The sequence below is a fragment of the Acanthisitta chloris genome, unplaced genomic scaffold (genome assembly GCF_000695815.1).
Source record: "Acanthisitta chloris isolate BGI_N310 unplaced genomic scaffold, ASM69581v1 scaffold14190, whole genome shotgun sequence".
NCBI classification, from domain to species: domain Eukaryota; kingdom Metazoa; phylum Chordata; class Aves; order Passeriformes; family Acanthisittidae; genus Acanthisitta; species Acanthisitta chloris.
The window spans coordinates 380-72468 of NW_008653486.1; the positions used below are offsets into that span (position 1 = coordinate 380).

The window sequence follows — 72089 nt, forward strand, 5'->3', positions numbered from 1 at the left end:
TCACAGGACTGTCTCCTGAAATTCTGCATGTAAAATTGGTTTGCTTATGAATACTAGTTTGTAGGCTTTCACAGATTTGACCGTAACTTCATAATTGAAAAAAAAAAAAAAGTCTTAAAGCTCCTAACACCAAAATTAAGTTATTTTCTGAAATATGTTTTAGGATGTGGGTAAATGTTGTCCCTTAAAGATTAAAAGAATCTTAAAATAGTTGTGCTATCTAGTCGTGATTAGTCTTAAGCAACTATATCTGGTTTGAATGCTTAGTGCATTTTGAGCAATAGGGAAATCTCACTTTGGTGCCTTGAGAGGCATCACTCTATTACTGAAACAGTGTTTTTTCCTGTGGCTGTTGAAACATGGTTGGACTCATTATGGACCTTTATTGATTATCACTTTCTGTGGCTGTAGCTGTGCAAACGAAAAGCTTTTAAATGCTGGACTGCACTCCAATTTTCAGAGAATGCATAAGCAATGTTTCATAATACTAATGGAAAACACTGATGTTAACAGGCTGTGGAGACTGTGTGATAAATGAAATAGCAAGAAGTATTGGAGATCTATTGACTTAGTTGCCAGAGAATCATTGCAGTACTGGTGTCATTTCAATTGGTCTTGTGTTAAATATAAAAATAGGACAAATGTGAGATACTACAGCTACAGTAGCATTCTTTGAAAAGCTGTTTAGCAGGAGCAGTGCTCACAAATGTGTTGATTCCAATTTTTTCCCAGAAGTGCAAATAAATAATTTCACTTTTTAAATGAACATTTCCTTTCTTATTTTGCTTCCAGAGTCTGTTTTCAATAGTCCTACCTCACCTGTGCCCTCTCCAGGTAATGGGAGTGAACCTGCATCTGGACCAGCACAGCCAAAGAAAATCCGAGGTGTTGGGTTTGGGGATATCTTTAAAGAAGGCTCAGTGAAACTTAAGACAAGATTATCCAGTAATGAATCAGAAGATAAAAAGCCAGACAAGGTTTGTGGTGGTACATATTGTTATTTTGAGGTTTCAGTTTAAGAGATGTGGGATCTGACCATAATAACCTCGTAGGGCTCTTGCCTATAAAACAAAACAACTCCCTCAAATTTCTTTCATAGTAAGTTCTATTTAACATGGATTTCAAAAGGTCTATTCAAATGTGTTGGTATTTAAAACATTAGAGGCTGAAAACCAAGCTGATATGAAAACTGTAATTTCAGAGCTGTGTGGTGTAAAATACAATGAATTTTCAAACACATGTGCAGTCTCTGTAATTGTCCTTGTAACAGACTTCATATATAGTCTGGGGCAAGACTGTTAGTCTTCCTATGCCAGCTAAACTTGTCTTTTAAAACAAAGGATGTTTGTTTTTTTCTTTGTTTTTTGGTGTGTTTGAGTTATTTTCCCCCAAGTTTTCATGAATGTTCATTTTGCATGTCTAGTTATCAGCAGTATAGCTTCCAGCATTTCAGTTTTGACTCAGGTGATCAATTCAAGAAAGCTTTTAAAGCACTTGTGCATTTTAATTTTTGTCTGTGGGTTATGGGCATTAATGCTGTTTTGCTGACTGATTTGTTTACCTTTGCTGTCATGGACATAATTGTAATGGTATAGGGCAAAAGATGAGCTGAGTCCCTGGGAAGAGGATAGGAACAGAGGCTTCCCTAAATCTGTTCTCCCCTCGGTAACAGTGCTAAGAGCAATGACATGGTGTGTCTCCTTTTTGTTTCTGGTCCAGTCAGAACATCAGATGATTCAGAAAATTAAAGTTGCAAGTCTGTTGCCTTCTGTTTAAGGCTTGGGGAATGTTATCTCCTAATGAAGATGATCTTCAGCTTGGAGAAGAGAAGGCTCTGGGCAGACCTTATTGCATCCTTTCAGTATATAGATGGAGAGAGACTTTTTACTGAGGTCTGTAGAGACAGGACAAGGGGCAATGGCTTTAAACTGTAAGAGGGAAGGTTTGGATTGCACATTAGGAAGACAGTCTTTATGGTGAGGGAGGTGAGGTGCTGGAACAGGTTGCCCAGACAACTTATGGTTGGCCCGTCACTGAAATTGTACAAGGTCAGATTGGACAGGGCTTTGAGTAACCTGATCTAGTGAAAGCTGTCCCTGCCCATGGCAGAAGGTTGGACTTGAGTTTTCATTGAAGGTCTCTTCCAGCTCACGCCATTCTATCATTCTGTGAAGGCACATTGATTTTCCACGTTTCTCTCCAGACTTTGTCCCTTGAAGTGGGAATCTGTGGGATCAGTACATCTTCATGTGAATGCTGTTAGACTAGGGTTTTAGGACCTAGCCTTCAATTTGTTTTCTTGTAATGAGATTGATTGTTCAAAAGTGTGTTTCCCTACTTTCTACCATGTTGCTTGAGAATATAAAGAACATATCTAAACTGTTGAATTAATATGAAGTCTGCTCAGACCTTTTGAATTGTTCTATTTAATATGTTGGCACTGTGTTTTGCTGGTCTGTCTGGAAAGCTCTTGTAGGCCATTTTTCAGCTAGAGAGGAAATGAAGTGAGAAAATGGCTTTGCATAGCTTAATGACAAAGAAATAAACAGTTTAGTTTAGCACTTAATGTTCCACTTACACTAGTTGCCAAAGTCATCCCAAAGGTGGGTAGGCTTACAGAACAACATGGAGAGCTGCAGGAAGATAATTCTCATGAAGGTCTTGAGAAAATAGATTATTTCCTTGGATTTGTGCTTAACTTGCTTTGGGGTTAGATGAAGGAATGCTGGAAGGGCATTCTCAGTCTTTAAGCCAGTAAGGAAAAAACAAGCTGTCAAGAGTAGAGAGGGCTCTTTTCCCTTGGGAAATTCAGAGGCTGTTCAGCACAGGAAGACTGAGCACTGATGTATCTGAAGTCCTCAAGAGTATATATGTTTATATGCTGCTGCAGGAGATAGTTTCAGCATCCTGTCTGGGCACAGGCTATTTATACCCTGCCTGCCTAAACTTCCTCTCTTCTAATTGCATCTCATTTTGGAACGGGGAAATGTAGAGAACTATTTCCATGTTGGAGGTGTTTCATCTCCTAGGTGGATTATTTTAGTGCTTCCTTCATATAGCATTCTGGAGAGACTTTAAATTGCATATGGACTTCAGGAACATCCCAAGTGGTTGTAGCTTCCTCTATGGTATGACAGATGTACCAGACACAGCCTACAGGCATTGTCTGGTTTTAAGGAGAGTAAATCTAGTTTCTCTGACAGTAGAAAGTCTGTGAAGTTGAATATGTGAAAATGAACAGAGCGACTAAAGGCAGTGGGACTTTTCACATCAGTGATGCTGTGAAGACTGCTCAGGTAAGTACTAGCTGTAAGGTCATTTTCTGTTTGTAGCTCTTTGGGCTGTGAAGGAGTGGGTGTAGCTGAAGCTGTTTGAATCTGCCTGGCAGCTCAGTAACACTCCTGGGGGAAAAATATTGTAAAAAATATTGGAACATTTATTTTGTTTAGATCTTAACTCTGAAACTTGTTGTCAATGAAACTGGTGGCAGTGCCTCTTTTTTTTTTTTTTTCATTCAGGAGAAATCTCTGGTGACACTTGTTCTCTACAAATTGCCATGACTGGAGGGAAACAGGGGTGGTTTTTCATGTGCTCTTGTATTTGGGTAGTTAAAACTGATTTCCTCTTCAGCTGAAGTGGTGTATGGCTGCTGAATATTTCAGCTGTATTCCAGTATAAAGTAAGCATGGTCAGAGAGTTACTTGGAGCAAAACTGTTAAATAACTACTCCTGTTCTGTGCTGGAGGAGGCAGTTTTAAGGCTAATGGGAGAGTGACACCTGGAACTGCTGAGATACAGTTGCAGAAATATATCTGGCCACATCCTGAGATTGACTTCTAGTTTGAAGACTGTTCTCTATCTTTAATCAGCAGACAATGTTTTAATTCCAGTGTCTGTCATGAAGTAACTACAGTTAAGTGCTTACTGGAAAAGCTCATTGAGTCTCTTGGAGAGGATAATTTGCATCATATCAGCTAATGAAAAACTGAGTGTGTTCTGCAGCCTAATCAAAACTAAAACTTGTAAAGAATTTTTGCTAACAAAGTTCTCTTCCCTTCATACAGCCCTTACCTAACCTTCCCACTGGAACAAAGCTAATTCATTTCCCGAGTATAACAAAAACTGAAAACTCACCAGAAGTAGTAAAATCAGAAGCTGAAAGTAAACCAAAAGGTAAGACTGATGACATTTACATCTGTTACTTGATAGCTCTCTCTAGAGAAGTATTTGGTTGTCAATTTTTTTGGCGTTACAATCTCAGACTTCTGCATATGCTGGCTTTTGTGTAATGTTCTGTATCTTTGAGGAGCTATGCAAATGTGAAAAAAAATCTAGAGGCATTTTTGCTTACATTTCTGTAGAAAGAATCAAACATTTGTAGGGTTCTTTCCCAGAACAAAGCAAGGCTGAGGTATGGCATTTTGTTGCAGCAGTCCTTTTACATTAATTTGCTGTGCTGACATGCTCCAAGTGACTTACTCTCTGCCTAGCCTTTAGTGTTCTGGTGGGATTCTATAGATCTACTGCTGTGGAACAGTCCACTTACACAGTTTCTGTCCCTAGGTTATAGAAGTTACCTTCTCAGCTCAGGATTTACTGTGGAGGTGGTGATATGCTGCTGCAACTCTGTATGAAGTTTCTTGAATCAGGAAGTTGGTGCTTATGTTGTGTTGAAGTCTTTTCCCTCGATAATCCAGTTCCATTGTGGTTCTGTTTATAATGTTTTCTCTTTTATTATCTCTCAGAATTTATGACTTCATTTAACTACTGAATTGCATGGTTTTATCTAGAGATATTTTTTAGCTGACCCAGAACATCTTGTGGGAGTGCCAACCCCATATAAAAAATTACCTTCAGTTCTGTGATGTGTAGACAGCTCATTTCCCTGGATCCAGAGGAGACCTTTTTCAACTTCTGTATTGCAGTTTCAAGTATATTTCTGTTTTATGTTGAAATACTTGATTTTGGTGTGTTGTTTTCTATGGAATGCATAATTTTCAGAAATAAGAAAACTGCAACATCTTGATTTTAAGCCATCTCAGTGCTATTGCTGTAAGAACCAGCAAGACAATGTGCAGTCCTGAGTGCTGTGAAACTTGACTTGTCTAAAAATTTGCCTGAAAATGAACCTAACTCTGCCTAAAACAATCTGAACATTCAGTATTTAGCTCCTTTCATACTTTCCGGTGTATCTCATGCTAAAAGCATAGAAATTGGACTAATCCAGTGATCATGCTGAGTATGCTCACCAGATAAATGAATGCATCAGAGAGGAGCTTCAATATGATAGTAACAGATGCTGTAGAACATCAGTAGGTTATGCTTGTAGACACCATTTAAGAACACCTTATAACCTTAGGAAGAAAGCTTGTTTTTCTTCCTTAATGTTTTTATTTTAATATGGACCATTTTATAGTTTATGTACCTGATCTTCAGTTTTGAGAGACCAAGTTTAAAATAAACTGTGTTCATCTATTAGCAGATAAACAAAGATCTCTGAAATGTTTAGATTAGTGTGGCTTACTTTGCAGCAGAGCTCTGCTATTTCTTAAAGCTTGTTTTGGCCTCTGGTGCAAGTGTGTAAAAATATTTTCTTTCAAAAGTTAAATAATCACAGTGTGACCCCTCTTTCCCCTCATTATGTTAGGATACAATATCTGTGATTCCTGCTACTGTATTGTTAGTCTCGAGTCACTGGAAAAGACTCAGTTTTCAGCTACCTTTTCTTAAGAATATTTACCAAAGTTTGAATGCTGCAAAGTTAAACTGGACTCTTTCTTCATCTTAAACTGGACTCTTTCTTGATCCTATTTACTGGCAGCATATCAGGCTCACAAAATCAGATGCTAAAGTGGCAGATTGTACATACACTTCATGTCCATGGCTGGATTCTTGGTGGTGCTGGCTGCTGAGGTTTGCAGCCTGGCACATGGGGACCTTGGCAGGGTGCAGTGCTCCCTGTCTCCAGCCTTCCTGGCAGCTGGAGCAGAGTGAAGGATCCCCTGTCTGGCACAGTTTTGTCTGGTGTGGGACTTGGTGTATGTGAGGAGGGGAGAAGTGCTTGGAGGAGGAGAGAAGATAAAGGATTATACTGGTCAACTCCCCAGGCAGTAAGGAAATGCATCTGATTTTACAGAATAAGGATGTAGACAAATGTATTTGACTTAGTAATTATTACTGAATAAAATCCTCAAATTTGATAGATACTTGTAGTGTACCTGTTGAAGGGGTTTTTGGTGTCAATATGATTTATTTTTGAGAGGACTTCAGTTCTAATATTAGTCTCTTACATGGTGGTTCTTACATTTCGGTAATTCTTCACAAACCACAATATAGTTGAGCATTTTTGATCGTTAGATAAGGCAGCAAAATTATACAACTTCTTGTACCTGGGGTTGCTCTTATAGTTACATGTCTGTGTACATCTATGTAGATATCTCGATATAGCTCTCTCTTAAGCTTGCCATGCTTTGGTATTTTAACATGCTGATTGCCACTGATGAAGATAGATTTTCATTTGAGAATGAAATTTGTGCATTTTTAAACTAAAGATGAGTATCTTGATTAAACAAAACACAACAACGAAAAAAGATTTGACTGTATCTCACTCATTTATGTTCGTACCACCCAGCAAAGGGCTGTCATTAAGGCTTGCAGACCATCCACATGGTGCCTTGATGCTGTGCTGCTCTGAGGGGTGATGCAGCTGCTCACCTATGCATGTTGTCAGTGCCAAACACCTGACAGGTTATAGCAGCACCTTAGAGTCCTTTTTGATTGCTTCCTATTCCTTAATGTTTCCGATAAAAAAATTAAACCTTTTTATCCATGAAATTATTTTAGATGTATTGGAGTGAAAAAAAGAGGAAAAAAAATTTGCAATTAAGGCTTCAGTATTAATGTCCGGAGTGAAAAAAAGAGGAAAAAAATTTTGCAATTAAGGCTTCAGTATTAATGTAGTTTGGCCTTTCTCACATTTTGTTCTGTTATGGGGAAAAAACCCCAAATCCTTCTGCTTTTTCACCTGGAATTGTTATCACCATTTCAATGGATTAGTTTTTGAACTGCACCAAATGGAAAGAAAAGAATTATTCTTTCTGCCTTTGCAGAAGAGGCTGTGACTGTCTGAGTTGATCACTCAGGTGAGCTCTGGTTTCAGGTGCTTAGCCAAGGAATTCCTTTGCTTCAGTTACTTGGTTTCACTGCAGAATTCCAGCCAGTCTACTGCTTGATGTACTTGGAAGTTTCTGCAGTTGTATGTGTTAATACAGGATGGCACCTTAAAGCAATTGCTTGTGTTTACTTAGGATTGCAAATTTGAAATGTACATCAGTATTGATAAAATTTTATATATTCTTCTCAGTAAAAAGCTGGAAACAAATGTTGTGTGAAGTAGCTCAAAATTGAATATATGAAGCTGTGGGGATGGTTAGATGGGCTGTTACAATTTTAAGTCTTACAAATTTAACTGCTCTCTTCTCCCTCTGAAGTCAGAGGACTTGAATTGCTCTTGTGAAAAAAATGTTTTGAGGCTGTAACTCCTGACTTCACAGATATTGATCTCCATTGGTCTATAATTATATAATCTTATTTTTCTTGAGATACTAAGAACATATTGAACATTCGTAAAGCAGTCTGGGTTGACTGGTCTAGAAGGGAAGTATGATTGCAGTGTCTATTTCCCAGCTCTCCTTTCAGACATCATAAGTGACCTGGTGTTATGTATGTTACTGCCCATGGTACCCAAATTAATTGTGCTGCTTTGTTTCAGCTAAGGAATATTGCAGGACAATATTTTCCTATGAAGGCTCAAATGATGAACTCAGCTTTAAAGAGGGTGAAATCATTCAAATAATCAGTAAGGTAAGAAAGCTTGGTCTGTTCTAACCATTTGTATAGCTTTTGTGGATTTTGTACAGATAGGTAATGTGTAACATGTGAAAGCAGGAGAGTATTGGAGTAGATATTCCTGTAGACTGAGTTGTCTCATGCGAGAGTCAACTCTTTTTTTTCTGCACTTGATGGAGATAGAGGTGTCTTCAAAGGTCATTCCAGAGTGGAATGTTATCTTGGAGTCCTCAAGGACCAATGGGATCCGTGTACACCTAGTAGCAAATGACTTTTCAGTGAGGAAATTGGAAAAGTTTTTCAAATAGCCCTTTTACGTTCAGAACCTGTTCATTTTCTCTGGTGGTATATCAGGCTGACCTAGAGGTAGTGGCTGAAAAGCATTATTTTGTCAAAAGGTGAGAAATTCAAATTTGTACTTACTGATTTTGATCTAGGTATCATGAAAAAAACTGAAAATGTTTTCAGTAGGAGAATGAAATCCAGGTGTTAGAGGTACTTGGTATTTTGGACTAACCATGCAGAAGTTAATGATAGTGTCTGGCAGTTAATGTTAAATGTTCTCATTTGTGCTGACTGCTAAAGCACCTTTTTGATAGACGGTGTTGTTGTGGAGAATGGACCTAAATGGGAGCTTAACCTACCCATACCCAGTCTTCCTTCAGTGCTCTGCAGTCTTTTGTTAGTTTATATGCTGCTATATTAAGGAATGATGACTTTTCAAAAACAAAAAAAGGTGGTGAGTTTCATCATCAGCTTTCACACAGAAAGCCAACACATTTTTCTTTAGGAGGATTTTTATTTTATGGAAAAGGTGGCTACTCTTCTTAACAAGGAAAATTATATGAGCATCATTGATTGTAATTACAGTGGAAAAGAGTAGTTATGGAAGGCACTGTTTTAAACACTGCAGCCCTTGCCCTAGCTTCACTGGATGTCTTGCCTCTCTGTCCTTTTAAACCAGTTTGCCCAAAGCGTACACTGGTCCATAGTGGAGTGAAAAAGAATTGTCCAGGGCAGAGCTCTCCCTCCAAAAACCATCTTCTCTAGTCTGAGTGTAGCAGTGTGTAACTTCCAGGTGGTTGCCTCAGTCAAGGGTCTTGGTCTTGCCAAGTGTTAAGGTGTTTTGCCAGAGAGGTTATGGATGTCCCATCCCTGGAAGTGTTCAAGGCCAGGTTAGATGGGGCTTTGAGTAACCTGATCTAATGAGTGGTATCCCTGCTCATGGCAGGGGGTTGAAACGTGTTACTCCTATAATATTTGAAGTATTTACTGAATAACTTGCTGGTCAAGGAAGCTGAGAAGAGTGACTGTTGTGTGTTGGGTCATAACTGGGTTTATGAACTTTCCTTCCCTGTACAGATCTTATCCCCTTATCTTATATATGATGTAATATCATTTCACCCTGCATTTTAGAAAACAAACAAAAACTGACCAAACCTGATCTGATCTGTAGCTGTTTCCCATTGCTAAGGTGGCCAAAAAGTATTGGTCTTAGAAACACGGTATTTCAGAGCAACAGTTATTTTATATTGTGTGTAAAAGCAAAACTGTTCTTCCTGTAACTGTATCTGTTCTGGGGAAGAAGTCAATATTGGTTCAAGTGACCTATTGTTTATTTTAGGACACTGGAGAGCCAGGCTGGTGGAAAGGAGAACTCAATGGTAAAGAAGGAGTCTTCCCAGATAACTTTGCTGTTCAAATACAAGAGTCTGATAAAGACTTCCCTGTAAGTTCTTACATGTAACCTTTAGTATCACAAAAAAAGAACTGATGAAAATGCGAAGAATAAAGGAGTTCACAGTACGTTATGCTGCTTAAAATATTACAGGTGTGGCAGTTTTAACTTCATCTTGACGTAGCTGTATCAAGGATGATGTCCAGGTTAATCATTAAAACTTGTCCTTAAATATTAAATTAAGGCACGCCTGAACTGCAGTTAATGAGGGTCATTAGATCATACAGAAAAAGTATAGTTCTAGTAGCAGAGTGCTATGTGTTACTGATTATTGAATGAAATCCTTACTGGTTTGACAGGGGATAAGGAGTTGGTCTCCTTCATCTGAAGTCCTTAAGTAACAATAATTACAAAATGCTGAATGACCCCTCTGGGACTGATCGGGATTTTTCCACGTCAAGAGTTGCCAGTAGGACAATTTTTGGGTGGCATTTAGATACACCTTTTTCACCATCTCATATGCTAACTTGTAGAAATCCAGATTTTCATGTGATACTCTTTGATCTTGTAATTTTAATTCTCACTCAACAATTATTTTTTTTTTTGTGATTAGTGAGATGTTTTGATTCTATCAAGTTTGCTTAACAAAGATGGTTGTGTTAATTCAAAAATATGTCATCCCCAGGTGGGATGGATTCTGCTCCAAATCAGGAGTTATTATTAACTTAACATTTGGTCTTAATTGCCTCGTGTGCAGGGAAAGTCTGCATAACCTAAGTCAGCATTTTCTTTTCAGACGATTCTCAGCTGTGCAAGAGTGGCGTAAGTGCTGTAATGTACAAGTGACTTGATTTGAGGAGTAGGTGGAGAGTGTCAGTTTCACAATACAGAATTCTTCCCTTGAGAGAGGGGAAAAAAATCTTTCTTTTACTGTGAACAGCATTTCCTCAGGCAGACTTTGCTTTGATCCTTTATTCTGCTTTGTGTAGTGTGTCTCAGTACAGGGATTCACCTTGCACTGAGCAGCTTTGAAGTTCGAGGCATTGCATGGCTGATTGCTCACTTAATAAAAACACAGATCAGAATCGTATAATGGCAAGTTGATGCTGAACTCTCAGTGTAGTTGTTTTTGATATAGGCAGCATTTCTGCGCAGCTGGATAATGTAGTTGCTTTTTTGAGAAAGAAAATACAGTCATGTTACTTAAGTTCACTTGGTTTTGTGTTCTTTGAAACTAGAGAAAGAAATTGAATATGGGTTCTCCTGCTTGCTTAATTGCATTTCACATGTCAGACTAAAATCCTGCTGCATTAAGAAGAGCTTAATAGCAGTTGGGGCACATAAGTGAAATCTATCCATGGCAACTGTATTAAAATACCAACGACAAGGCATTTTTAAGGGGCTGTGTTAGACTGAGTCTGCATCGTTTCAGCATTGTTTGTATAAAGAACAAAAGGCTTTGTAGGCTTTTGTGATGGTTTTGTCAGAGAATCTTGTCCTTAGTGCAGCCATGCAGACACCCTCTCTAGAGCAATTTCATGAATCGGATTCCAGATGAATGGCTGAGATGTGTCACGAGAGGTCCCAATCTTCCTCCAACAGGAGAGATTCAAATTCCATTATATTGGTGTAAGGGAAGTGAAAGTGATGAGTGACTGTGTTTCAGAATAGTAGTTTTCAATTTACAAACTGCTGCACTGTGGTACTTTGTAAATTTTTAATGTCTAGCATAGTTTGTCCCTCTTTTCCACTTCAATATGCAGTGATAAGACAGCTCAAAATACTGTTTTTCATGTAACTGCAGTGTCTGAGGCAAATGCTGCCAACTATTAGTTTTTACTTTTGCGTATAATTCAGAAGTCAATTAATTGAAACCATTCCTGTGGTAGTTATTAGGAATTTTTTTTTGTGAAAGGGATAATTTTTGTTCTAAAAATTAACCTGCTTGCTCTTCTAAACTGGCATGGTACTAAGATTGAGATTTACATTTACAAAAAGCAATTCTTTGGATGAGGAAACATGTAATTCTTGTGTTTTAGTTCTTTGTCCCTCTGCTGCTTATACATGTTGCTAGAGAACTGCTCTGATTTGAAGAAACCTGAATTTTCTTCCTGTTTTTGCAATTGGTTGTCTGGGAGATAGCAGAGGAATTATTCTAGGTCTCTGTGTTTCCTGTCTGTGCATTGATTGCCTCCTTTGTGAAATACTTAGAAATCAGCTTGTAAACAAGCTCCACATTACAGTATGCAAAGCAAAACCAAATGAGGCTGTGTTGGATGCAGAATATCTGTTTGCTTATTTGTTTGACTGGTTTTTTTATTTTTTTCCCCTCTTCATTTTGCAGAAGCCAAAGAAACCTCCACCTCCTGTTAAAAGTCCAGGTACGTAGTATATGACTGGTGGTCTGTGTCTGAGGAAGTATTAAATTGCAGCAGCAGTGGATGACTTCAAAACAAAATTCAGAAGTAGCTTTGTATTTCTTAGTAATGCAGCCACACATAGCCAGACTCTGAGGTTACTTTTCATGCTTTATGTATTTTGCTGCTGCTGTATATTTTTCATAATTATGATGGAGCCTACTTTGGAAACTTTTAATACAGGCTTACCATTTTCTGGACTCAAATGAGTGTTTACAAATGGTATTGCACTCCTTGCAAAGGAGAAAATATAAACACAACTTGGTCTATATCTTATTTTTAGTCAGTGACCAAGATAATTAAAGCTCTTTGAGAAATGTCTCTGGTTTGCTTTTTCATTCAGCTCCAAGGCCTGAATTGCCATCTGGAGAGAAGAAATTCCCTGCTTTGAGGCTTGAAGAAAAAGGTGGGACCAGTTTTCTTCATAGGAGATTTCAGACCATACTCTTTTAAATGAGTTACAGTTTTTGGGTTGGCTACTTTGTGCAATAGGCTCTCTGGGAGAAATCATACAGATTGTCTTGGTACCATCTACTGAAGTTGTTGTGTCTTGATATTACAGAAAAGTCTCTGGAGTGGTTAGAACAACAGCTACACTGTTTTGAAATGTTTATTTCTTGTTATTGCCTTACATTCTGAAAATTGGTTATTGCATTGCATAATAACATAGGTGCTATTGAATAGATTTAGGAATAGATCTGTGGCAGTGACTGCAGTTTTGGATAACAGCAGTAAGTTATTAGAAATGAAAAGGTTAACTGCTACTTCTGAAAGTTTTGGCCAAAATCCGTGTTTCATCAAAAGTATTTTGAAAGACAGAACCGTTACAAGACCCTTATACAAATGTTAGTCATGATGCTCAGAAGTAGAGATTTCTTGTCCTGTTAATTCTTGCTATATTCCATGTTTTCAGGTGCCAGAGAATTTGGAGATGTTTACTGCTTTATTCTCAAAGTTTAAAGAACACCTTTTTTTTCTCCCCAAAGAAAAACTAATACTGTCACCCAAACCCATTTCTAAAAGGCTTCTTTACATATTTGAAAAACTTGCCAAGACAAACAGTTAAACTACTTTCATTGTGGCTAAAAGTCAGAAGTTTTAACAAATGTGCTGGCTAGGCCTTGAGGAAGAAATTCTGATGTTACTGCAGCTTAACCAAATTGCAAACCCACATGCAGTTCTGTGAATGGTGAACGGTGATTGAACAGCATTTGTACACATGAGCCTGCTCAATGGCTTTTCCTTGGGCAGTTTTACAGCCCCTTTTAAACAAAACACCTTTTTGGGTGTTGCATATGAAAAACACTTGTTCAGGTCAGTTCTGTTTGTTCTGTACATGAGCAAACAAGTTATTTTTATGTTGGAGCAGTACCTTCATGTTTGAATTGAGATCAACTGCATGATTCCAGAAATTTTGATCACTTGGCTCTTTTGAAGTCCTTTTAAAGTGAAGTAAGTTTAATTTTAGACTGGTTCTGTTTGTACTGTGGTTCAGTAGTTGAGCTCAACTGTTTGTGGAGGAATATGGGAAAAATATACTGAGTGACTGTGGGAGATCGACGGGAGAAATGCGCACCCAATGGTGTCCAGCAAGACTCGTTTATTGTAAACCATCATCCATCTTTTATACAGTGCATGAACAACTATGCTTATTGTTCTCTTTACCATTACCTAAACCCTAAAAGTTACATTTGTATACTTTCTTAGCTTGCAGGACAACTATACCTATTATTCATTTTAGCATTACCTAAGCTCTACAGGTTACATTTATTTACTATGTCTGCTTGCAGCTGCAGCTGTGAAGAAGTCTTTGTTTTCTGGAGAATCCTTCTTTGTTTTCCCGGAATAGTTCATCCTTGGGTTTGCAACATTGCTGAGCTTTCCCAGATAGCTTGTCCTTTGGCTACAATATCATGCTGCAAAAATAACTTCTAATGCTGAGAAGCTAAACTCCTGAGGCCTACTTCTTAGTTATATGCTCAAAGCTCCCACAGACCTTTGCTCGACTCTTGCTCGCACAGTGCTCTCTGGGAGCTGTGCCCCTGTTCCCTTAGCCATTCCTCAACAATTCCCCCTTTTTCTTTTTGTGCGAGCAAGACTCCACACCCTCCAAAATGCTTAAGAACATGAAAAATTACAGAAGGTAGAGAACTGTCCTTCATTGAGGTACAGGAAATGATGGAGGACAAGTTTGTCCTGTATTCAGCTGCAGGTCAGGTCTTAAAAGTTACTGTTTTAGATAGTTGTGTTTTACTGGAAGATTTCCCCATTTGTCAGTGCAGTTTTACTTGCAGAAATATAATCATGCTCATACTAGTGGTTAAACTCATTAAGTATGAAATTGTTCTGTAATTAGTTTTCAGGGGAAAAAAAGTATTAATTGAGCAGTTCTAATCACAAGCTATCAAACAATGTAGATTTTTTATGCCTGTTGGGAGCCCAATAAATCTGCCTTTAATTGTGATAAAAAATTGATCAAAAATTAAAAGCAGCACTCCTACAAGTATTTCTGTATTTACAGTGAAGCACATTTAGTGGTGTCATGTAAAAACCTTTGCCCAGTGTAAATGTCTTCAGATTAGTATCTTTATTTCCATTACTAAACTGCTTATTTTTAGCCCGCCCTCTGTTTCATTGAGGAGCAATGTCATTTTGTCCAGCAGAAATGTCTGATTTCTGTGCTCATGGTGAACCTTGGCCTTTGGTATTAAGTTTTCCCGCTTAGCTTGTAGACGTTTTTTATGTTCAGATTTTGAGTGGGAGTAATTGAAGGGAAAACTTACAGATGAGAATTCAGGAATAGGATTTGATGACAGCAGAGTTCTGCCTCGTTTATGAACTCACTTATTCTTAAAAGGAAAAGGGCTAGTTCCCAACTTGTGTTCAGCATAGTTTCAATAAACCAAATTGATCCTCAGTTAATACCGACTGCTGTTGGGCGTATAAAATGTCAGTGTTTTCTCTAGGGTGAGTAGGCAGGAGGGGCTGGTGCTGCTCACGGGCTGCTTTACACCGGGCAGGCAGCACCACCGTGTGGCCAATCCTTCCACTACTGCTGGAGCCTGGGTTTTAACTCCATGCTGAGACTGGAAGGAGATGCCAGCCAGTTTAGGCTTTTTGTTCATATCACCTCCTGATATTCAAGTGTCCTAAAGCAGGAGGGCAGTTCTGCCATGGACAATGCTTTTGGCAGAAGTATCTCTAGGATCTGTTTACTTCCAGAGACTCCTGGGAAAGAAAATTAGCAGTTTTCCATTTTAGGGTTGGAGAACTGACACTCATTGTCTGCAGGACTTGTCCAAATGAAGTCAGTCATAGACTTGGCAGTTCAGGCACTTAACTGGCTTGGAGCTGAGGCAAATATCCGGCCCTGCTCCCAAATCCATACCGTATGTAAACATTTTACATTAGATCAATACTTGGGTGACAGCAAAGTCATAGGAGAGGAGGATGGGGAGAATCAAAGCTGAAGGTCACTCCATCCCAGTTTACTGATTTACTGCCCTTGTGGGGCAGTAACTGTAAAGAATTGTAACCCCTTGCTGTGACCTTACAATTAGTTATTTTAAATCCTCGGTATTTTGTGTATACCTGACTGAATTGTAGCACAGTTTTACAGAGAAAAGTAGAAGGTATGTTCTGGGTATCCCACAGGGAGGGATTAGGGAATGTGTGTTGAAAACTATTCAACTAATGCTTGTGAAGCAGCTTGAACTTTTCAGTGTGCCTTATGCTATATGTCAGCTCCCCTGGACAGTATTCAATTAGGTCATTCAGTCACTGAAAAGTAAATTTAACTTCTTTGGTTTGATAATCCATACATGATTTGTATCGAATTTGGAGGAAAGTGGACTATATCTAATACAAATCCCCCTCCCTTGTCCCATAGATAAATTATGCTGCTTGTGTGCATGGAAGCAGTCTAGTTATAGCAAAATAAAAAAACCTCTACCTTTTTAAGAGGAGAGGAAGTGAATTCATAGAAAAACAAAACAATATTAGTACAGAGATTCTTGGTTCTTATCTACCATTTGCAGTGCAATAACCTGCATCCATAATTTCTTACCACTGTTTCATGTCAGTAGAAAGACATTTTGCTAACTTTAAGTTAATATTTTTTAAGCTCAGGTAAGTAGTTTGTCTGTTTTGGTAAGGTATAACTTAAGACACTTGCAGATCTACTTTTTACTTTGATCTTCAAACGTATTTCTGACAGCAGTTGCTTTCTAATTGATTAGCAGTGTAAGAATTCTAGACATTGTGGGTTTTTAAAATAGTGACTTATTTTGTCAGATGAAAAAGGAGCTTTGGATCAGAAGCCTTTGAAGCCACAAGCTCCTCAAGTACCACCCAAGAAGCCTATTCCTCCAAGCAAGACCAACAGCTTACTGAGAGCAGGGCTCTTGCACCCAAAACGTCCGGATAAACCTGGTTTGCCATCATCTGTATCCAAGTCAGTATGGCTTAAACTGTGTATTCCAAGTATATTTTATTTAGTTTGTTCTTTGATCTTTCCTCATGGATGAGGTGGGATGAAATGTATGTTTTAAGGGTGAAAAGGATGCAAGGATAATCTGCTTTACACCTACTGGTGTCTTAGTTCTCCAGGTCTCTGTAAATGTGAACTTAAAGCTTTCAGATTCTTTGAGACATTGAATCCATCTCAGAGTCAGTATTACAGCATAGCTAACCACGGGGCAGATAAAGTCACACATCTGGGACTGCTTTGGTTTAGGTCTGCCCCATGATACAGAAATTGTAGCTCCAGTAACAATGTGGTGTAAAAGAACCTGTGGAGAAGGCAATTAAATTATTATGGTTTTGAAAAACCCTGAAGATTTGAGCTGTTTGAGTGTTCAGTGTTTCAGCACTTTATGTAGGATAAGATAGATGCAAAGGAAAAATTGGGCACAGGTAGTACCTGTGCTTAAAGGTACTCGGTGTGGCTCATGCCGTCTTCTGGGCAAGACAGCACTACAGATCCACATTCAGTCTTTGTACTGAGTCTGTATTGACTGTACTTGAGCCTTCTCAGTTGAGTGACTGGACAATTAGGGACAAATACTTCTTTTAGACCCACTTTTGTTTTTTATCATGGGTTTGAAACAAATACTTATAGTGCTTCACTGAAACTGTTTTTGCATCAACACAACCTCCCACACATAGAATTTTCCTTTCTGTCTCCATCAAAGTATTTGCTAGATCCTTACCCAGAACTGTAAATAAACTGCTGATGGGTAACTGTCCCTGTGGGATATTCAGTTGGCTTGAAAGAACCATGAGAAAATAAGGTCATGATGCACATGGCCTTGTGTGAATAAAGGAGCAGACAGCTGCTACATGAAAGAGTTTGCACCTTAAATACCTTTTCAGTATAGAATTGTGTTATGTTCGCTTGGGATTTTGGAGACTTTTCCAAGTAAAGATTATTTTTAAGGCACATTCAAGTCACATTCTTCTCCATTTTAGGAAATAATAATGACTCTAAAGGGATGTGTATGTGCAGTTAAATAGAGGTCTGTAGTAAGCTGTGGGCCTTTAATAATTGAAAATGTTATCTGTTCTTTTTTGTCTATATATTCTGGTGAGGGCTTTATTTCTTTGTGGCCTTTGGTTGTTGGGTGGGGTTTTTTTTGTCTGTGAATGATGTGAGCACACATGCAAAGAATGCATGGTAGAACAAAAGCCATATACACAAGGTAGTTTACTCTATACCCAGCAAGAAATAACTTGGTTTTGGCAGCTTTTTTTCTGCACTGGAAGATTTCTTTAATGTCAAGGAGTAGGTTTCAAGAGATATTGCTGAAGATGTTATTCAGCTCACTTGTTTTCTGAAGTGTAATATTTTAGACTTTAGTGCCAAAGTGTGCCCTGCAGTAAAAGTTCTAGATTATTTTCACAAGAGATTTGTACATGTTTGACAACTCTGCAAGAGCTGGCACAGAAGAATTGGCTTTTATAGGAATAGACTTGATCTCAAAAAGCCTTGATTTTAAACAAGGCTTTAGGTAGTGATAAAATCTAATGTAATTTGTCAATTTACTTCTTATTCTTGGTATGTTTCACTGTTGAACTATTTAATCTTTTGACTAGGCATGTTTTTCTTTTTTCTGTTACAGAACTAATGGAGAAGTTGTTTCCCTTCGACCAAAATCTGAGGTTGAGCCAGTAACAAAACCAAAGTTAGACTCTGAACCATTACCGCTTAGACCAAAATCAGTAGAGGTAGATTCACTTCTGGTAAAGAGCTCTAAGGAATCAGGTAAGAAAAGAATGAAACCTTTATTCATATCTTTCTGTTTGGATTGCAGTGTTTTACAGGATTAGAACAAGCTTTTTAGTCATTTACTCAAAAGCCAACAAGTGCAGTTATGCCTGTTCAGTGGAAAGTGGAGTTTTAGAACTGCTGTAGGTAGCTGAAGGTAAGAGTGAGGAAGGGGTGACAGATGTCAGTAGGGTATTTGGAGGTAGTTGATGAGCTCTGATGACAGGAAAGGAGAAATATAGGTAATGGTTTGTTCTTCTAATTTGAAAGCATGTTTTTTTTGCTGCCACTTTTATCTTGAGTTTTATGAAATTGTTTTCCTTACTGGCTGGTTCTGTTTGTTCTGCTCTTGCATTTCAGATAACTTGCTTTTCTAGCTAACTTATGTATTTTTAGTAATGCTGTTACCTTCAGCCTTCTGTGATTAAGTTCAGAGCTATTCTAGATTATGACTTTATCATGCCTTAAATTGGGGCCAGCATGGAGCATTCATTATATATTTGAATTTCATGCTTATGGCCTTGCCTAATGCACCTTGACCCAAACTTGGCATCTCTTTAAATCTAGATTTCTCCAATAAAAACCTTGGCACTGGTTAAACCACCCACATTTGATAGTCAGTGTGTGAGCTACTATATAGTTACCTTTTGTCCTTTACTGACAATGCAGCTGATATCAGACTTGTGTGTGACTCTTAGGCAGAGATCATCTGCTGTGGGCATATTATTTTAAAGTCTGAATTATTTTTGTTGTATGACTAACCACTGCAGAAATGCTTGCCATATTTGTCAAACTTTTTTTTTTAAATAAAAAGTTTACTTTTGTCAACTTCTATTCTCAGAAGAGTTTTTAGCAATAATAAATTTTAAAATAGTGTAACTTGATTTATTTTTTGGTTTAGACCAATTATGGTATCCAATGGTAGAATAATTGGTCCTAAAGTGTAATAAGTTCACCTGGGAGATAAAAATAATGCATTTAAAAACTGAACAAGTTTATGAATAGAAAAGAGTACTCCTGCTTTTTTTTCATTAAGCATTTTATAATGCACTGCTAAGCATAAACACTTTATATGAGGAAAGGTTAGTTCATACATGGTTTTGATACAGAACTTATTTTCCTGAGTCACAAAAACCTGGACTTCATCAGGTATTAATATATCTTGTAAATATTACAAATATTATCAGTGTTATCCTAAAGTAAAAGTTCTTCTTTGTTTATTCCCCAGAAATTTTATGCCTATGCTGTGAGATGTCTTGTTTTACTACTCAGATTAGATACTGGAAACCAGTTCTTTACTGTGAGGGTGGTGAGGCACTGGCACAAGTTTCCCAGAGAAGCTGTGGCTGCCCCAACCCTGGAAGTGTTCAAGACCAGGGGGAATGGAGCTCTAAGCAACCTGGTCTAGTGGAAGGTGTTTGCCCATGGCAGGGGGTTGGAACAAGATGATCTTAAGGTGCCTTCCAACCCAAACCATTCTGTGATTCTTTGATTATCTCAAGGATTGTGCTGGATGTGTTCCTGTGTAGCATACTATCATTTAACCTCAGGAAAAGCCTCCATAGCAAAACAGATGGAATATCTGGTTTTTTCTTTAGGTGCAATTATCTTGACACCTTTAATAACCAGTGTTGCAAAGTAGCAGCCTGTGATATTAGATATTCATAGATATATAAAAACCCTTAATTTTATGTGAGTTTAGAAAAAAACCCAAACAAACTATGAATTTGCTTTGCTGACATGAGATTTTATAGGCTCCTGGAGAAATTAAAGATTTAAACACCTAGGTGGGGCAAGGGACAGAGGTGCCTAACAAGCACATAGGTGAGGTCTGTTCAGTGGTTCTTGCTTGGTGCAGAGCAAGCAAGGTAGGCTCAGGCAGTCTGTGTGGGGATGCAGCACTGGCAGGATCAAGGAGCTGCTATTGATGGAAAAATTCAAAAATCCTGTCATGTCAAACTGACATTGCTTAAAACAATCTGCATATGTCACTTGCAGTTTTACTGCTCTTATGAAAAGAGACTAGTCCAAACTTCTGGCTGTAAAATGTAATGAATCTCATGCTCAGTGTCCCTGCATACATTGTGCTGCTAAAGACATAATAATTGGTGCAGCAGCTAAGTGTATAGGAAGCTCCAAAGATGTTGGGTCCTTATATAAAGTTAGAGATTGTTAAATCTTACAAAAACTGGAATGAATACTAAAAGGTAGGGTAAAATATGTGGCTGGGGTTGTCAACTGCATTACCAGAGCCTTTAATGCATCCTCCACCCGCCACTTTGGTTGTGGTCCTGAAGTGAATGAATTTTTAGAAAATCTACATATGGGTCTTATTTTTTATAACTTAGGTTGACCATGAAGTGGAGAAGCTGTAAATATTCTGTATCTATAGGAAAAAAACAACCAATCCCATATGAAAACTAGGCTTCCAGCCATCAGACAAATACTCAGAACCATTCAGAAACAGCTGTCACATTGAAATAGCTCTTCTTGAAGCTTTCTTTGAAAAATTGCATAAATGTTTCTTGATAATTAGAATTCTAGTACTGTAAAGGACTAAAGCTGTGATACTGGCATGCTGAACATGTAAAGCAATTCTGTTTCTTCTACAAATGTTTCTTTTTCCTGCTTTGTAAAATAATTTTTTTGTTCAGAATCTTTTTCTAGACATTCCTCTCCTTGACTTTTCTTTCCAGATTTTGTTTCCTATCCTGTTTGCCATGTTTCCCTTCTTACGTGTCAGGAAATTACCCTACCCTTCTCCATTTTGGTAAGATAACAATCTATAAGGAAATCCAAATGCTTTTTGCCATACACATAGCCTCTTCTTAACATCATAAACATGATTTTCAGTTACAGTTACTGGTACTAAAATTTTTGAGTTTCTATTTCAAATGCTTTTTTTGTTTGTTTGAATGCCTGTTTTCTTTAATTGTTAAAGAAGTTACTTTAAATATACTTCTCAATTAGGAACTTGTGGGGATTAAAAGAAGAAAAACTTTGCAGATCAGCTGTTGATAAACCAAACCTAGTATGTATAGTGAAATGTATTCAATACTTTTAGCAATTCTGGTGTATGGAAGTTGAATGGGTTAGTTGTTTCGTACACACAAATTACACAATCACAAAGCCTTTAGGCACTGGATTGGCTGTTTAGTATCATGAGTCTTGAAAAACAGTAGTTTTGAGTTAAATGTTAGGCACATGCTTAATTGTAGCAAATGCATTACTATTGCTTGACTGCTTATTTAAATATTCTAAAGCTTATATGTGTCCTCTAAATTTTTGGGGTGGAATCTCAGCAAGATGAGTAATAGGGGAAAGGGCTGCCATCTTCTTGCTCTGCAGATTAACGTGAGTTCTTGTCTTCTAAAATACTGGGTATGTTTCACTCCTATCACAGGTTTTTAAACTCCACGAGGTGGTGGAACCATAATTTCTTTAGATGCACTTCAGCTTTGCTTCTTTTTGTGAAGGCTTTTTAAGGCAAACTACTATGAATACACTTGAAGCATTCACAAATGCTAACAAAACCTTGCTTGCCTAATTGTATCTGTCAAAGCTTCTAACAGTTCTGTGATGGATCCATGGTAAACTTTGCAGAAGAGACATTTCTAATAGTCTGTCCTAAGTAACTGTGAGCTTAGCTCATCTTTCTACAAAGAAAGGTGCTCTTGCTCAGCCTTAAAGTCCTTTTTTGACCCATGTTATCCCCAGGTGTATGGTATTGCTCTCTTGGCACTATGATGGGATTTCCTTTGCCAATTACTCACAGGCTGTCTGTAAGAATGTTAATTGATAGATCACTTTATTGCTTGAAATGTGTATAAACTGTGAACTTTCAGTGAGTTTCATCAGTATCTATTGATTTAACAGTTTATTGGTCTAATTTAAAGTCACTAAGAATGCTGTGTAAAAAGAAAACCCATCAAACAACTCCCCTAAGCCCACAATAAAACAAACCAACCAACCCACTGCCATCACCAAAAAATACAAACCCTGATCCCCACCAGCCTGTGTTTTAATTTCTTCCCTACGCCAAAGCAACAAAATGGAAAGGTAAAAATGAAAATGCAAGTACAGTCGGAATTCCCTCTGACTGTAATATTTTAATGCTGAGCAATTCTCTCAGGTGTAACAATTTCTTTTTTTGCGTATTTGTAAGAATTCTAAAAATCCATGGCTTTGGTATCGACCCACCTTCCATATTTAAATCATTTACAGTGCAAGACTAACATTCTAAAAAAACCCACAATATTTGACTAGCCTTGAAGATGAAGACTATCACATTATTCTTAATATGCCTAATGTTGCCTTTGTCCGTGAAGACATGGCTGGGATTGCAGTTGTAACAGCTGCTCTATTTGGAATTCTTGGCAATGTTTACTGCCAGACAGTTTGTCATTTCTGCAGAATGACAAAAGGATTGTTAAAGTAAAAACTTTCTGAGATGGGTGAAAAGGCAAATATGTTTTTCCTATAACCTTTTTAATAATACCTAACTAATGTAAATCCTGATGTACATTTTGGCAACCTGCTCTGGTGGGAGGTGTCCCTCCCTATGGCAGGGGTTGGAACTAGATGAACTTTAAGGTCCCTTCCAGCAAACCATTCTGTGATTCTGTGATGGGTCAGTATTCTGGGACCATGAAGATCTACCCCTTGGTCACTGCTGTTGGCTTGTATGAAATCAAATATTTTATTTTCAGACTACAGCAGAAATCCCTTCACATTTATTTCTCCCTCATCCTCTTTTCTGTCAGCCGCTTGCCATTCATCACTCTTCTGTTTCTTCCTTCTTTATTTTTCTTCCCTGCTTTTTGAATTGCAAATATGATTGCATGTTTGCAAGAGTCTGTCTTTACATTCTCTTTAATAAACGTAAAAAGCAGCAAAACTGATTGGTGACAGATAGTGTTATAAATGCCTGTGTTTCCACAAGGATTAAGTTGGTCGATCAGGGCTGTCCAAAAGAGGTGAATGTTTTAAGGACCTCAAGGATATACTGCAGAGAAGACATTCAAATAAATTCAAACATTCAGTGGAAAACTTAATACCTGCCTGTATAAATTAGCTTTGACAGTGAATGAGTAAAACTTGCATTATTCAGATGATTTAAAGTCATCCAGACACTGAAGGGGCAGGAATGGCATTCCTACGGCTTTTTTTCTTATCTGGCCTCTTGCTGTAGCTTCAAAATGAATGAGAACATACAAAAAGTAGTAGCATAGCTTCCTTTTGATAAGTCAAAATATAATGTAAGAATCAGAGGTCACAAAAAAAAACCCCAAAGTCTTGAAGGTTGCTTTTGGTTCCTATAGCAAATGCTGTGCAGCATCTTAGTTAGAGCTTATAGAATAAGTGATGGGTTTGGTTGTAAAATGACGTGTAATAACCATAGTGGTATGTCAATGCTTAAATAAAAAATGCAAACCCAATCTCACTACATGTCGGTTGCCAGGTAAGTATATTTCTCTGGAGAAATGGTTTATAAGTCCAGTTGCTAATTAGGTGAAGTAGTTATGCCACTAGAGCAGTTATGTTTGGGTTTTCCTATTCACAAGTTTTTTCCAAAAGTTGCCTCTTCCCAGAGGCATAAAGCATTTCTGCTGATCTGAGAGAGAGTTTACATAGAGTTGTGAGCTTAAACAAACTAACAAGCATGTATATGATTTAATAAAGTGTGAGAATGGAGTTTTATAATGTTTTATTACAGACTTTATGAAGTCGTGTATTATCTTAGGTACTGCATATGAAATCAATACCCTGCACAGAAATATTTGCAGTTAATGTCTTGCTAACTTGCTCTCATCAGCGTGTGGGGCACACCAGTGTGTACTTTACCATGTTGCTTTTATTTTTGTCTTAGTCACTAAACTTGCATTTTCAGTTTAGCAACAAGAAAATACACTCGCAAGTAGGTGACTATGGCAACTCTTATGAAAATAAAAAACCTTCACTTACTTTTCTGCAGATTCTTGTCAGGTCTGTTCTTTGCTGCCATGTCACTGCAGCACTTCTTCTGTTCATAACTTGGGTTTAAGTGGTAGTTGAATTAACTCTTAATTTTTTTCAAGTGGGAAAATACGGGTTTCCAGATATGTCAAAGTCATAGTTGTTTCATATGGCTTGTGTGTTGTATATGCTGAAAATGTTCAGAACAATAGGAATTGTGGGTTGTGGTTTTTTTGTGTCTTAAGGAAAAAAAGTGATAAAAAGAACAGTAAAACCTTCTGGTCTTGATGGTGGTCTATGTTTTCATCTTTTCCTAGATCTTTTAAGCTTTGATGATGTAATAGCTACCTCAGATAACCTGTCACACCCGACTGCGAGCCGGCCCAAGATGCCTGGTAGGAGGCTGCCTTCGCGTTTCAATAGCGCTAGTCCTGTGAGTATATTTGGGGTATTTTCCTAGTTGTGAACTGACTTCCCAGGAAACAGTCTTGTTAACCATTTACCTCAGAGTAAATGCAGCAGAGGCTTAGTTCCTCTAGACTTTGCCTAGAGGAGTATCCATTCCCAGGAGAAAAGTGAACATAAGAGAAACAACACAACTGTTGCAGCTGGAGCAGTCCTTCTGTTCCATGGGATGTTTCTGCAGTAAAAACTCAGCTCTTCTAGCATCACTGATGGTAAAATAGATGTTGTGTATGCACACAGCTCTGAAAGTGTCTGTAGTGCTTTACAAGCATAACAATGTACAGTCTTTGGTACCTACAAGTTTGTAACTTAATGTTTCTGTAATGTGGGACTTGCAATCTCATGTAGTGATGTGAGATTGTCAGACCATGAGAACCAAGTGGTGCAGTCCTTGAAATCAATTTAGATCATTTGATGTTGTGTATTTCAGTGATACCAATTACCACCTACAGGTACTGCCCATTTGTGTTTTATGGAAGCACATACAGACTCCCAAAAGCATCAAAAACTTAAGTATTGCAGATATGCTTAAAAATCCTGCCCAAGATTGCTGTGTTTGGTTTATGTTCAGCTGCATGTGGAGAAGGAAAGTTGTGACCAAATGGACAGATAAATCTGCTAGTCTGGCAATTTAAGTTTAGTTGCTCTTTTTTTTTTCCTTTACTTTACATCTAGAAACATGTGACAGGTATTTTTGTTTACATTGGTTTTTTTAATTCTGAAAACATTTTCATTTTTTATGAATGGTTTACCAGGGAAGTGAAAATGTGTGTCCAGAAAAAAATTTGAAGGTGCAGAAAGAAGAAGAAAGTGCCAAACCAAAGCCAGTTGAAACAAAAAAGGTATGATGATACCAAGGAGCTAGAGGAGTACCAGACACCTTGGTGTCCTGTTCACTTTGCTTGCATTTCTGGTATAGGTTGTTGCAACCACTTGTATTTAAGTGCAAGTGAGCTGTGTCATTCAATGTTCACAATAGAAAATTTAGTGTGAAGTTCATTTATGCTTCAGTATAAAGTGCATCAGTTCTGATGAGAACTGTTGTATCATGAAATCAGGTGATATTTCCCTAGTAAACTCGATGTCTGCTCAGCCTTTAGTCTCCCAACAGACAGAACAACTGAGCAGCAAAGTTCACAAAACTTTTCTCTATAATGATCTAGTGGGCTTCATTAAATCACTTCTTTTTTTAAGTGTTGAGAACTTCAGTGTCAGTGCCTTTCTAGTGACTACAGGAACCTCAGGGAGATCCTTAATTAAAAGCTGTATACAATAACTATCTTGTATACTACAGTAGTCCATTTGAACTGGACATTGTTTTTTACCTTTTAAGTAGAAAATTACGGACACTTGTGCATATTTGGCTCCCATCCTAGTACACCCTCTGTGCTGTAAGTGATAAGTTCACAAAGATTTAATTTCTTTGCTTTCTACTGATTTCTTTTTTCAGCCATCTGCATTCAGCCCACTAATTCCATCTTCATCTCAGAGACCAAGTTCTGTCATACTGGACTTTTTACCTGGAGACGTCCAACATAAAGGAGAAGTGGATGATGAAAAAATTTCTGTGGAAGAGCTCAGGACTCAGATTAATGATTTGATGGGTTTAGTAGATGCATTGAAGAAAGAACATGGGTAAATATTTTCTTTCTCAATCTGCAAAAGGATATATAAACATCTTATAGATGTCTTTAATGCCAGATTTAAAAAATAAGAAAATTATTCTATGATAATAATACGTTAATACAGATATTTTCTTTCAAAGTTGAGTGGACTAAATGTCCTAAATATTTACAAATTTGGTGTCGGAGTAATTTTGGAATTTGAATGTATTTTGTCCTTCCTGCTTGGCACTCGTGCCTTCATACAGCTTTTTGAAAGTATTTCTTAAACAGTTTGTGTTTTCATCGTAAGGAAAAGCAGGTAATTTTTGTGGTAATAACATAAGTACCTGTGCTGGCCTCGTGTAACACTGCACACAAGTACTTGCAGCGTTGACATGACTGGTAGTGGAGAAAGATATTACTGAGCTTTTCAAACTGGTGATCATGGTGACCCATCATGTGTGTGCACATGGATAGGGCTGTGTTTGGAGAATGATGGAGGAAGACAATGTAGTGGGTGTTTGAGTAAATATAGTAAAGATCAATCTGCAGGAAAGTTATCTTTTCTGGTTTTAGTTGCATGGCACAGACACTGGCACTATTTAAATGATGACTAGTGCCAATTAAACTGTCTTTTAGAGTGACTTCTTGAGAGGTTAGCACATGTCAGGATAAGTTGGTCTCCAAAGAAAGCTAGTAAAATACAAATTCTGAAGATTAATGAACTAGTTCTTCTGCAACTTGATGGTAATTCTTAGCACTTTGTCACATGAACGTAGTTAGAAAAGAAAACATGTTTTAGGAACTTTCTAGTCTAAATAATTTCTGTCCTCTATGTAGACATTCCCAGGTTATTTTAGCTTAAATACAATGCAAGCAAAATAACAGTACAAACTGTAGCATACTTAAAATTGTGATTATAAATTAAATAGATGGAGAGTGGGTGGAAGCTTGTGGTCCAACAGGGCTGAGAAACAGTTTGCTAGTGGGAATGTGCCTATGTATAAGTTTTATTTATAGCATTTGTCATAAGACAATTATGTGAATTCCTCTTGTAAAATTTAAAAAAGACCTGTGCTTCCTGTTCTCAGTAATATGAAATTTTTCCTCCCTATAACTTGTGTTTCTGGTATCTTTACTACTCTTAGGAGAGAACTGGAAAAACTAAAGAAGGATTTAGAAGAAGAGAAGCTGTTGCGAAGTACTCTGGAGGTAATGTTAACAGTTTGGGAGGGGATGAGCAGTTTAGAAGTATGTAGGCATTGTTCTCAGATTTGATATCACAGGAAAGTCTTAATAAGCCTGTTCAGTCTTTTTTTTTTCATGTTGCTGTGTTAGTTTGTGACTGAATAAATGCCTCGTGAAGCAGTTGGATGTATGTAGAAGATCCACAATCCATCTTAGTTCAGCTTTCCGTATCTGGAATATTATTTGTAACAATATGTGTGGGTGTTGGGATCTGAGTTCAGTTTAGTGTTGCTAGATCCTGCTCTTTGCTACAAATACATTCAACTGGTCATGTTATGTTCCAAGAGAGACAGTTAATACTTTGGGATTTTTAAGGTTGAAAGACAAATGTACTTCAGGTAATCAAAACCAGGGTAAAAGTAAAGTTCTTAGACTTGCCTAAATTTTTGATGAATGTTTCAATATTAAGTGTGGATTATTTGCCAAAAGAGCAGAATGCATGTAAAAAATTTCCTTATGAATGAATGTCACTCCTCAATTTACTGCTGAAGAATACTACTTGCCATTAAGTAATTAATAGCATGAGGTCATTGTAGGAAATTATTTCTGGTTCAGTAGGGCATTTTATTTGTGAAATAGTACATCTTACTGACTACAAAGCTGCCTTTGAAACTTGAAAACAACTTCTGGAGAGTCCTCTTTTTAATGTGCTCTAAGGCAGTCAATGAAGTTGCCTTAAATATGCAGTAGAGGTGAAGAGGTGACTTCTAGGTATCCTCTAAGTTCATTGGAAGAAATATAAAGTAATCATGGCACAGCATTTTGCATGAAGGCTGTTTTGGGAAGTTAGTCTGAGGTGATGCAATGTAACATGGGGACATGTCCAGTGCTTACACAACCCAGCTTTGCTTTATTCAGAGTGAGTTTATGCAATAAGATGTACCAGAACTCCAGGTAAAATTTTAATGGTTTAAGTTCCTGTTTGTTTAGTACAAACAGGAACTTAATAGTTAGTACAAAATCAGCTGTAAATATTGAGCTGTCAAATGCTTCTATGTTACATTATTATTTACTTAAATGTATTTGAAATATAAAGGTTATAACTTTGGCAAAAGGTCTGAAGAATGTAGATTATTGCTACTTTAATATTGACTTTATTTTCAAAATGTCCATTTTCCAGCTTGAAGTAGAAAAATTGAAGAAAGCAGTGATGTCTACATGAGACAGCTATGGACTCAATGTTTTTAACTCACCAGGATTTCCAAGCTGAACACAAGGAGAATGGACTCTTATTTCATAATGATGGATGCTGGTGTTCTACAGTCTTAAAGAAAAAATATAATAGAAAAAGGAATATAGTCTTATATTCAGAGAGATAAGAAAACAAAAAAATAATGGTGTAATTTTTTTGCCAATATAAAAGAGGCCTTATTTCTTACTGTGCTGGAATTGCAGACCTTATTTTTTTGGTTTGCTTGAAAATACTACTGAATCTGTATAGAAAGGAGAGGGAATTCTTAATAGGTTTTTATTGAATACCTGTAGCTTAATTTTTAAAGAGATCTATACTATAAATAGGGTGATCTATCTTTACAACTAATCTGTAAAATAGTCTGTTGGGAAGGATGGAATAACTGTATCATAACTGTAGTCACTACTTTTCCCCCTACATGCAAAAGGGAATATATGATATTTGTATAATTTTGGCAGTTTTACCCAGGGTTATGCTGTTGTGCCTGTCTGCAGTGAGAATATTAATACTATGCTGTTTATAAGTTGAGTAATGAGATAGGAATTCATTAGTGCAATAAAGCAGGTGGAACTCCTATGCATTGTAGTGAGAATGAATGATCTAATCCAAGTAGTTTAGCAGAATGGTTGTCACTTGCACTATTGGATTAAAAAGGGATTTAGGACTGAATCATGAAATTATGACAAAATTAATCTTTTAAAACCACAAAATGCAAGACATACATAAACAAGGCTCAAGTCCAGTCTTAACCTCTTGTGCCTAAATTATTACGGTCTACAGCATGGAAAAGCAAACCTTAAGTCACAACATCTGTACTTGTGTGTATCTAAACTGAAGTTGTCAGTCTTTCTGGTGGTTCAATATGCATCTTGATCTGTTTTTACAATAGTCAGGTTTGTTTATAATGTGTCTCCAAATAAATCCCTTTGGAACTTTGATACTCTCAAAAGGTCTCAATATTTATATATTTATAGCATAAACTTTCTCAGTATATTGTGTACCTCTAAATTTAATAACATCTTTATATTCTAATGAGTGATTGGAACAATTGCTTTGACATCATTGTGCTGGTGTCTAGGACAGTGTCTTTATTTTATGGAAAACAGCTGAAATCTGTACCATTATCTTTAACCCCCCATCTCAACAGTTGCACCAGATTAATACACAAATAATATGCAAAGTGATAGGAGACAATGGTGTTTATTGCTGTGTTCATTTGATTAAAGAATTAAAAAACATACAACTTTAGAAAGCCAGTCAAATGCATTAGTTCTGTTAGTAATCACCTCATCTCCGTTTGGTCTGCTATAATTGGAATGACAAAGACATGCCACGTAGTTTGGCAGCTTCACCAATAAAAGAAGCAATTAAGTTTCCATTCATGGAAATAGTCATAAATACAGTAGCTCTCTAGTATGTCATTTGCTCAAGTGACATGGAAGTGTCACTTCTTGAGAGTGTACTTTTTTCCATAGTTGATGCATCATAATATACAAATGTCCAAAAGTCAATTGGAGGATGTTTGTTAATTGCTGATTCAAATACTTGGCAAAATTTATTTAATATACTATGCAGGTATTGAGTAATAATTGCTAGTCAAAATGCTGATAAGCTGACTCAATATTAATGCTTTTAATTGCCTAAATGCATCACAAATAAAAGGTTGGGCCAAGTGTTTATATTGAGGAATAATGTGCAGCAGTAGTGCTTCTCATCAGAGACTAAACTCTTGGTTAGAATTCATACCTGTAAATCAGGTGATAAAAAGCAAGAATTGAGCTGGAGTACCCTGTTTTGTTACACAAGATCTTCACTGTGATGAGAGCACAAAGCAAATCTTGGAATGGATTGCTCTGCAGAAACTGTGCCTGTGTGTGAGCTGGTAGAGGACAAACAGAACAGGACAATCAGTTAAAGCCACAAACGAAAGGTGTTTGATATTTAAAGGCCTTTGTTCGCTATAGCAATAAATGACCCAAGTGCAATGACTTGATTTAATAAACCCTCCTTTAAAAGTCGCTGCTAAGAGTATTTGTAGCCATAAGGAAGTTGCCCTGATATATGTGTGTCTTGTCTTCAGCTAGTGTTATGTACTGGAGTGGAGGGGGAGAAGGTAATGGCTTTGAAGACATTCCACAGTCCAAGTTCCTTAGAGCAGGATGCTTCACTGACTCGTTTACCGGTGCTGTAAAATGATGCATGCTATCCAAACTCAGCAAATAAAACAAGTATAAAAACCTGTTGGAATGTCTGCTCTGTTCTGTTTGGGAATGTTTTGTTTGCCATTAGATTCTTTGCAGGAGGAGTTTAGTGGGTGGGAGCAAAGTTGTTTTATAGTTCCCCTTTGAGGCTTTCAGATTTTCATATACTCTCTGGGATGCTCTTGTTCCTCACTGCCAGGATGACTTAGGATCCAAATAGCATACTGTTTTTCTTTTCAGATGTAACTGGGAATTTTAACTTCTCAGGATCTCTTCATTCCCACTTTTTTCCCCTTTTGGTACATATTGAGCTGAACTTACTGTGCATCTTCAAAGCCTTTTTGTAAGATCCCTATTGCCACTCAGTAACATGGATAAATGCATGTTTGGATCCCTTTTAAAGTATGTAGTGAAGGGCCAAAGGCTGAGGGTATGGCATGTTTAATAGGGGTATAGGTGAGGGAAAAAGGCAAATGAACAACAGAAGGATGTTTTTAAAATGCAAGATTTTCATTCAGTCTTCATTTGACTATCTAAAAAGCTTTGGTTTTGCATACAGTGCACGATTGAAAAGAAAATAATACAGGTCTTTTTTAAAAAAAGCTTATTTAAGCAGTCTCTATGAAGACTTTTTTTCATTGATACTGCTTTAGGGGAGTGAAGTTTCTGATGTAAGCTGTGATGTATTGCAAGGTTTGACTTTGTGCTGTGCAGCAAAATATCTGTTGAACTTATAAACAAATACGTTGTATTCGTTAAAGTAATAAATTAGCAGAAGTATGCTACCTCTTTTCAAAGCAAGTTGTAAAAACAGCTTTTCACAGCTGCCTTAATCCTGGCTGCTGTTAAGTTACCTGAAGTGTTGCTGATCTCTGAGAAAGTAAACAGTCAGCACAGTGTCAAAGCAGCTGGTTGTAGATCTTGGGTAATTAGATTTTGCAAGAGCTGAGAAGACAAACCACTCCCTTCGGGTGCCTGGGCACATACCTCCCAGCCTGAGGAATGCAAACAACCCCGACCAGCTTGTAAAGCATGAGACTGATGCTGCTGGGTTCAGGGTTTGGAGTGCTGTCTTTGTTGGAAATCATGGTTTCAGTATCTTTCCAAGCCCTTGGGAGCACAGATTCACACCTCTTCCTTCTGGGAGAAGCCTGTGTGTCCGAGTGTTGCAGTTTACTGGTCTTTGTCTCCTTCAGAGGGCTGACGTTGAGCAGGTATTTGAGGATCAAGGGGCATTTTTAGTTTTGCCATCATAGTAAAGGTTCAGAGAGTGAATAGAAGCACAGCTCCAGATGACTTTGGCAAGAAGCCTTTTAAAAGAAGTGTCCATACCTTGACATGATCTGTTTTTTTTCCCTTCTTTAATTTTTTTAATTACCTTTTAATTCATCTCTACCCAGTACTGTATCAAGTACAAGTCATTTAACTTTCCCAGGTGGGCTGTGTTGGCTATGTCTGTGCTCAGCTAAATTCCTATTTTATGGCAATGTGAGGGTGGCTTTATCAAAACAGAACACTAAAAAATACCTACCTTTAGGCTAAAGCTGGAGACACACCTGTGGCCAAGGACTGATTGGAGTTGTGGACAGTATCTCAGGAAAACCTGTAAGCTCCTGACAAACATATTACAGGAATGTGGTAAAAATTAGTGACCCAAGCTCTTCCAAAGCACCTCTGAGAGTAGAAAGACCTTTAGGAATTGCTCTTCTGTGACAATAGTCTACTTGCTGTACATTACTGGCAATTGGAAATGGCTGTTGAAGGTCAGGTTATATTAAGAGACCCAACAGTGACCATGTCACAAAGTTCAACAGACCACTCTCACCCCTGATATGCAGCCCTAAAGAAAAGGCCATTACTTGTTCATTGAGCTTTTTAGCTGTGCTACTGTCAGTAGTGTCATCTTGAATTTATAAAGGGTTATGCATTAACTTGATCAGATGTTGTTTTGGGGTTTTTAGGAGATCTGTTGTCCAGAAAAGTTGTGGATGCTCCATCCCTGAAAGTGTTCAAGGTCTGGCTAGATGGGGCTCAAGCAATCTGGTCTACTGGAAGGTGTCACTGCCCGTGGCATGGCTTGGAATGGGATGATCTTTAAGGTCCATTCCAGCCCCAACCATTCTATGATTCTGTGAAATACAGAAGAGCAGGAGCTGTCTCCTCCAGGAGGAAAGGCACCAACCACACAGGTGTGATTCATTCATGTGGACTGCTGGCAGAAATGGCAATCTGGCAGTTTTGTGGGTGTGTTTGTAACTTGTTTTGTCATTTTGAAGTGCAATACCTTCATTGTCATCTGCAGATTCCTCAACGTTAATCCAGTCAGGCAAGAAAGAAGCAGCTGATGCCCAAGGTTATTTCTTCATGGGAAAACTCTAAATGAATTGGAGCACCTAAGCAGCACTGGGTAAGACTGCAAGAGTGAGACTGGGGCACGATGGCAGCAGATGAGTGGTTAGTTAGTCACCTCTGATACCTTGAGGATCTCTGGCTGGTTTGAATTTGCTTGCAGTAGAACTCAGACTTCTGAAAACGGTGAGTACTATCACAGAACAACGTTATTCCAGATCTGCTTAAGAATTATCAGTGGTCTGTGAAATTGGTTCATTCATAATCTAAAATGCATTTTTTGCTAAGGCTGCATTTACTTTGCGCATATTTCCTCTGTTTGTATTCTATTTGCATCTGTGGAAATAACTAAGTATCTTAATTAACCTCTGACATTCTTTCTCTTGTAGTTTTGTAATTAGTTTCTAATCACATTGTTGTCACTTTTAAGCAAATTTGGAATTTTCTGCTGGCTAAAGTTCCTGAATTAAGGAGTTAGTTAAATTCATATTTTCCAAGTGTAGTTCCTTAAAAAATACAACTAATACCATTCTGGAGAATTAAGAGCTTTAATTTTTATCCTTGGATGACAATGATGGAAGCTAAATTCTCCTGCTACAGCCTGTTTAACATGCTTGTTAGAAATGAAAAGTGATCACATTATGGTGATTTATTGAGTTTTAAGCAGGCCATATAGTCATTCAAGCAATAAAAAAAAAAATATTAGGTTCTGTAACAATGGATTTAATATTTTAAATCAATCTTAAATGCATACAGTGCAAGTTTGCAGTGTTTGGGAAAATATATTTGTCTAGCTAATTGTGGCAAGGCCAGTATAAATCCTAATTTTGTAGAATGTGTGCTTGTAATTTTTTGTGCAGGATACCTTTTCCCACAAGCTTAACTATAGTTTAACTTAACTGTAGTAGAGGAAAAGAGGATAGTTTTTAGGATTTTACAAAATACTTTTATTTTAAACCAACAGGAGTCACAGAGTAAGGGATTTGAATTTAAGGCTGTGACGCATTAACCAACATATAGATTGCTTTTTAAATACATGATCAGTTTACCTTTCCTTAACTTTATTTAAGAGACTCTTTGCTGTCTTGTAACCACTGTCTACCCATTCACTCCTTGATCTTTCCCTCTTGTTGAGGACTTTGAAATGAGCTGGAGAAAGGGGATAAGCAGCTGGTGACAATCTCCTGCGCTGGGTGGGAGATACCTGTGGGTATGGAAGTGACCTCTTACTAGAAATTCTCCTCCATGTGAGAGTGTTTTGACAACTCATCTGCTCACGTACCTGTGTCCTGATGGCACAGAAACCTCTAGAGGAGGGGAGATGTTTACATGGAGTAGCATGTACTAACATGTTTAAAAGGCAGGGATTAATGGAAGTAGATAGTTTATGATAAGAGATATATCACCTGCTGTTTGAAGTGCTGTAATGGGGTGTATGGAGGGATAGGACTAGCTATGTGTGCTTTCATGTGGCTCCCTGTTTTTTCCTAAAGTGACAGCGACTTGCTGCTGCATTACTTGTTTTGCTCCAAGTTTCTCTTGCTGCACAGTAGTTACCTTGGCAGGTTCTTGCCGTGATGAGACTGGGTGGTTTCCATCATGAGTCAAGCAATGCAGCCGAGCGAGATCAGTGTTTCTCTGGTAACATGGGACAGTGTCTCAGTGAGCCTTAGATACCTGGAGGTGTCCCAGATTTCTGCCTCACACAAAGGTAACAGCACTAGGTGGAGTTCCATCGATGATTAAATACAAAATGAATGTGAATTAATTAATGGTGAAACATGATGAACTCAAGGATTCCGAGCTATGAAATGGGATTAGGGCTATGAGCATACAATAAACATTTAATGACTGCAGAAATTGGAAAAGAATCGGATAGAACCTTTTGCCTCAAACCTATAGGTGTTTCCCAGCCACCTCCTGTTCTTTGGCAATGTTAATCCAAGTATTTTGGTTCACTTCTCCTTATCAATTTTATTTCCTTAGAAGAGGTAATGGCTGCTAGGTTTTAACCTAGAAAATGCTTTTCCTAATACCAGTTGAATTCAAGAGGCTGGCACAAGATTCTTTTTTTGAGTTAGCTCAGAAATTCAGTGCATCGTTCAAGCTCTTCCCTTTGACCTTTTCATAATTAATAAACCTGTGAATCTAAAAAGGTGGTAAGGTGATGGAAGGGGCAGCCAGGTGTGTGCCTGGACCATTGATGTTGTCAGAAGGTGAGAGCTTGGAGTTTCCTAGATGGGAAAATGGACCTCTCTTCCATCAGTGAAGGACCCCTTCTGCTTCTGATGCTTCTGATCAGCTTCATCTGTGCTGATGAGTATGTTTCAAGGAGAAAACTTAGTGCCTCCTATAAAGGCATGATTTGATGAGCTTTTTCATATGTGCATCTCCTGAAATCCAGCCACTGTCCTGCTTTGCCAGTGTGCATTTATTTCATGCTTTAGTGTTTTAGCTCAGTAGTTTTGTTTTTTTATTTTTTACTAAATGACCCGGTCTACTTACAAATACAGTGATAGAAGATCAGTGTCTCAATTCTTTTGAATGCAGAGCAGCTGTTGGTTTTGCCTTGGATATGTAAAACATGTAGTAATCAGATTTGATGTAGCACATTGTTTTTCCTTCATTCCTTTTACTGGATTATATTCCTCCAGCAAATATGCCTGTAGCAAGTTGCATCCCAGGATATTAAGCTTTTACCAAGGACCATGAGGAACTTCATGAAGGGAGTAGAGGTCTGAATCCTTCTGCAAAGGAAGTAACTCTTTACTTCAGTCTGGTCCTCGTTTCTCAGATTTTGATGTCTGAGCCCCAAGGGCCTGTGTTTCCTACCTCTCATGACAGATCTCTTCAGGAACTGCCCAAGGAGAGTAGCAGTGTTGAACCCAGTGGAGATGAGGCTGTCTTAAATCTCTTCAGAAGTGACCCACAAGCTGAGCTGCTTTAATACATTCTCCAGCTCACAATTTACAGTAAATTATAAATGCCATAAGTTACAGTGTTGGACAGATTTTATTTCTTTTTTTTTTTTTTATTTTAAGAAAGGGTTCAGAAATCATTCTCAGTAAAAGTAATAAATGAGGAATGCTTGAAAATCACCTTGAAAACCCAGAAAGGACAGTCTTTGGGATGGGTTTAGCTGCTTTCTTAGTAGCAACCTAGACTGCTTTCAAAAGTGGAAGCAGATATATATAAACTTCTTTAACTTTTTTCTTCCAGGAGGAAAGCAGCACATGCAGAGCAATGGATGTGAGGGTAGCCCACTGCCTGCTACTCTGGGCTTTGCACTTCTTCCCAGCCACACCTCACACTGTTCTCAGGGTAAGTTTTGTGAGACCAGGTTGCTCAAAGTCCCATCCAAACTGGCCTTTAATGCTTCCAGGGTTGGGGCATCCACAGCTTCTCTGGGCAACCTGTGCCAGTGCTTCACCACCCTCACAGGGAAGAATTTCTCCCTAATACTTATTCTAAACCTGTCCTCCTTTAGCTTAAAGCCTTTCCTCCTTGTGAAAAGTCCCTCTCCTGCCTTCTATTAGCTCCCTTTAGGTACTGGAAGGTTGTAGATAATCGCCCAGCTGACCAAGCAGAAATGGAAGTGGTTCTGGATTGCTCCAGCCTGTACAACATGCACTCCCAGCAAGTGTTCCTGCCTGCAGGAACTCTGCACACCTATCTTGAGGTTGCTTCCCAGTCAGGAGAGGAAAAAATCGGCTGTTGGTATTTGCACAACTGTAGCATTATCTTATGGCAGAAGTCATCTAGATCACATATTCTTATCTTCAAGTCATATATTCCCATCAATATAAGAAATACTGGAGATCTTAAGCCTAACAGACTTAGCAATAATTGCTGGAGTCATGTGTGATCTTCTGCATGAGTTCACTGTGTCACTTCTTCAGTAGAAGGGTCCAACTGAAAGCTTGGTGAGACAGACTTCTAAGCAGAGAGTTCTGTATGAATGAGGAGCCATGAGCTCTGCACTCGGGACCTCAAGAAGACTATTTGCCCTTGAAATAATCTTTCTGGTTTGTGCCAAGGAATCATCTTTTACTTATTTACTTAAACATTCAATGTACCTTCCACTTCTTATTTTTCAGGTTCTTGGTAATGAATCAAAGACTGGTAATGAGCAAGGTACAGTGATTAATTGTATGTCGTTTTTGATTCTTGGTGAGGTGTTATCAGTTATCGATACTTAACACCCCTGATACTCACCTCATGCACCAAGGCATGCTGTTTTACACCTTATAGCAATATCTGCTTGATTTATTTTTCAGATGCATGTATAAATCTCATTCCCTGCCAACATAATGGAGCAATTTGTATTCAGCCTTGTTCTCCCTCCTTCCACGGGGAGACAAGCTTCGTCTGTGAAGACAGAAAGTGGCAAATGTTATCAGATGCCTGTGCAAGCCTGGATGTTCAGTCTCTTTTTCAGGTGAGGTAATGGTTACGCATCTGTGTTGGCCTACGCTCATGCTTTCTTCTGAAGACTGAAGACAGCCCTTCCCTCCATATGCTTTCAGTCATGAGCAAAGGGAATAAAATGGGAACCTAAAACATGGACTATTTTTGATAACAGGCTTTGACTTCATGGAATCATAGATTTGTTTTGGTTGGAAAAGACCTCTGAGATCTTCAGGTCCAACCGTTAACCCAGCACTGCCATGTTCACCATTAAAGCATGTTCCCAGGTGCAACATCCACACGTTTTTGACCACTGCCAGTGACTGTGATTCTGTCACTTCCCTAGGTAGCCTGTTCCAATGCCTGACCACCCTTTCAGTGAAGAAATTTTTCCTAATATCGGATCCAAATCTCCCCTGGTGTGACTTGAGGCTATTTCCTCTTATTCTGTCACATATTACCTGTGAGAAGAGACCAACCCGCATCTCACTACTAATTTGTTTCATGTAGTTGTGATAAGGTTCCCCCTGAGTCTGCTTTTCTCCAGGCTGAACATCCCCAGACCCCTCAGTCACTCCTCATGATTTGTGCTCTACTTTTTTCATGGTCTTAAATCAGATGTCGGGATATAAATTTGGGAAATTCTTGTGTGGAAACATGATTCAGAAATGGAATTGTTTTGTTCACTTGTCTGATGTTCCTCACGTGCATCTAAACCAAGACAGGAATGCACAGGATAAACCTCAGAAAAGAGCAACACTAATGTCTGTGATAATGAGATCATTCATGATAAATTCTCAATTGCAAGGGCATTATTCAAGTCACTAGAAGAATAAGGCACTGTGTTTAGTTCTTGCCCCTTCCTTCATGTGTGTAGTACAAGCAAGACATTCCTCCCAGGTGAGCTTTGGTCCTGAGTTTCAATCCATCCATGACATTCAATGCACTGGGCCTCTTTTTTCATGGTAGCTGTGACTTCGTTTTCACTCTGTTCATTAATTTTCACAAATGTATTTTCCTTCCTCCAGAGGATATCTAAACATGAACTCCCATGCTTCGGAGGACATGTTGGTGGTGTTGGAGGACGTCTTCCTTTTGTAGGAGAAGGAGAGACAGGGCATGGGAAGCCTGGAGATGGAGCAAAACATTTCGGTGCTGATGACCGTGGGAATAATAGCTGTCAAGCTGATTTTTCATGCATCATCCCGGATATCCTGTCTTCACCAGCCATTCCAGGAAACATTGCTGATATAGTGGATCTGCTAAAGAAGATTTCCCTACTGCTATCAGAGAATGTCACTAGAGGAAAAATGAAGGTATTTACTTTTATGGGCTTTGGGAACTGCTTCTGAGCTTTCCAGAGCATCCATGCTGTGTTTTGTTCTTATGGCCAATATCCAGTGAAGTGAGGGCTGCAAGTCACATTTTTGTTGTCAGAGAAGCTGACTTATTTGTGTGTGATGAAAATACACTGTGGAATTCAAATTCTTTAAAAGTAAAAGTTTTCAGGAACTGCTGTTCTAGACATGGGATAGCAGTAGAAGGAAGAATTAATTTTTAAAGTAAGACACTGTGGGGAAGGCAGCCTTGGAGATGCTGACCCACAGCTCTGTTGTCATGGGTTACACAGTCCCTGATGAACTCAGAAATCAGAGAGGTAGAGGAAAGAATACAGGGAGGGTGATGTAAATCATGCCTGTAGAGTGGTTCAGCATCAGGAATCCAAATTAGCTGTCCTGATTTTTGCTTTATACTTGCTTCTCTAATCGTCTTTTGAGCTGTGGCATAAAGAGGATAGGACAATTTTGGTAGTGATCATGCCAATGAGATGTTTGGGTTTGACTGGGACAGATCATAGGAACATGTTCATTGTCAAAACAAATATTCCCCACATAAAAATCATTAAAGTATTAAATAAATGATCCTCTCTGGAGGCTCTGCCAGTGGAATAATAGGTGGTTTCTTCTAACATACAAAGTAAGTTATATTTTTCTTGATTGTTTCAGAGCTACAGCAGGATAGCAAACCATATTCTGAACAGCTCCATCATTTCCAACTGGGCTTTCGTAAAGGACAGAAATGCTGGTTCAGTATTACTGGACTCTGTGAATTTATTTGCTGGGAAACTTCCTATAAGGAATGGGTCAGAAAGCATACAGGAGCCCTTCATTGCTACGAAAGGCTACAGCATACATAAAAATACTTCAGGAAAGAGCTTTGATTTTTCTATGGAATTCAATGACACAAGCAATATCACTGGGCACGTAGTGATTCCAGAAGAAGAGCTCTTAAAGTTACCCAGGACTTCCAAAGCCATCAGCATTGCATTCCCAACTCTTGGAGCCATTATAGAGACCAACCGTTTGGATCCTGTGTTTGTGAATGGGATGGTGTTGTCGGTGTCTCTGCCAGAGGAGCTCAGGCATATTTTGCTCACCTTTGAGAAGGTGAATAAACTGGAGCATGTTGAGGCTCAGTGTGTTGGGTGGCACTCGGCTGAGAGGCGATGGGATAACAGGCCATGCAAAGTGCAGTCTGACAGCATCAGCACTGTGGTTTGTGTCTGCACACATCAGCGCCGAACATACAGATCCTTCTCCATCCTGATGTCCCCCGCCACGCTGCGCAGCTCAGTGCTGGATTACATCACACGTGTGGGCTTAGGCCTTTCCATTTTCAGCTTGGTTCTGTGCCTTATCATCGAGGCTTTTGTCTGGCATCACGTTACAAAAACTGAGATAACCTACATGCGCCATTTTTGTTTGGTCAACATCGCTGCATCGCTTCTCATTGCTGATGTTTTGTTCATCTTGGCAGCTATTGTGCACAATGCAGCCCTGAACTACCACTTGTGTGTAGCAGCCACTTTTTTCCTTCACTTTTTCTATCTTGCCTTGTTTTTTTGGATGTTTACACTGGGCCTTTTGATTCTCTATGGATTATTATTAATTTTTTTAAAGGTAACAAGATCAGCTTTCCTAGCTGCAGCATTCCTTATTGGATATGGATGTCCCTTGGTCATATCTATCCTCACTGTTGCTATTACTGAACCAAAAAATGGGTATTTAAGGAGTGGAGCCTGCTGGCTCAATTGGTATGAGACAAAAGCCCTTTTGGCCTTTGTTGTACCTGCTCTGAGCATCATTGTTGTGAATCTGGTGGTGGTGGTGGTGGTTGTGGCGAAGACTGGAAGATCCACTGTTGGAGAAGGCTGCAAGTCACGAGATTTGAGCAGTATGATCCGAATTAGCAAAAATGTTGCCCTTCTGACACCTCTTCTGGGTCTCACCTGGGGGTTTGGATTAGCAACAATTGTTGACAGCCGCTCTCTGGCATTCCACATTACGTTTGCACTACTGAATGCCTTCCAGGTAAAATCTGCGAGACTGGGAATAATGTGTGCTCAGACTCTGAGCCTGGAAAAAGGTATTGGCTCAAAATGGGGCTGGAAGCATATGTTGTGCATGAAAAATAGGATTTTCCTTCCAGCTCAGCCCTTTTTATATGGTACATACACCAGACATCCTGTGTTAGTATAGTAAATGCAGATGGACAATGAAACAAACTAGTTAGTGTGATGAGGAATTAAGATGATGAATTTCTGTTAAACATAAAATATCAATTAATGTCCTGTAACTGCAAAGATTAACAAATATACAGAAAATTCACACTTGCCATTGAAAATGGCACTAGCACAGGTTGCCCAGAGACCTGTGGCTGCCCCATTCCTGGAAGTGTTCAAGGCCACTTGGATGGGGCTTGGAGCAACCTGGTCTAGTGGAAGGTGCCCCTGCCCATGACAGGGGGGTTGGAACTATATCTTTAAGGTTCCTTCCAACCCAGACCATTCCATGATTGAATCTATGGTTTTGGTTAACTCATCAGTATAATCATCCAGTTGTACATTCAATCTGCCATAGCTCTTGACTCAGGCTGCTACTGAGTGGGCTGAGAAAGTCCTGGAATGTAACCCATCAGTCCAGTTTGTAGTGAGAATTAGCATGGGATGTATGCCTATTCCTGATGTTCCCGGGGAGCCTGTGTGACCTGGGTGGATAAACCCATTTTGCGCATTGCTGTTATCTGAGTCATAGGTGATGAGGTCTATCCTTAAGGAAATGACATCTAGAAGCACTTAGGAAACATCATGTGGTTATGGTGGTTTTGTTAACTAGTTTTGCAATTTCGTAGGGATTCTTCATCCTGTTGTTTGGGACACTTCTGGACAGAAAGGTAAGTATTCTGGATTATATGAACATTTTCTACACCCCGAGAAACTGTTCCCTTTAATGCTTTTTGTTTAAATCCACAGACAAGAGAAGCCTTAAGGATGAACTGCCTTTCATCAAGGCGGAAGTGGGGTCTAGAAAAGGTAAAGATTTTATTTTCCTCATTAACAGCTTAATTTACCAATTTACACACCTTATATGTACATGGAAAGAACAGAACCATCCACTGCATCTTACCCAGTTTAATGTTTTTCTAAGGCAAATGCTTACTGAAGGAGATTCAGGTATCTCAAAAGTATGTTGTGGATATTAAGCTTCTAAATACCAGAAGTGGCAGTTGATAGCTATTTGTGACTGCTACACAACCTACTGCTGTTGTTACAAAATTGAAAATGATATTTTAATCTAATCTCTTCACCTGTAAATGTCAAAGCCCCTTAGACAGACAATGCCAGTGAGTTTTTTCCCTATCTGTAAATTAGATTAACTTTAAGGTTACTGAATAAGGAAAGAATAGAATTAGGAGTCCAAAATCCCAATTAAATGACCTGTTTGCTGCCTTCACAAAAATATGGATTTGTATGCCAGCAAAGCTGCTTTAGGATGCCTGATGGATGGAAACCAGTCAGAGCCCAGTCAGTGTGTTCGGTGGTTATTGATATTGTGTACTCATCAAAGCTTGAGGGTTTTTTAAAATATCAGGACAATTCATTAAAAGCAAACATTTAAACACAAGGAAACAACTGTGTTTCAGGAGCTTTCTAGGAAAACTTTGGCAGTATTGAGGTGTTGATATCACTGAGATAAAAGTTTTCCAGTAGAGTTAGGAAACACTATCTGTTGTTTCTTAGATTTCTTTTGGTACCAAGGCTTTTTAGTGGTTTCACACAATATATATAAAAGGGAATCCACTTTAGCTGTCTCACAAGAATTATCTGCAGTGCTCCTGCTATCTGCTGAGAGAAACCTGTCAGTTCAGTTTGGCCTTCACAAAAATAATTTCCTTGCTTTTGTCCAGTCTATTATTGAGTCCTGATTCTAGTATCTAAAACCCACAGGGTGTCTTTCCATGACAGTGTGTGCAAATGTACTTGATTTATGAGAGGAAAAGAGAGGTGTTAAGGAAATTCTGTCTCCCTTCTGCTATCACCATTTCGGTCGTTTGGGGCAGGAGGTGCTGCATGTTTGTGCAACTTCTGACTCCTGCATCCTTCCTCTCCAATTTAGTCTTCAGTTGTATCTAGCCGTGCTGTTATGGGCCAGGTTTAAATGCAGTGCAGAAGGTTCTTTTGCTAGAAAAAAAAACCACAAAACCACCAGCCAACCCCCCCAAAAAAGTAGCAAAACAAACACCAATCCCAAAAACCAAACAAAAAGACCGTCCCTGAAACTCCTGCTAAAATTAACTTTTTCCTACCTAACAGAGGAAAAAGAGAAAGGAAGTGTTTTGAAGTACTCCAAATTTAATAAACTGAGATTACAATTCTTGCTTTGACAGCTGAAGGATCCAAAGAAAAGTGAAGGTGTTTGCATCTTATCAGGCTTTGGGTCAGGATTGAAAGTTTGAAAGTTAAAATTCTCTCAAGTCACCAGGGGTATAGTAGTCTGGAAACAACAGGTGGAAAATTGACTGATCCCATGACTCAGCAACATTTGATAAAAGTATGAAGTGATCTCACTGGGCAAAACTTGATGTGGAAACCATGGTCGCATGTGCCTAAGAATATGGGCCAATGTTGTCACACACCTGGGTGAAAGAAACCACATGTAGGTGTTTACCATGGCATAACAGAGGGGGAAAGTGTTAGTCATCCACTTGTGTCAACTTGGGTGTAAACATGAGAGCCAGAAAAGTTTGTCACACCTGAAATAATACTATAAAAAAAAAAAAAGGCTTGATTTTAGAGAGCTTTGGAATCATAGAATTGTGTAGGCTGGAAAATACCTCAAAGATCATAGAGTCTAACCATTAACCCAGCACTGCTAAGTTCACCCCTAAACCATGTCCCTAGATGACACATCCACACATCTCTTAAATATCCCCTGTGATAGTGACACCACCACTTCCCTGGGCAGCTTGTTCCAATACTTGGCAACACATTCAATGAAGAAAATTTTCCTAATATCCATCCTAATGTCTAAACCTCCACTGGTGCAACCTGAGGCCGTTTCCTCTTGTCCTATTGGTTGTTACTTGAAAGAAGAGACCTACACCCACCTGGCTACAATCTCCTTTCAGGTAGTTGTACAGAATGATAAGCCCCCCCCCAATGAGCCTTCTTTTCTCCAGGCTGAACCCTCCCAGCTCCCTCAGCTGTTCCCCATCAGCCCTGTACTCCAGACCCTTCACCAGCTCCATCACCCTTCTCTGGACACACTCCAGCACCTCAATGTCTTTCTTGTTGTCAGGGGCCCAAAATGGGCCTGTGTATCTGGGGGTTTGGTGATGAATATGTGAAACATCTGGAAGGATTATACTGATTTTTGCTTCAGGTCTGAGTTTTCCCAGACTCACAGGAGCCTTTTCTTTGGGTCAGATTTTAAGATGACCATCTGGAGGCATTTCTTCCAGAATGCTGAGGCACCTCCTGTTGGAAATGGACCCTCTACCTCCATGGATGATATCTGTAATCTGACCTGCTGATTTCTTTTTTCCTAGTCCTAGAAGTGGACGGTTGTCTTCAGCTGATCTGAGCACCGAGAGGAAAAGGAGCACTTCTTGCACAGAAACCTCCTGGTTTGAGGTGAGCTGAAGTGGCTGACCAGCTCGGAGCAAGGACAGCACTGTCTTGGAGCACAATCATGGGAAGCATCATGAAAACAAGAAGAGAAAAGGCCCTGAACCCACTGTCAGGAGCAGGAAACCATCAGTATTGCAGCAACCCTTGGAGGAAACATGTTGGTACATAGAGCTTGTTTCTCACCTTTGTGGAAACTGCTGTGAGGAGAGTTTGTCCTCGTTTGCCATTTCAGTGCTAAAATGTCTGTTGTTTGTCTTAGTTCTTTTTGTCAGTGCAATAAGGAGCTGTGCAGTATGTGGAGCTGTTCTAAAATTATTTAATTTTTAATCTAATGTACAAATGTTGAGCATTATCTAGCTGAGTTTTGCTCCCTTTAGAGCAAAACTGATTCTGTGTGGTGTCACTCTATTCATCATTTCCATTTGTCCTCCCATACAACTCTTTCTGCATTACAGCTGTTCTCTCCATCTCAGTACTTGTGTGTCAAACAAATTATACAGAACCCTTTTCTGGGGCAGAATTTTCATTCTTTTTCCAGTCCTACAAGACAATGACAGAGATAAACAAGAAAGAGCACTCTGGAAATAATCTGTTTCCCCCTTCAGATGTGGGAAAGCAAGCTTGTAATATTCTTCAGAGTTGAATCAAGTAGATGGACTTCTGTGCAATGTCCTAACAAAGGAAATGGTTTATCCATGTGAGATGGGGTATCTGGTTTCATTAGAAAATCTGTCCTTGGTCTGAGAAACCCTATCTAATGAAGTCTTTGATAGATATATAATTGTTTGTTGTTAAGATGAATTGATGTTTTCAGATGGAAATAAAGTTGAAATTTTGTCATTGTTTATAATAAGTAGCACTTATCCTCTACTAAAAAAGGTAGACAAATGCCCTTTAGTATTGGCTGGTATTACTTAAGTCAGAAATCACTTATCCCCATGTGGCTTCATATATGTTTGAAATAGAGAAGATTTAATCAAAATACTGCAGTTTAATGTCATCAATATGCCTTTACAGGGAGAAAAATGCCCTGACACATGAACTGAGGGATGTGAGGTGTGTGATATGTGCTATGCAAATCCCTCAGCCAGATTTCCTGATGGGAGAAGTTGGGGCTCTGAAGTGCAGAGCTCTGCCCTGGACCATGAGACAGTTCTTATGCTCAGGATTCTGTTGCTTCCTTTTCTTTCTTCTTTACTCTTAGACTAGTTTTGTTGCAAGAGCCTACCCCTGCTGCTTTCCTAAAACCTGTTTACACATTGGAGAGCTTTAATCAAACAGAAGTAAAACTGGGCTTATGTGCTGCTGTCAGAGAAATTTGAAAAGACCATTACCCCAAAGTTTGTTTCTTGGTGCCAAGCAGCATCTTCTGTGCTGCAGCTTTTCTCTCCTTGAAACACTTAGAGGGATTTTTCTTTCTTTTCCCCCTGGATAAGTTATATGTGTCTCAGAGTTGTCTCTGCTAAACATTTTACAGCATCAATGGTATCTCCTACAGGTCCATGGAGGGCCTTTCTCAAGTAGTATGAGAGGTACATGCCTGTGCTGGTTTGGGCTGAAGTGGAGTTAACTTTCTTCACAGTGGCTAGTTTAGGGCTATGTTTAGGATTTGTGCTGAACACAGGGTTGATAATGCAGAGATGTTTTTGTTATTCCTGAACAGAGTTTACACAGAGCCGAGGTCTTTACTGCGTTCTGTGCTGCTACGCTGGCAAGGAAGGTGGGGGGGCATGGGAGATTGGGAGGAGACACAGCTGGGACAGGTGATCCAAACTGACCAAAGGAATATTCCATGCCATATGACATCATGCTCAGTATATAAGGTGAGAGGAAGAAGAAGGAAGGAGGGGACACCTGGAGTGATGTCATTTGTCTTCCCAAGGAACCGTTACACGTGATGTGTCTCTGCTCTCCTGGAGATGGCTGAACACTGGAACAGATTGGCCAGAGAGGTTGTGGAGTCTCCCTCACTGGAGATATTCAAGGACTGTCTGGGTGCAATCCTGTGCCATGTGCTCTAGGATGACCCTGCTCGAGCAGGGAGATTGGACCAGACAACCCCACTGGTGGTCCCTTTCAACCTTGCCCATTCTGTGATTCTGTAAAATACCATCGGAGTTGTTTAGAATTTTAACTTTCCTGCTTTTGATGTAATGAGATTTTTCCATGGTTTTGTGCTGAACACTATGGTTTGAGGTGTTTTTCTTGGAAGCTTCCATCTGGGCACAGCAGAGAAACCATTCTAATGGTGTAAAGCTTCTGTTTACACTCAGTCTATGTTTCAGGTCAGATGTGACTGTACACTGTGTTCCCTCAGGCCCCTCGGGGTCTCATTGTATCTGAAACCCAGCCTGGCTCCAGTGACACCCTGAGGCTAGTTCAGGCTTTGGGAGAAGGTGCATGCCCCTTCTGCTCTGACAAAAATACTTCATCTGTCACTAATTACTGCAGCCATGTGCTATGGTCATTCTTTTCCACAGCTGGAAAAAGTCATCTTAGGTCAATTTGTTTACTTAACCACAGTCAGTCAGCAGCACGGCACTTTTATTTGCCCAGAAATGCTAAACTTGAAAAGCCTGGTGCTTTCTTGCTTTCTTAAGCACCAGTCTTTAATTATAGCTCTTCAACCCATATGCAAAATATATGTGTACCCTTTGGGTACTTTTGTTTCAGGTTGAGACCAGTAATAAGTCATCTGTTTGGGCTGTTTGAAGATTAAGTGTTGAACAACAGATTGATTACCAAGTTCATTCTGACCCTTGGGCAGTGCAAGTTGAGTTTTATAATGTAGTTCTTACTCAAGCTGCAGCATTTCTGAGCGGGGAACAGACAGGGTATTGCAATTACTGGGCTATTATAAGATGGAGCTATATTTAGCTTGAATTTTTCTGGCTTTAAACACCCTCTTAATAAGGATAAGTTACTAGTGGAGTGAGTGTTTTGAGAAGCAGTGAGTTTTTCTTACCCTGGTGTTGCTAAATCAGGCCTTCATCAAACACCAGTTACTGGGATCTGTACAGCACTGTGAAAGAGTTCTCCAGCCTGTGAAACAGTCTCCTCTGGCTTTAACACTTAATAACTGTCCAGAGCCTTTCTTGCCATTGCAGGATTGTTATTAGCAGCAAAATGTGAATTTCTGGTGTTATAGGTGTCTGTCTCCAAACAGAGCTCCCTGTTTTAGCTGACTCTGGTGGCAATTGTAAGGAAAAGGAAGGAGTATTTGTTTCAGTATGCTTGCATCAGTGCCAACCTTTTTAATACATCCTGCTGTTCACTAAAGGTATCTTTGGCCCCCATCCTTACTCTTGGAGAGGTTTTCTTCCAGAAATACTCCATTGATGCCAGTGGTTAATCCTGACATTTTGTTGGACAAGGGAGAAGAACTGGACTTGGGGTACCACTTGCCTGTCTAAATCACATCAGATCCATCACACCATTGTGTGCCTCTCTGAGCAATCTCTGTTTCCACAGTGAATGATCCATGTTTTCCTGAGCAATGACAGTTACTCATGTAATCTTTGCTTCTGTCATGGTGTAGTTGGAAATCTCCCACATTGCTGAGATGGTTGGCTTGGAAACTCTGGGATAGCCTGGATTTCTTGCTTATCTTCTGTGTTACTACAAAATGTTATCTTAATCCCTGCTTGCTGCAGAGAGCCCGAGGGATTCATCTCAGCAGCTGGAGAGGTACAGCAGAAATCCCCTAATTATCTCCTGTGCCACAAGCGTAGGCAGAGCAGGAATAGGGCAGTGGAATAGAGGATTTTTACCTTTTTATCAATAAACTGTAAAGCTACTGGAGTATAATGTGTGTCAGGCTCTGTCAAAAGATCTATTGAAGACAAGTCTTGAAGGCTGACTTTGAAGTGTGCTGATTAGTAGTAAGGTTCCTACTGGCTTTAAAATGGACTGCCAAGCCTTAAGTATCTTGAAAATGTCTGCTTTGGGGAAACAGTGCACTGATACCTTTTTTTTCAGGCTTTTATTTTTCAGGCCAGAAGAAACTGTTGAGATTAACCAGAGCCTTCTCCTCTCAGATGTGATCAAAGCACCTTTCAAGCTTCTTTTGGGCAAACTAGATAGATTGACCTGTCTTTTCCCTTTCAGAAGAGGAGTTGTAGTATTGAATTTGTATTGATTTCCATTTTTGCTAGCAGACAGAAGAATTAATTTAGTACACAAATGCATCCATCAGGTTACAAGCTGTGTTAAACTATAGGAATTTGGATCTTCTCCCTGTAATCAAAGTATGTAAAAAACCTGCAAGAAAAAGGAGAGATGAGACAAAATTTGGGGTTTTGAGACTTAAACTGCAAATACAGGAATGAAATTCATTTAAGTTAATGGTTGACATCTGAAACAGATACCAGACAACTCAGTTGCAATATTATAAATGAAAAAAGCTAAAAATATTTAGGTTTTTTGACTATCTCATGGCAGAGTGGGAAGTCCATTGGCTGGTAGTTCCATGGGGGAACTTTGTCCCAAAGTATTTGGGATGTCTAGTTGTTGGGTGTGGGAGACAGCAAGTGCTTGAAACTGAAAGCAAAGGGTGATGCAGAAGGTGATGAGATGCCCAAACATTGCTGAAATATGCCTGAAATATAATTGTTCTGATGGTAGGATAGTAATCTCTCTGCAGAGATTAGGTGAACTCCTGTCACTCTGACCTAATGTTTCCCAATGTGTAAATTCTCTTGGATAACCTCTAGAAGTGAGGAGATGTAAGCCTGAATCCTCCTGTTCTAAAATCAGTATGGATTGTTGTATCCAAGAATAGCTCCTAGTCTGGCATCCTCTGTGGAGACGTGTGGGGAGCCGGAGGGTATGGTCTCACACTGGAGGTATTGGTTATGGCACCAGCCCTGATGCAGAAATTATCACAGGTAGAGCTGCTGGAAACTCAGTGTCTGCTCTTTAGAGAGACAAAAACCCAGTTTGCCACAGGGAAGGTCTGATTATGGTTTGTTTGCTGTCTCAGTCCTACTGTGTAACTTTCTGGTCAGGATAGAGGAAGTAAAATGTTTTACTGATCGTGTGCTGGTCACATGAGACTGTTATCAGGGCTGGGGCAATCCACAGCTCATATAGAACTCATTCAGAATCTTAATGCCTTAATCTAAAAATTCCTGTACATGACATTAATACTTTCAAATATGGATCTACCCAAGTGTTTTTGACAGGGATTTACATATAGTTGTATTTTTAAACTCTGTTTGAAAAATCTGTGCATGCAATTTGTATTAGTGGAAGTTGTCAATAACTTGATTTTCATAAAAGTTAACCAGTCCTATCAATTCTGTGACTGATTATTTAAGTCATTAGGACTATAACCTTGGATGTTATTTCATAGAATCATAGAATTTTAGGGGTTGGAATGGACCTTACAGATCATCTAGTCCCAACCTCCCCTGCCATGGGACACCTCCCCACTAGACCATATTGATCAAGGCCTCATCCAGCCTAGCTTTGAGCACCACCAGGGTTGGGGCAGCTACCATGTCCCTGGACAACCTGTTCCAGAATCTCACCACCCTTACAGTAAAAAGATTTTTTCTAATATCTAACCTAAAATTCCCCTCCTTCAATTTGAACCTGTTACCCTGTGTCCTGTCACTGCAGCTCCTAACAAAGAGTCTCTCTCCAGCTCCCCAGTAGCCCCTTCAGATATTGAGAAGTTGCTATGAGGTGTCCACGAAGTCTTCTCCAGGCTGAACAGCTCCAACTTCCTCCGCCTGTCCTCATAAGGAAGATGCTTCAGTCCTCTTATCAACTTCATGGGCTTCTCTGGATTTACTTCAAGAGTTCCATGTCCTTATGTTGAGGACACCAGAACTGCATGCAGTATTCCAGGTGGGGTAGCTGTATTGCCTGACTTTGGTTAACTTCTCCCTTGGTAAAATGGGATAACACAAACCTGATCTAAGCACCAGAAATGGATATTGACAACATGACTTATGCCTTTTTGCTATAGAATGATGGACTCCTTTAGGTTGGAAAAGACCTTTAAGATCATCAAATCCCAATGTTCTATGACTGCACAGAGCTCAGCATCACGGAACCCTGCACTGTGGCTCAAGATCCTACATCATGCTGTAGTGTGAATAATAACAATAATAATAATGATAATGATAAAAAATGCTAGTTACTCTGAAGACTTCCTTTTGAAAATAGTATTGTGCATCTGAAGTCACACCATTCTATGAAAGAAACTCTGTTAAAAATTGTATTATTTCCAACTGGTCTGCACTTGAACTCTAGTTCACTTGGTATGATTTAACATAACTAAATCATTGTTTCCAGGAAACAAAAACAAATCATGTAGCTCTGAGACAGATAGTATGACAATGTAAATAGAAGCAAAGAGTATGAAACAAACTCTTGGATTATTTCTTCAGGATAAGATTTCCTGATTTCCACAATGCTTTCTTGCTGTTCAGACTAAAGTTACTTCATTGCTGCAGTAAAGATAAACCATACAAAGAAGAAAAATAGAAAACAAATGTAATGGGCTTTGCTCAGTTCTCTTGTTCAACAGTGCAATCATCCCAATAAGTAAATTAAAACTGAAAGTTTGAATGAGCAATTGGGGCACTTACTGAAAATTTTCTTTACCCTGATATAAAGAAGTATGAAACTTCAGTTGTCTTGCTTTCATATTGAGGTCATCTTGGCATTCATTCAATGCAGTGGCTGTACAAGTTAGGAATTCAAAAAACATCTACCCATTTGGAAAACAGCATTTGAGGCAAATTCCATCTGCATTTCAGTTTTTTTCTGGTCTTTCCTTGGGCCATTCAGTGAACTTAAACCCTTTCTTGCAGAATGATTGTTAGTTAATTTTGTGTCACTCTGGTTGCGTTGCTTCTGTGAAAGGTGAATGAAAGACGCCAATTCAGCTAGTTTTGAGGAAGTTTTTGTCCCTGAAGTATCATGGGAAGGGTTGGTTTGTCTCAGGTTGCACACCCCTGTAGCAGTTTTAGGATGAAGCTTATGATTTTATTTTCTCTAGCAGCTTTGATTTTTTTGCTAAGATGCTGTAAAGATAGAAAGTGGTAGATTTATTGGTGGATGAAAGATATTTCTTTGGCTTTATCACCAGACTGAAAGATGTGTGTAGGTATGTGCATGTATCAAAATGCACTACACAGCCTTTCTATGTGCAGCAAAAAACACATCTGCCCATGCAGTATCAATAGAGGTTGTGCATGGAATAATTTCTTTTGTTTATTGACATCTTTATAAGGCTTCGGATATGTAAACCTATCACACCTCCATCATATTGAAAGCACCTTGTGAAGGCTTTGCCCTTACTCCTGTGTGAAGCCAAAGAGGAGCCCAGGGCAAGGTGAATCCCCCTGTGGTCAGGAAGCAGCACCCAGTTAAAAGTTTGGGCTCTTTGCGTGACCTGGATAAAAGTATTTTTTAAAAGTGAAAGTCATCTTGCTCAGCACATTCACACTTTCTTCTTCCTGACCAGACAGCCACTGAAGGTGCAAGTATAATGGAATCTGTCATTTTAATGTCATAGATTTTCACCCTCTCTCATCAGTGTTAGCACAGACCCACAGGGAATTTGCAGTGTGAGCTCTGAGCTCTCCATCCTGTGATGAACCTCATCTATCAACCAGAGTCAGTTGCACAAAGCAAAACCAAGTGGTAATTTTTTTGAAAACCATAAAAATACATATTTGAAGGGATAATACACACAAACACTCAAATTTGCCCTTTTTATTGACCAGACTCTAAACCAAAGGAGAGGCTTTTCCTCTCTGGGGCTGTGGCATAATCTCAAATATTCTCTTCAGATATTAACCGTTCTGGAGAGGTATTAGAGATTGACATAGTCTCAGGTCTTACTGAGGTTATTCATGTCAGTCATATAACCATCTAAGTCTGTAAGAAAAATACAGGGAATGTGTATTCTCCCCAGTAGAACAATTCTTCATCTCAACAAGTCCAAGTCCTCACAGGGATAGTGTAGCAGAAAGCATGCATGAGATTATGCATGTGATTAATAATCACAGCCCATTCATCTTCTTGTCTGTATGCAGGGTAATAATCCATGCTCACTGCTAAGCATCTCCTACACTAACCAAATATATCAGGAATAGCACTAACAAGCACCAGCCTCTTGCTCAGGATTGAAGAGATGATTAAGTGCCTTTACAGCTGCTCTTGTTTCTACCATTGGGTAGAAAATCTTCCCTTGGTGAGCCAAAAGGTGCAGCCTGTGAATTTTAAGCCACTTGCCTTAAAACAGTGCATTTATTCACAATGTTTGTTGAAGAACTTGCATTGTACAAAAAAAGGTAACGAAGTTGAGCTGGGGAGTTTGCAGGGTTTAGAGACTTGACATCTTAATATTGAATGATGGAACTTGCATCAATATTGATACAGATGATAGTTTTTAATTTCCTAAATAGCATGATATATTTCAGGTGATCATTAAGGCCCCTTCCAACCCAAACCGTTCTATGATTCCATGATACTTTTGGTGTGAAATATGTTGTAAATTCTGCCATCTTTTACTGGAAACTTTCAGAAGATTTGGATTTCTGCAATTAGGGTTGTGTTATCTGTGAATATTGACTTAACTCTTTAGAGCAAGGGTGATGAGGTGAAGACCCCCAAGTCACATCTATCTCAGGCAAAAAAAATACCCAGCCTTCAACCTGCACCTTGCTATCCTCTCCCTGGGACTCTCACATATGGGTTACTGCCTTTTCCAACAGGGAAATTTGGAGGAAATTGCATAATTTCCAAATGGAGGCATTTGCAGCTGAATGCTTTCCTCAGCTTTTGGCAGGGCCCCTCTGGCTGTCCCTCAGCTCTATGACTGGCTGTGCAGCACTCTGTGAGCAAAATGCAATTGCCCTGGAAAAAAATCTGTGTCTGTCTTGTCCTGCTGCAGGGGATAAGCCTGGAAATGCTCCAGGGCATCAATCACTGCAGTTTTCATCCATGGGCATTTGTGTGCACTGTGTATATCTGCTGGGTCTACAGGTGAGGGCCAGGTGATAGGCAGGGAGAAGGAAGAGGAAAGAAATTCTGAATTTGTTGTGTGGATTTGTTAATTTCTGTTGTGGATGTCGTACAGTATGAGTCACAAGTCTTCATTCTATATTCTGACTGATTAAAATTTCTGAAAATGACAGATCTATGAGTTTAGATAAAACTGAAACTCTACTCTCAATTTCATTGCATGCATATTTTGTGGAAAGGGTTGGAGTTCTTTAAAAATTGTGAATATTTTTATAAACACTTTATGAAAACTGTAAGTTAGCCTTCTCCTATGATAACATTCATTGCCAGATCTACTTGCTACCAGAACTTGTCTTGCGTGCTGATATTCTATTGAGCTTCTCACTGATGTGGATTAGACTGCTCTTAGAATCACAGAATCATCAAGGCTGGAAGAGACCTCTATGGTCATCGACTCCAGCATTAGCCTGCCACTCTGCTCTAACCCCTAAACCCTAAACCATATCCTCCAGCATCAGGTTCAGACATCTCTTACATGCTTCCAGGGATTGTGACTCCACCACCTCCCTGGGCAATCTATTCCAGTGCCTGACCAGCCTAACAGGGAAAAAATTATCCCTAACATCTAATCTGAATCTCAAATCTTGATAAATGCCTAGAGAAAGCATGGTGATCTTAGCAGTGTTATTGTACCACAGACTGTAAATATAACATGAAGTACAAATGTCATCTCCAGTTCTGCTTCCTGCACTATGGGCAGCCATGAGCAGATGTTTTAGAAGCTCAGCTGCTCCTCTCTCACGCCATTCTTTTCCTCAACACTTGTATTTGTTCCAGGATCTTTCACATGGAGTAACTGATCCCAGTTTGGTACCTGTCTGACTGGAGGTTTAACTGAAATTTAGTCGAAGTGTGTCTAATCTAAATAAATGACCAAGATACACTTTCCACTTAATTCACAACCCTCCCCCTTCCTCCATGCTTAACACATTTTTCTCTTGTTCTTAGTATCAAAATACAATTTTGCTAATTTGCACAAAATGTACTCTCAGAAAAAAACCAACCCTTTTCCTTGATTTTTTCTGCTCTTTGGGATTTTATGAAATCCTCTGTCATTGGGGCAGTGTTTTGCGGTCCAAGGTGTAATCATATATTAGCTAAAAAAAAGTGTAAAGAAATTCTTTAGACAGAATAATGGAAACATCTCATTGTCTTGGCAAGTTAATGCACATTTTCATCTTTGCACATGGAAATGGCTGCATCGGCTGAACATTTTATGCTGCTGGTATTGTCAGTCATGTCACTTATATTGAGATATATTAGAAGTGTTTTATTTATTTTTAATAGAAATGTGAGGTGATGTGACTTTTTCCTATTATTATCTGATTTCAGGGGAAATGTCAGTGTGACTTGATTAAATTAATATTCTTGAGGCAATTTCTGACTGTGAACTTTTCTCAAGAAAATCATCCATATGTGCTGATCATCTTGAACTTTAGCATGAATTTGGCATGCACTAATTTTTCTGGCAAATTGTTAATTAAAAATGCTTTAATTATGATTAGCAAAACTGTTAAAAAGCCAATCACAAAGGTATAGGCAAGTATATCTTTCTTTTAGTATTCTCTATGATGACTTGGGAACAGTAATCTTAGAAGCTTAGAAATATTTTAGTTGTATTTCAGGACTCCAGAAATCTAAAGGAGATTGAATGAGAAGGAAGCATCCTGTAATAAAATGGATGGTATGATGGATAGAGGAAATTAGTGGTTAAATAATTTTAAAATTAATTTGGGGTGTAAGGTAAAAGTAAATCAATTTTAGTTTCATGGCATGGAAGGACTAAGGACCTCATCAAAGTACAGCCTAGAATAATGTAGTGAAGTACCATAAATATTTGTTGTTGTATGAGTTCTTGCCTCCTAGATAATGGTTTGAATTCCTTTCAAGTTTGTCCAAAAGTTCCCTCTTTAACAGTACCTTATTTATGTACTTCAGTGTTCTTGGGAGCAGCCCTTTCCATGGGATATCTCTGTGTACTTCCATGTTGAGCTGGGAGTGAACCTCCTTCTGGAGTTATCCATGTGTCACCCTTGACTATGGAGCTATGGACTACCCTGGACTGGATGCCTTATATTTAATGGGATGGGTCCCACTTCCTTGCCCTTTGCCCCAGTGTGTTTTGTTGAATACCCAAGGTTGGCAGCTCAGGCTGAGGACCAAAGGGGCGTGCAAAAGAAATTATAATTTTCTTTACAATGCAATGGCTATTTCTTCATTTTTCCAAAATATAGCAGCTGTGTTTCTCAAGAGCTAAAAAGCATTAGTGTTCCCACTGAATTCAAGTTTCAGAAGATCCTGGCTCTCCCAGAGGACATCTGAATATCTTCTTCCCCTCCCTTGCAGCACTGTGGCGTGAACACATGATCCTGCTCTTATGTTTCAAGTGGGATGTGTGCACTGCTTAGCTGTCTCCTTGGATTGCTTCACATCCTTCCACGAAGCCACAAACTGAGTTCACATTCTCCATCTCTGCTTCTTGTGAGTGAAGGAAAAGTATTATGCTTCCTGAATGCTTCACTCAAACCTGCATTTCTGTCTAGAGCTACATTCCATAGTAGCTCTATACTTCACTTCTGTTACAGTCATTAAAAAAAATATTTGCTGGATAGAAGTGGAAAACTCTTCAGTTCTTGTTGCTAAATGAAATTGTCAATGTGTTCTTTAAGTCACTTTGATCTGCATTTCATTGTTTTGGTCAATTTGAAATATTGAGGGAATTTACTCATGACTTCTTTATTTTTCACTGCAGACATGAATGACAAAACACTTTTTCCAGGAGAAGAGGTCAGTGACCTTGGAAATAAGCATTGCACCAACTTCTACCAGCACATTCGTGTACAGATGTGCAGTGTATTTATACTATATGTTTATACCCTTGAGTAATTTAATCAAGTTCAGCAGTGGTTGATAAGTGTGTGTCTCCCTGGCATGATATGCCTGAATCTTTTTTTAACCTCTTTACTTCAATAGGAAGATGTTAACCATTTGCCAGTCCTCAAGAGATTGCTCTCAAAGTTGTGAAAATTCCAGTTAGTGTTCCAGTAATTATCTTTTTTCCTTCTATGCCTTCCAGGGAACATTACTTTAAAATGATGTGTTTACAATTCTAAAGAATTTATTTGTTAAAGCGTATTTTTCTTCTTGGGTAGACTGTATTTTCAAGTTCCAGTTTGTGTTATAAGGTCCAGCTCTCTGACTGGGAGCTCCCAGTAGAGATCATAACATTCATGTGTCACCATTTAGAGGGAGAGACTGCAAACAGCAAGGGATTTCCAATAAATAAATAGACCTTTTCTGAACACTTGAAATGGTTGAAGTGAAGGCTTATCCACCATCATGAGTTTCATGTTTTCAAGTCTTTTATTCCTTTAGGAAGAAAATGTTTTTAGAGGATAACACTTCAGGTTACACATTTTTGACTGGAACTTTACTCAGTGGCTACGTGGGACATTAGGCTCTCACAGTGTGAAGACTGTAAAATTAATCCACTGAGCGTAGAGGGCTTTTATTTACACACAAGATTTCTCCATTCTTCTGGTAGTATGATTTATACTGCAATGAGAACATCATAAAAGATAGATTTAGAGAATAAAAAAGGGTCTGTTTTCATTGACTTTTACAAGACTGAACCAAGCTTTGCAGCACACCATGGCCATGAGTGCTGGCTACATCCTCACCTCTCCATGTTGTGGTCACTTAGTGCTCTACCTCTTCTTTTCATATGTCTATCCCATGACTGAATAGGATCTGTTATGAGCATCTTAAATCGTTGCAAAGACTCATTTGGTTTTATCCACGCTGTAATTCTTACTCTGTTCATTTTATCATCTTCCAGTTAATCTTCTTTGGGCTCAAAACATCAATCATCTTGTTAAAAATACATGTGTCATAGTAAAATAATTTAAAAGCACATTGAATTTTCTTATACTAAATATATGCTTAATATCTTAAATTTAACGTCAGAAAACAGATTCTCTACCTCTATGCACGTTGAAGTAATTAAATCCCCACCATAAGCCATAGTTTGATTTGTATAAAAGCTTTTTGGACTTAATGATAGCTCACAATTTGAGGGCAATAGCAGCATTATCTTTACAGTACTTGGATAGTATGAACAAGAACTGCTCATTTAAAAGGTAATTCATTTGTTTGTGGAGAAAAGGTCTAAGTAATGCAACAGCTGTTTCAGAATTAGGCAACATTTTTTGGTTGTTCTGATCAGGACATATCCTCTGTAGAAGCAGATGCACATTGGTTTTCTATCACATTAATGGTCAAAAATTCCTTAAAATCCAATTTTTCCTTAGTCAGAACACTTAGGTTGCTTTTTTTGCTGCTGCACAATAGAAGATGCAGTTTAAATGATTTGCAATGTATTTTCAGAAACTCTTCCCCCTTTTTTTCCCTTTCAACCTCTTTCATCTTTCAACACATTTTACTTCAAGGTTTTTCTCTCTTGCTTTTACTGTTTTGATTATCTTTCTTTTCTCCTAACTTCTACTGCTGCTTTTGTCCATTCTTCATTTCCTTTCCTTTTCCTCTCTTTTGCAATCACTCTATCTTCTCTTTGAGAGATTCTGCTTTATAGGACGGAGTTCATGTGGGTTTTTTTGTTCTCTGTGCCCAAAGAGCACCCAGAGAAAAGAAAAACTGTAAAATGTAATTTACATATATAGTTGCCATTGGATATCTCAGCTCCTGGCCTCAGCTGAGTCATCCTTGTGTGAAACTGACTGATCTGACTCTTATAGGTCCTTGATCCTTGCTGGAGATCATGCAGACACAAGACACAATCAGGATCTTTTCCCTGTGGTGAATAAACTGGTGAATCCAGAGACGATTCGTGTGAGATCCTGGGAATCAAGCACATAGCACAAAACACTGCTTTTGGATGAGCCCTTGTGTCAGGATACAGCTGCAGGTACCTGTTTTTTTGCCAACAATGCTAAGTTTGATGAATACTATGAATACTTGCTGTTGCTCTGTTCTCTCATCTGTGTCATGCACCTGCTCTAGGGCTTTAGGATGGGGAATAAATCAACTGAGATGAAGAAAAATTATTCCCTGTTTCTTTCCCCTCTTTCTCCCAGGAACATGGACCTAAGGAGAGCCTGGACCTGTGCATGAAGATACAACAGTGTTGCTTCAAGGATATGAGGCTCCATCAATAACTTCAACTTCTGATAGAATCACAGAACTATTTAGGTTGGAAAAGACCTCTAAGATCATCAAGTCCAACCACTAACCCAGCACCCTCAGTGCCACATCTACATGTCTTTTAAATCCCTCCAGGGATGGTGACTCAACCACTGCACTGGACAGCCTGTTCCAATGCCTGAACATCCTTTTGGTGCAGAAATCTTTCCAATCATATTCACCAAATATATCAAAAAGAAGGGTTCATTGATAACTTTGCAAAAACAATCTGCAAGAGTTTCATTCTGAACACAAAAGTTCGCATCTTCTATAAGGTTCCTCAAAGGGTATATTTTTTTGTGTGTGATACCAAGAGTATAAATCCTCTCTGGCTATTTACTCAAAATCCTTTTGGTGCAGAAATCTTTCCAATCATATTCACCAAATATATCAAAAAGAAGGGTTCATTGATAACTTTGCAAAAACAATCTGCAAGAGTTTCATTCTGAACACAAAAGTTCGCATCTTCTATAAGGTTCCTCAAAGGGTATATTTTTTTGTGTGTGATACCAAGAGTATAAATCCTCTCTGGCTATTTACTCAAAAGGTTGTAGTCATACATGTTGGCAAACCCATACCAGCCAGCAGGCTGCCTCTGTGTTCACAAACTAAAACAGGAGCTGAAATGAAAACCATAAAGTTGAAGTAGTATAATCTTTAAAGAATAGTGTTGTCATGGTCATAACTGCACAGAGACTAATTTCTCCAAGTGCCAATTAGGCAAAATGTTTTGGGTAGAATCTTATCAAAACCACTGGCTAAACTAGCCAGCATTAGTTAGATTAGTTTAACAAAGCCTACACAAACAACAGGGAAGTTTTTAGCTGAAAGAATGTCAGGTACAAACACAAGCACATCTCTCCAGCTGGTGATGCACAGAAAGGAGCTGCTCCAAACTGGAAATTTGGCAGTTTTCCTTGCTTTGCCTGTGGTTCTCCATCTCTTTTGCCTCTGTCCTTACTGTTTTGATTTTTTTTCAAAACATTGAAAGAAATATAGTTAGGGATTTTCCCTACTTTCTGTTTTGGAGGGAATTAATAAGTTCAAAAGTTATTGGGGACATCTTGGGCAGTGTAATTGTGTAGTCCTCATTTCCTTAAGAAACCAAGAAGCAAGTCAGCAGCTTAACTTTAATTCAATTTTCATAATTGATTTTTAGGGACAGAGAAGTTAAAGATGATTATTTAAGAAGTATCTAACACCAGAAATTTTATTTTCAGATTTTTAATCAAATTACATTTTTCCATTTTTCTGTAACCTATTTCCACTTTTGAATGATTCCATGATAAAAGTGATGTTTTCTGCTTATTTTTCTAATGCTCAAAGATAAAAGGCTGATAGATAATTAAGTTTTGATATCTAACGTTTCACCAACTCACATTAGATGAGCTGAATTTTAGCCTGTATATATAATTATCTTTCTTATGCCACAGAAATATGTCCAGAAGTCTGCTCACCTGCATTTTACTGGCTGTCTGTTTTCTTTGTACCATCCATGCTTCTCCTCTGGGAGTCTTGAGACCACTGGCTGAACGTGAGAGATCCCAAGCTGTCCTCACTGCTGGATATAGGACTTCTTTTGAAGTGAGACATACCCAGATGGCCTGAGAGAGCTGTCAGCAGGTGGCCTAGTTTGAAGCTGTCTTTGGCATGTTCTGCACACCCAGAGGACAGAATTAGTGGCTTGATTGATCACACAGATTTTATATGCCTTAGTAAGAGAAATATATCACTGCATGCATGTGTGCTAAAGGAGGCATTGCTTACGTTTGCAGTGCAGGTTTTTGGAGGGGTGTCTATAGGAAATGTTGGAGTTAGAACTGGTTTTTAGACCTAGTTCTCCAGTCCTAGAAAACTTGGCATTTTTAGAGGCCAATTCACTTGACTACCCTTAGCTATGCATTCTATAGCGAGGTGAAATGGCCTCTGTGATTATGTATTTAAGGAGGGGAATAACTGCTCTAGAACAGCAGCTGGAAGGGAGGAGTGAGAACATGTGAGAGCAACAGCTCTGCAGGCACCCAGTTCAGTGCAGAAGGAGGGGAAGGAGGCACTCCAGGCTCCAGAGCAGAGTCCCCTGCAGCCTGTGGTGCAGACCATGGTGAGGCAGCTGTGCTCGTGCAGCCCATGCTGGTCCACAGTGGAGCAGAAATCCTTCTGCAGTCTGTGGAGGACTCCATGCTGGAGCAGGTGAGTGCCCAGAGAGGCTGTAGCCCTATGAAAAGCCCATGCTGGAGCAGGTTCCTGGCAGGACCTGTAGTCCCATGGAGAGAGGAGCCCATGCTGGAGCAGGTTTGCTAGCTGGTCTTGTGAGCCTGCAGGGGATGCACCTTGGACGACTCTGTTCCTGAAGGAACTGCACCCCATGGGAGGGATCCATGCTGGAGAAGTTCATGCAGAACTGCAGCCTGTAGGAAGGACTCATGCTGGAGCAGTTTTGGAAGACTGTCTCCTCAGGGAGAGATCTCAATCTGGAGCAGGGAAAGAATGTGAGGAGTCCTCCCCTCTGAGAAGGAAGGAGCAGCAGAGGCACTGTGTGATGGAGTGAGTGCAGCCCCATTCCCCATCCCCCTGTGATGCTGAAGGTAAGAGGGAGAGAAAATCTCAAGTGAAGTTGAACCCAGGAAGAAGGGAGGGATGGGGAAAAGGTGTTTTAGGATTTGATTTTATTTCTCTTTATCCTACACATTATCTGAGCAAGGTATCTCTCTCAGTGAGAAGGTCTCAGTGGCAAAGGCAGCAGAGGTCATCCAGTGCCATGCCAACAGGGAAGACCTGGGTACACGCACAATTGTTTCACTTGGCAAATTCTGTCCCAGTAGTAATATTTAAAATATCATCCAAAATGGTGCAACTAGATTCAGCATAGTCAATGACTCAGTTAACATGTTCTGGCAGCTAGAAGACGAGTCCCCAGGAGAGGATGGCACCTACCACCACTGACCTCTTCTGTGCCTCAAGCTTTGTGCTGGCACTGTGTTAATTCGCTGTGTCACATGCTGTGATGTATGACTTGGAGGTTTGCACAGCCTTGCCCCCTAATGAGTCCTGTCATCTATTTCTTAATGAGAGGGTCTGAGTTCCCTAAGGGTAATTTGGATGGACACATCCTAATGGATGAAGCTCTTACACTCAAACTTCCTTCTTTCATCCCATTGTGTGTAGCCAAGATGAAATCGCATAAGCAGAGCAGAGAGTTAATTAAGTTTTATCTCAGTTGATTAGTGTGACATTAGGCATTAAGCCATGATTTTTTAGCGTTTTTTATAACTATGTGAATAAACATGCTGAACATTTAAGACATGCTGCAGTTGGCATATGATGGCATTTCCTCTGGACTGATGTTCTTTCTGTCACACCATGAGTACTGTGCAGTGATGTGCAGTTAACATGGAGCTTCATTGTGCTTCATGTTGGTTGTTGAAAAGATACATTACAGTGCTGTGGTGTATCAGGAATAGAAATACTGCCATTCTGGTTTATTTTTCATTTGCTTTTGTATTAAATCAATAATCTTAAAAATAGAAAAAAAAAATAAATTAACTGGTAGGCTGAAGGATATTTTTCCCTGTTTATTTTTTCTGTACATTTTTTCCCTAAAAAAAAATTCAATTAAATATTCAGTTTTCTCTTCTCAAGCATATTCAATACTGGATTTTATTTCTCTACTTCTGATGGCACATGCCACCTAGATTCATCCAGGTTTGGGAAGACCAGCAGCTTCTTGGTTTTCTTCAGCCACTGGAACATTTTCCAAAGTTTGTGGGGTTTTTTCCTCCAAGATTCCTGAAAAAAATGTTCAGCAACTCGAATCCTTTAGTTCCACATCTTCACCAAGCCTGAACTAGTTCATCAAACAGTTCATAACATTTATACTACATCCTCAGCCTGGCCTGGTACAGTAAGAATCCTGTTATGGACCTTACATGCACACCAAGAATTGCTAGTTTAATTAAAATAAGGTAAAACCTGCTTCTAGTCTAATTAAAATGACATCCATGCATCAGTAATCCAAATTGCTTAATTGAAATGCAAGGAGTGATATTACTATCACATTCTCCCTATGCTGTCCTCTTGCTGTCCCTCTTCTCCAAGCTACTTTGCACCTCTGTGGCTGCCTGTGATTCCTGTGGGTGCTGGCAGAGGACTGTCATGGCAAGATGTCAGTGCCCCAAGCTGCCAGTGTTGCTACTAATGGCAGTGGCTTCTTATTTTAATACTCTTCAGTTTTGCAGTTTGTTTGGGATATCTTTATACTATTTTTGTTGTTGAGCTACTTTCCCAGCCATCTATGATCCTACACTATGCTAGGATTTTCACTCACATGTGGTTCTTTGCTGGAATTTTGCCATATATAGTATGACTGAATCTTACCAAATATGAGCAAGTCCAAGGTTTAAAGCTATTGAGCTGTGGTTAAAAAAATAACCGTCTGACTATTTTTCTCATTTTGCTATTGAGTTTAGTTCCCTGGCTGCTTTGCGGCTCGAGCAAGGAAAGCAAGTCAAGACCAGTTAAGATGGGAGTCAAGTTGAGGAGTTGACATCAATGGTCTGTTACTAAATATGACAATGGCATATCATCACCACCACCTGCAATAAACTGAGGAATAAACTCAATTTTCTTCTGTTGCTGTCATTCCTGAGTTGTTAGCTGTGATTTCTGCAAACTCTTCCTTGGAGAAAAGTGACATGTCCTAGAAGGACTTTTATTTATACTTTTGATTTGGGTCTAGCTGAGATGGAGTTCATTTTCCCCGTAGGAGCCCTCACAGTGCTGTGCTTTGCACTGGTATCTAGGAAGGTGTTGAAAACACACCAGTGTTTTGGCTACTGCTGAGCAGTGCTGGCACAGCATTAGTGCTGTCTCTCCAACATTCTGTCCCCATCAGTAGGCTGGGGGTGGGCAAGATCCTGGGAAGGGACACAACTAGGCCAACTGACCCAAATTGACCAAAGGAATGTTCCATACCATAAAACATCAATTCAGGTATAAAGGCTAAGTAAAGCAGAAGGAAGGGGAGGCTTTTGTTATTTACAACGTTTGCCTTCTGGAGCAATAGATACACATGCTGAAGCCCTGCTTCCCAGGAAGTGGCTGCACATTGCTTGCTGATGGGAAGTAGAGAATATAAATATTTTTTGGTCTCTCTGCTAGTGGCATGCAAACTTTTGCTTTTGCTTTGGTAAACTGCCCTATCTCAACACATGGGTCGTTTTCCATCTTATGTTCTCACCCTGTCCAGCTGAGAAGGGGGACTGATGGAGCAGCTTGGTGGGCAACTGGCACCCAGCCACGGTCAACCCACCACAATTTTACATCTACTGGTGTGTGAGTCCATAGCAACTATCAAAATCCTCTTTCAAGAAATGATGTTTTAGGACAGGAGTATCAGTGGGGGCCCTGAAAGTCCAGTTCTTCAGTTACTGTTTGAAGGAGAGCCATGTTCTTACTGTCTCCCTCTGCCAAGGGCTCTGGGTGATGCTCTAAACTACACCCAACTTTCTCTTTTTCTCCTCCTCTCCCATTCTTCTTTGCCCTTTCCAAGTCCTGACCATGCTGAGTTATGCTGCTCTCTTTTACCCTCACTATATGCTGGTCTTTATCACTCTGCTCCATATAGATGTGAAAAATTGGAGGTGAGGAGAGACACCAGGTGTCATCAGTACTCAGGACTTACCACCTATAAAGCAGACAGTTACCTTGGTCATCTCTTGAGGCTTGCAGGGTAGCAGCACAGGAGAGATGTTGGAGGGCTTGGAACTTTTCTGATGCCTGCAATTGTTTTAGCACACACAGACAGTGTAGAAGACTGAAAGTCTTATCTAGAGTGAGTTTTCTCTTTGGCAAGTCATGTACTTTTCACCTTTCTCTGCCATGGTTCTTCACCCCTTAAATAAAATATGGCATTAATGATGAGCATTTTCTGCAAAGCAGCTTCAAATCAACTGAGCATAAAACACTGTGCTCCTGTTAATTCTGCAGTGAACTGACCTGGAGCCACTTGCCACACAGAGTTTCTGATAGTGTAGCCTGGATTTTGGGTCAGTTAGAAAGTTACTTTCTGAAGTTTAATGATTCATTCCTTTACATATTATTCTTCCAGGCTGAAGGACCTGTGTGTGCCAGGGAAGCCTGGGTGACCTGACTGGGGCCAGTCTGTAACCCAAAACTGGGTCCCTCCCAGTTCGTTAATCAGAAAAGGAGAAAACAAGCTGCTTTTCTTTTTTATGTAACCCTCAGAGAGTGATATCCAGCCTTACTGTGGGACTCTGCCCTGGCTGAGAAGAATCTCCATATTCCTGGAAATAATTTGCTTTCTCTTATCTTCTTTTACCATTGTAGGAGAGAATCCTTTTTTCTTCTTACTTGTAGAATACAACCCTTCCACCTCTGGCAAGCATAGAAAGACACCCATGAAACTCATGATGTAATTTTTTCATAAATGAAGCAAAAAAAAAGTCATAGTCTCTATTGATCTTTGATACTAATATGTCAAGTGAAGTTGTTGTTTATTAAAATCTTTCAATGACTTCTGCAGCCTCTTATTTCCTAGCTCTGAGCAGAAAGGTGACAGGGTAAGTGTCAGTTTACAAAGCATCTAAAAATGTTCCCTGCAATATTCTTTCCATATCCAGGACTAGATTCAATTTGCTGCATTACCCAGGAAAGTGCTTCTTGACCAGGCAGCTGAAGAGAGCAAACTGACTGTGGGGCTCAGCTGTACAGGCTAAGAAATCTGCTTTGGTGAGGAAAATCACAGAGTGATTCCTGCATTTGATTTTATAAACTTCTTTTGTAGGTTTTAGGTTTTATTTCACTGCAATGGGGATTGAAAATCAGGTCTTCAGTTAATGTAAAAAAATTCTGATTTCAGGGTTAGTGATGATGATTAACACACACATCTTACTATTCATCCCAGTTTTATAAGTGACTGGCGGTGCTGGTGAAGAAAAGTGAAATGCAATACTAAAAGATACTTTTATTATACCTGTGAAATCATCTTTTAGAACTGCAGATCTTTTTCTTTTCTTAGCAGAAAGTAAGAATAACTTGATGAGAATAACACCTCCAGATTTAAAAGCATTGCCATTCTGTGGTATGGGCAATAAACAGGATTACAGCTGTGCTGGCAGGAGGGACCCAGCAGCATGTGACATGTGGCTTGACAGATTTTGGCAGGGTCTGGCTTACACTTCTTCCTCTGTCAGTGGTATACTCCCAGGGTCCCTCTTCGAGGTGCCACTACTCTTTGGAAAGCTTGATCTGCATGGACAGAGGGGCAGGATGCTCTGGAGAGTGAATTTCATGGGGTGAAGTGAATGATCGACAGCAGCACCACTGGGAAGAGTGAGAGAGGAGCAGCAGAGCATACAGGCTGGGAGCCTGACTCAGGAAGGGGGAGAAGGAGCAAATCACCTTATGCTGAGGAACAGCATGTTTTTCTCCTCTCCCTCTTGAATTCTAGAACTTGAAACACGAGAACTGTGGATTTATGCTTTTACAGATCACGCCATTCCAGACATTGAAAGAAAAGCAGCCGTGGAGCTCTAAGGGGATGCTCTATACAGAGTTCACAAATAAGGTATGTCCTTTTTTCTCCTCCTGTTCTTGTAAGATGCTGAAAGTAAAGGTGTGTACATACAAAAAACCTCAGATGCCAAACTGCATGCACATCTAGGTGCTTGCATCACATATTTTCACTGTATCCTTAGTTTAGGTCCATCTTCATATTAGCTTCACTGGTACTAAGTTTCACATAGGATCCTCTTGTTTGCTGCCTACTTTTCTTCTTCCTGTGGAATGAGATGTTTGGTCATAGAAATAAAGATTTTAGGGTGCAGCCTTCTGAAATGTACCTGAGAAAGTCAGAAAAAAAATTCTGAAAGTTTTGTTATTTAATGTCTACATAGTATCCTTTATTCTTCTCTCCTCCATCGCTTCTGGTGGCATTAGGGGCTCCAGCCATATGTGATATAACCAGGGATAATTTAATGATGATCTGGGCAGTGTAATGGAATTTTGATAAATATTGTCCTTTTTGGATTGGTCTTTCCTGTAGTCTTTCTGGAGGTCTGCACAAATCTAGCATAATATTTCTTACAGAATGAATTTGGAAGAGAACTGACCATTTGTGTCTTTGGCCAATATAAAGAGTTTAAAACATCAATTGATTTGATATTGATTATCTGATTGGTGTTGATTTTATAGTGATTATTGGTTAATTTCAAAGTAAGAAATTAAAATGAATATCAAAAACCACTTCCTTACAGCAATAGAGAAAATATTTGAAGAAACTGTGTTCTCATCCCTTCCTCACAGCTTTGCTTGTTCATAAAGAGAATGAAATTGCCTGGAGTTTTACATCTCTAAGTCAGCACAGTGTTGTGGTGGCCCTTTGCACCAAAGAAAAATCAGTTCCTTGCATTTAGCAGATCTCTAAACTGCATTTAATTGCAAATTGAAGTACTCAGCTGAGGGTTAGACATCAGCAAATCCCCGTGTTTGCATGCAGTTTGGGGGTGTTTGTTTTCTGAGCTGGATGCTCAGGGTTGCCCCTAAGTTGCAGGGCCGAACTACCCCAATAGTAAACAGGCAGCAAAGGGGCAATTTTAATATCACTCTCACTCTGTAATAGGAGAGAGATCCAGCAGAGAGAGTAAAGGAAAGGGATTCAGTATTTCTAAGTTACATTGCCAGCTTCTGATGCGTTGTATGACTGTGTACACATTGCTAAGCCACTCTAGTTAAGTTTATGAGCTGGAAAAAAGTTGTGCATGTATTTACTCAAGGTCTGATTGTTTTACATGAGATTAGATTTCATAATCTAGTCTGCCAAGAAACTGCTTGTTTCTCCCTGGGACAGGATCAGGCTTTTGTGCATTTCCAGGACACTTGTTTAATGGACAAATGGAGAGTAATGTCAAAGAGAAGGAATAGGATTTCCTCTGCAATAGGAAACTTCCTCTTAAAAGTGTTCCAGGAGATGAAATAAAAATTGCAGGTGCTGTGTCTTGTAAGTTGGCACTGCCTTGCTCTTCTTTATCTGGTCTCTTTTTTGTAGCTTTTTCTTGTTTCTTATTCTCCTGTATTGCTACTGTTGTAGTACTATTTTTCTTGGCTAAAATGCCACTTGCTGGGTTATTGAGCCCCTTCTTTGTCCTCTCGAAATCACACTTGGCTGTGACTGCTTTTCATTTTCTTCTAGACAGTCTCTGCTGATTCTGTAGTTCCTATATGTGAGTGGCACACGCTTTTTTCACAAGTCAACCTCAGGAAAGCAGGAGTGTGAAATGTTTTATTGCTGCTGTGCTCTCAGTACCATAGAAATATTCAATAAAATCTTTGCAGCCTTTCCAGATCCTGTGAAATGTCCAATCTATTTTCTTTTGGTTTGTTTTGGCTTGGGTCTACAGAGGCAGCCAAGTTCTCTCCGCAAAATTAGAAGAGGGGTAGAGCCAGATATTTGGCACATCACTCTGCTGCAGCAGGTTCACACAGCAGATCAGGACTCCCACAAAAAACATTGCAAGAAAGTATAGTCCTGTCTACCTCAGACAAAAGCAGGTGTGTGTTCCCTGAAACTTGTAAGCAGGGTGAGCTCAAACATGAATGAGAGGAAATTCCAGTGTGTCAGAGGGATTCCTGTGGATGCAGTGGAAACAGCCTCCTAGCAGGCTGACTAACAATCTCTGCAAAGAGCCCTCAGATCTGGAGATGATATTTTAAATCTAAGCAGGGCCCCTGGTATAATGTGTTCTGCTCCTTGGGCAAGCTGTGAATGCATTTTGGGTGTTGCCTGCTCTATGAGGGCACTGGAAATGTCCTCTGCTCTGAGCAGCAGCTTGGTCATGTTGTTGCAGTGTTGATGTGTATGATGCTTTGCAGTTAGGTTGGTTTCATGGACTGAAACCCAAGCAGAAAGAAATCCATATTGTTTATCAAACATTTACATTTACATGACTCTTCACTTTAATTTTTGTTCCCAAATAAGAGTTTCTCTTGGTGCTTCTTAAACACTCTCTATTTGACCAACCAAATAATTCTTGTGTTTCAATTCAGGTTCTTCTGAATTTGTCTTATTGTTTTCCTCTTGCCTTCCTGCACCTAGAGCTCTGCTGTATATGCAAATTCACTCTGTTTTCCTTCAGAGGGAAGAAGTTTGGCAATTTGTTGAAAATTGCACATCAAGTTGATGAAGGGATGAGACTTGGCAGGACCCAGGGGGTTGCTCTGTGCTTAGTCCTCCAGACCTTTCTGTTCCCTCAGGAGGATAGGGGACTGTAAGAATTTACTTCAGAAGATGGGAAAGCAGGTGGACTAGGATGGAAAAGATGGACAGTGACAGTCATGGTGTGTGATGAAATACAAATGGACAAAAACACAGCAGGGACGCGTGGCGTCAGTGGTTTGCATCTGCTGAGGTAGCTGTTACTGCGGAGCTCCTGCGTTCTCCAGGAGATGTTGCAGAGGCAGACAGGACCCACAGACTCACAGGCTGGAGTTTGTTTGGGCCATGGAAATTCTGATGCTGTGTGTGCAGTGAGACAGCCAGCGAGGGGTCTACAAAACTCTAAAACCAAATTTTAGTGCCCAATAAATAACGGAAATAAACTGAAAAGGGGCAGGTTTAGATTAGGTATTAGGAAGGAATTCTTCACTGTGACAGTGGTGAGAAGCTGAAATAGGCTGCCCAGAGAAGCTGAAGATGACCCATTCCTGGCAGTGTCAAGGCCAACTTGGATGGGGCTCTGAGCACACTGGTCTAGTGGAAGGTGTCCCTGCCCATGGCAGGGGGGTGAGGCTAGATGATCTCCAAGGTCCCTTCCACCCCAAACCATTCTAAGATTCTATGATAAATGACAGGTAACAGCCAGGTCCATCTGGTTGGTGACACTCAACTCCTGCAAAATATGCTCCTGGCAAACCTGGGTGAAAATTCCCTGGACTTGCCTAAATCTTAGGAAAAACAGCAGGTGCTTTGCAGGAACAACTATGATTTTTTCTCTCTCCTCCTTTGGTGCCCTCCCTACAGGAGGAAGGAGTCAGGAATGTTACTGCTATTCTCTGGTCAACTTCTTTCCTGGATGAGGTGAGGATGGCTGAGGAAGCCTTAGCCTGAGGAAGGTAAGAGATGTATTTGCCTTCCTCAGGGTAGGAACAGCCTGGATAAGCCATGTTGAAACAGGTTGAAACAGCCCCAGTGAGACATGAGGAGGGAGTGGAGAGCAAAACTGATGTAGGGCTGGCGAAACTGCGGTAATTAGACCAAGCAAAAATCCTCAAATCATTTTTTTCTTTAATCTCAGAAGTTTTGGGGCTTGCTATTGCCATTTTATAGTGTTTGAGTCAGGATTCTGAATCTCCTGAGGCTGGCTATAGTGAAAGAATTCCATTTTAAAGAATATATTATTTAAAAATGGAAATGTTTGTATCGATTAGAGATGAGTGCCTGCAGCACTGGTATAAGCACAAATCCATTTCTAATAAGAAGCAGCAGGTTGGTTTCTATTGTGGTGGTTTAAAATCCATTTTCACAGGCCCTGGGGACCTTTCAGCATGGAAAATGCTGGAAAGATGGCCTGTACATGAACTAGGTGGTATGCAGGATGGTGGTGTAGTGCTCTCAGTTCCCAAGCTTTGGACATTAGAGAACTACCGCAATGTGCAATCTTTTGGTCTTGTGAGGGAGCAAGAACAAACCAGTCCTTCATAACTGGATTGTTTTCCAGTGCTTGCCCAAATGTGCTTACCATGCTAGATGAGGCCCTTGCAAAATACCTTTGAGAGCTTGGGTTTTAATCTATGCTTATTAATCAGAATCAAGGACTCAAAGGTCTATCTTATAATTCACTATTTTCTTTAATATTTTTTTAATTATTTTTGTTTTCTTTGGCACTAGTACTTGACAAGCGTATAGCCTTGGAAAAATGAACATCCTCGACAGAAACTGTTTTGCTCTACAGATAAACTGTCATAGGTCTGCACTTCTTACTAGTGTAAAACTAGCTGCAGACACTCACATCACCACTTGTGAATTTATTATTGGCCCAGGTTTTGTAATTATTGCATTGTTTAAAAAATCAGTAATGTCTGATGCATATATTGAAGACTGAAAGGAGATAGAAGCACCTAACTAGGGCTTTAATCAAAAATACAGGTTTCAGCTCTCAGCAGGGTGTTTAGCCTGAGATGGGGGTCACATACACCTAGGGTGGTGAGGCACTGGAACAGGTTGCCCAGAGAAGCTGTGGATGCTCCATCCCAGGAAATGTTCAAGGCCATGTTGGATGGGGTTCTGAGCAAACTGGTGTAGTGGAAGGTGTCCCTTCCCATGGCAGGGGAGTTGGACAAGATGACCTTTAAAAGGTCCCTTCTAACTCAAACTATTCTATGATTTGAGGTTTAACCAAGACCTTTTTTCTTAAGGAAATCTGTTCTACTATATTAGGAAGTAAAAAAAAATAAAAAATTAAAAGGATGGTGATCTGTGGTTGTTTTGAGAAATGTTTTCTGGCAACTGTTATTTACATTCCTAAACACAGCAGCTGGTTGGGCTGTTAGGAAATACTTGGCTAAGGATATGTGTCATAGAAATGAGTTTTCACAGTCATCATCAAACTGGAGAAAAACAAGTACAGAGAATCAGGTATGTAAAGGGTGAAGCAGTGTTTCTCACCCGGTGTGTTGGTCTTGTGGTCTGTGTTAGTGCAGCAGCCAGTATGGATGCAGCAGGATGAGGCAATGCCCACTGGGGACCTTGGCCTGTGCTTGCACAGTCCATGCCTATGAAATGAACTCCTCAAAATACACAGGGGATGTTTAGGATAAAAATGACACTTGACAGTATGAACTGGGATCCAACAGACACTGAGAGCTGACTGACTTTGCTATGGAGACTCTGAGAAATAGATGTCATTGGACAAATTAAAGGAAGAGATAATTACCTTATTTCCCCTTAAAAGGATAACAATACTCGCTGACACTGATTTATCCTTTAGCTTTTGTCTTTTACTGACTCAGATAAAATTATTCATACTTTTATTGTTTTTAACATATCATCAGAGAGCAGAAAATTATTTTCTTAATTAACACAATTGATAATGTTATCACATTAGCGGTATTAGTTCTTTCAAAATGAGCTCTACTAACTCTTTTTATGAGGTGACACTGGGTCCACAGACAGCTTTTGTTTCACTCTGCCATTTAGCACTTGGTAAATTAATCTGCTTCTACAAATAATTAC

At 39.4% G+C, this 72089-nt stretch overlaps 2 protein-coding genes across 2 annotated transcripts; both read left to right on the forward strand.

Annotated features, from left to right (window-relative positions):
• Window positions 1-792: 792 nt before the first annotated feature.
• CD2AP (CD2-associated protein) lies at window positions 793-28642 on the forward strand (the record flags this gene model as incomplete). The annotated part of the gene is made up of 13 exons (XM_009081275.1): window positions 793-977; window positions 4065-4173; window positions 7772-7863; window positions 9473-9577; window positions 11871-11907; window positions 12287-12349; window positions 16237-16396; window positions 18063-18205; window positions 24481-24596; window positions 25384-25470; window positions 26079-26263; window positions 27381-27444; window positions 28601-28642. Coding segments are annotated over 13 exons (1388 nt in total), but the record flags the coding sequence as incomplete, so codon positions are not given.
• A 7823-nt stretch (window positions 28643-36465) lies between these two features.
• On the forward strand, window positions 36466-43425 carry LOC103808495 (probable G-protein coupled receptor 115). Its single transcript, XM_009081287.1, has 8 exons — window positions 36466-36543; window positions 37320-37356; window positions 37500-37660; window positions 38658-38945; window positions 39636-41000; window positions 41821-41862; window positions 41942-42001; window positions 43357-43425. The coding sequence occupies exons 1-8, from the start codon at window positions 36466-36468 to the stop codon at window positions 43423-43425; spliced, it is 2100 nt and encodes a 699-aa protein (XP_009079535.1).
• Window positions 43426-72089: the final 28664 nt, after the last annotated feature.

Coding starts and splice junctions, on each gene's coding strand:
- LOC103808495 (XM_009081287.1), top strand. CDS start 36,466: ATGGATGTGAGGGTAGCCCACTGCCTGCTACTCTGGGCTTTGCACTTC. Junction 37,661..38,657: donor ATGTTCAGTCTCTTTTTCAG/GTGAGGTAATGG, acceptor TCCTTCCTCCAG/AGGATATCTAAACATGAACT. Junction 42,002..43,356: donor GGAAGTGGGGTCTAGAAAAG/GTAAAGATTTTA, acceptor TTGCTTTGACAG/CTGAAGGATCCAAAGAAAAG.